At 36.2% G+C, this 69,377-nt stretch overlaps 8 protein-coding genes and 1 pseudogene across 17 annotated transcripts; 5 read left to right on the top strand and 4 right to left on the bottom strand.

Annotated features, from left to right (window-relative positions):
• Positions 1-499: 499 nt before the first annotated feature.
• Positions 500-3,714, top strand: IAMT1 (IAA carboxylmethyltransferase 1). Its single transcript, XM_086662793.1, has 4 exons — positions 500-896; positions 1,138-1,554; positions 2,271-2,546; positions 3,077-3,714. Exons 1-4 carry the CDS (start codon positions 783-785, stop codon positions 3,428-3,430), a joined length of 1,161 nt encoding a protein of 386 aa, XP_086518919.1. The 5' UTR covers positions 500-782; the 3' UTR covers positions 3,431-3,714.
• Positions 3,715-11,417: 7,703 nt separating this feature from the next.
• On the top strand, positions 11,418-14,713 carry LOC147560676 (uncharacterized). Its single transcript, XM_086662794.1, has 5 exons — positions 11,418-11,855; positions 12,395-12,494; positions 13,298-13,355; positions 13,453-13,559; positions 13,705-14,713. Exons 1-5 carry the CDS (start codon positions 11,616-11,618, stop codon positions 14,508-14,510), a joined length of 1,311 nt encoding a protein of 436 aa, XP_086518920.1. The 5' UTR covers positions 11,418-11,615; the 3' UTR covers positions 14,511-14,713.
• A 1,162-nt stretch (positions 14,714-15,875) lies between these two features.
• On the top strand, positions 15,876-18,380 carry LOC147560677 (uncharacterized; annotated as a pseudogene). Its single transcript, XR_015234161.1, has 2 exons — positions 15,876-16,418; positions 17,859-18,380. The product of XR_015234161.1 is annotated as an uncharacterized LOC147560677 (transcript).
• Positions 18,381-18,489: 109 nt separating this feature from the next.
• LOC147560678 (trigger factor type chaperone family protein) lies at positions 18,490-23,254 on the bottom strand. The gene is made up of 13 exons (XM_086662801.1): positions 22,835-23,254; positions 22,671-22,754; positions 22,102-22,230; positions 21,930-22,021; positions 21,460-21,643; positions 21,277-21,367; positions 20,884-21,038; positions 20,653-20,745; positions 20,433-20,525; positions 19,784-19,864; positions 19,443-19,592; positions 19,007-19,102; positions 18,490-18,896 (listed from the first exon to the last, which is right to left on the bottom strand). Exons 1-13 carry the CDS (start codon positions 23,201-23,203, stop codon positions 18,819-18,821), a joined length of 1,695 nt encoding a protein of 564 aa, XP_086518927.1. The 5' UTR covers positions 23,204-23,254; the 3' UTR covers positions 18,490-18,818.
• Positions 23,255-25,206: 1,952 nt separating this feature from the next.
• LOC147560679 (zinc metalloproteinase-like protein) lies at positions 25,207-29,272 on the bottom strand. 6 transcript variants are annotated; one of them, XM_086662800.1, is made up of 12 exons: positions 28,952-29,272; positions 28,527-28,790; positions 28,213-28,428; positions 27,700-27,780; positions 27,540-27,626; positions 27,351-27,446; positions 26,989-27,042; positions 26,585-26,885; positions 26,020-26,497; positions 25,888-25,936; positions 25,738-25,777; positions 25,207-25,582 (listed from the first exon to the last, which is right to left on the bottom strand). In XM_086662800.1, exons 1-12 carry the CDS (start codon positions 28,952-28,954, stop codon positions 25,431-25,433), a joined length of 1,821 nt encoding a protein of 606 aa, XP_086518926.1. In that variant the 5' UTR covers positions 28,955-29,272; the 3' UTR covers positions 25,207-25,430. The 6 variants fall into 6 exon arrangements, with proteins under 6 accessions (XP_086518926.1, XP_086518924.1, XP_086518925.1 ...); XM_086662798.1 differs by having other exon boundaries at positions 26,020-26,506; positions 28,952-29,266; XM_086662799.1 differs by having other exon boundaries at positions 27,697-27,780; positions 28,952-29,266.
• Positions 29,273-35,950: 6,678 nt separating this feature from the next.
• Positions 35,951-39,003, top strand: LOC147560680 (putative carboxylesterase SOBER1-like). Its single transcript, XM_086664467.1, has 6 exons — positions 35,951-36,391; positions 37,040-37,092; positions 37,360-37,483; positions 37,569-37,690; positions 38,524-38,631; positions 38,707-39,003. The coding sequence occupies exons 1-6, from the start codon at positions 36,079-36,081 to the stop codon at positions 38,794-38,796; spliced, it is 810 nt and encodes a 269-aa protein (XP_086520593.1). The 5' UTR covers positions 35,951-36,078; the 3' UTR covers positions 38,797-39,003.
• Positions 39,004-40,545: 1,542 nt separating this feature from the next.
• LOC147560681 (zinc finger CCCH domain-containing protein ZFN-like) lies at positions 40,546-44,610 on the bottom strand. 3 transcript variants are annotated; one of them, XM_086664466.1, is made up of 8 exons: positions 44,405-44,610; positions 44,117-44,215; positions 43,599-43,774; positions 43,359-43,412; positions 43,134-43,250; positions 42,737-43,048; positions 41,383-41,652; positions 40,546-41,307 (listed from the first exon to the last, which is right to left on the bottom strand). In XM_086664466.1, the coding sequence occupies exons 2-8, from the start codon at positions 44,178-44,180 to the stop codon at positions 40,951-40,953; spliced, it is 1,350 nt and encodes a 449-aa protein (XP_086520592.1). In that variant the 5' UTR covers positions 44,181-44,215; positions 44,405-44,610; the 3' UTR covers positions 40,546-40,950. The 3 variants fall into 3 exon arrangements, with proteins under 3 accessions (XP_086520592.1, XP_086520591.1, XP_086520590.1); XM_086664465.1 differs by having other exon boundaries at positions 43,599-43,780; positions 44,405-44,522; XM_086664464.1 differs by lacking the exon at positions 44,405-44,610 and having other exon boundaries at positions 43,599-43,780; positions 44,117-44,319.
• Positions 44,611-51,766: 7,156 nt separating this feature from the next.
• COP1 (Transducin/WD40 repeat-like superfamily protein) lies at positions 51,767-58,069 on the top strand. Of its 2 annotated transcripts, none has more exons than XM_086662803.1 (14): positions 51,767-52,189; positions 52,740-53,277; positions 53,563-53,640; positions 53,797-53,952; positions 54,894-55,244; positions 55,562-55,719; positions 55,818-55,883; positions 56,004-56,082; positions 56,325-56,480; positions 56,622-56,720; positions 56,996-57,100; positions 57,264-57,443; positions 57,534-57,644; positions 57,745-58,069. In XM_086662803.1, the coding sequence occupies exons 2-14, from the start codon at positions 52,936-52,938 to the stop codon at positions 57,913-57,915; spliced, it is 2,052 nt and encodes a 683-aa protein (XP_086518929.1). In that variant the 5' UTR covers positions 51,767-52,189; positions 52,740-52,935; the 3' UTR covers positions 57,916-58,069. The 2 variants fall into 2 exon arrangements, with proteins under 2 accessions (XP_086518929.1, XP_086518930.1); XM_086662804.1 differs by having other exon boundaries at positions 51,788-52,189; positions 52,750-53,277.
• An 849-nt stretch (positions 58,070-58,918) lies between these two features.
• Positions 58,919-60,672, bottom strand: LOC147560683 (1-aminocyclopropane-1-carboxylate oxidase-like). The gene is made up of 3 exons (XM_086662802.1): positions 60,235-60,672; positions 59,591-60,154; positions 58,919-59,474 (listed from the first exon to the last, which is right to left on the bottom strand). Exons 1-3 carry the CDS (start codon positions 60,337-60,339, stop codon positions 59,163-59,165), a joined length of 981 nt encoding a protein of 326 aa, XP_086518928.1. The 5' UTR covers positions 60,340-60,672; the 3' UTR covers positions 58,919-59,162.
• Between the last annotated feature and the right edge of the window lie 8,705 nt (positions 60,673-69,377).

Consider the following 69,377-nt stretch of genomic DNA (forward strand, 5'->3'; position numbering starts at 1 on the left):
GACGATGGATATCAAAATTGTTTCCTAGTAGTGATTTAATTAGTGGTATAATTAAGTAAAAAATACGTTCAAAAACTCTCTCACAGTAGTTATGGTCCATACAACACAAAGAAAAAATTGGGAGTGCTACATGTACAAAGTCCTTGACAAAATTCTTGACTTAACGACTTATTTTCACTAAAAGACAAAAGTTGATCAAAGTTTTTCAAAGTTTGACTTTGATCGGGACCGTTCACTTAGCATTTTATCAAGAGTCTTGTCGAAGATTTTTTGTACATTTAGCATTTCTCAAGAAAAATAGACAAACAAAAACTAACGAGATTGAAACTATATACTTCCATCACCCACTCTAACAAGAAGGTGACCCATCAGGCCATCATCACCACTTACATCCCTTTTTTTCTGCCTTTAATTCACTATTTTTTTTTTTTTTTGTTAAGAGGGCCTTTAATTCACTATTGGTTAGATGATAAATAGTTCTCATATATTACCCACTAATAATGTGGGTGCAGTTGGCTGGATAATATATTACTCCCCCAATCCATAATTAAACTCCTAATTAGATTAGATTAGATTAGATGATGAAAAGTATAAACAAATTTAGTTTGACCTCTTCATTCTCTCTATATATATGGGAGTATTTGGTTATAATCTTATCACGAGTGTTAAGCTATTTCTCCCCTAGCTATAAATTACCCAAACCCAATTTCCATCCATCAAGGACACTAACAAATTAAGAGAGATCTAAAGAGAGAGAGATTAGCTAGCTAGCTAGGGTAGAAATGGGAGTGAAAGGAGACATTAATGTTATGGTTTCAGAGAGAAAGCTTGAGAGGGTGCTTAGTATGAAAGGTGGTAAAGGAGAAGCTAGCTACGCCAATAACTGCCAAGCTCAGGTTCTCACCCAACCCGATTTTTATATCTCATTAATTTCCACCTTATCTCATCACCTTAGCTCAGGTTCTCATGAATCTGATTCATCGTCTGAATTTGATTTGACAATATTTTGTTAGAATACAATTAATATATAGTACTCATTTCAAGATTTACATTTTAAGTCGAAAAATAACAAACATCACCTGAGCTTGTTTAATTTGGTTCTAACTAAATTTATATGTTTTGGTTAATTCTCTGCAGGCTAGACATGCTCAATCAATGTTCCACCTTCTTGAAGAAACCCTAGATGGTATGCAACTAGATTTACCAGAGGCAGCCTTTGTTGTTGCAGACTTGGGTTGTTCAAGTGGAGGCAACACTCTTTACTTAATCGACGTTATTATCAAACACATGACTAAAAGATATGAAGCATTAGGGTTTGAAGTTCCTGAATTCTCTGCCTTCTTTTCTGACCTCCCTTCTAATGACTTCAACACCCTCTTCCAACTTCTCCCTCCTTTATCCATTGATGGTGGTAGTATGGAAGAGTGTCTCGCAGCCGATGCTCAGCGATCTTACTTTGCTGCCGGAGTTCCTGGTTCATTTTACCGCCGTCTTTTTCCAACTCAATCCGTCGATGTTTTTCACTCCGCCTTTTCCCTTCATTGGCTCTCTCAGGTATTTTTTTCTTGTTATTATTTTTTCATTATTGGTTTATGTATATATACACTCAGATATAACGTGTGATCTACATACTGGCACAAACAATATCAATATGAGTAGATTAGTGGAGAGAAGTTGACGATTAAAACGAAAAAGAGTAATGTCACAAAACAAGGCTGGACAATAATCTTATGTGACTTGCAGTAATTAGTTGTTTAGTAGATCAGAATCTCATTGAACGTACGTACCGATCACAATAATCCATATAAAACTTTTAATTTAAATAAAAAATAAAAGAGTAAACAATATGACATGGTTGTAAGTTGTAACATATACAAATAATACATTATGCAGTTTGAAATAGTATATTTTTCTGAAGAAGACCTGCGACTTCTTTTAATAGTAAGTCCTTATTAGATTTACCTATCAGTGTAGTAAACTGTGAACTGATATGACGAATAAATACCGAAACATTCATTCAGCTGTAACTTATAATCATCCACAATGTACTTGGTCTATAATGCATATGAAATAACTGTCCGTGCCCTACGGGCACGAGTTACACCCTCGTTAGTATATAATTGAAGAATTATAGTTTTACACTATTAGTTAATTATAAAAAAATTAGTTTGACTACTACTTTGTGCTTAATAAATTACTAGTAATAATGGAGTACTATTGGAATAGTAATTAATTAAGATGTTTGGGGTGGTGGGACCGGACAATTATAGGTACCAGAGTGTGTGACAGATAAGAGATCAAAGGCTTATAATAAAGGGAGGGTATTCATCCACGGTGCAGATGAAAGCACAGCAATTGCATACAAGAAACAATTTCAAAGTGATTTGGCGGGATTCTTGAAATCAAGATCCCGAGAACTGAAAAGAGGAGGGTCAATGTTTTTGGTCTGCTTGGGAAGGACCTCAGTGGACCCTACTGATCAAGGTGGGGCTGGTCTTCTCTTCGGGACCCACTTTCAGGATGCTTGGAACGACCTTGTCCAAGAGGTAACCAACCTCAAATATTATACCTTGCTTTCACACTATTATATCTTAGTAGTACTTTATTTTAGGGCTTAAAACATTTTTATAGGCTGTGATATATTATATGTCATACAATCTAATGACTCTTACCTCGTCAAATACATATAAGTGAACATATTTTGTGTGTTGGGATAAATTCATATTGAGTGTGTGCCGACAGACACAATTATGTGAAAGGGACAAAAATGAAAATAGATTTTATGGATGAAGGACAAAAGGATGATGCATCGCATCAGTGTCTAGTGATTATATTTTTCGTACACACTTACTATTACAACCGCTTGAGGGAAAGACCCTACTAGATATCAAGTGATGGACCCTCTGTATTGTCGGTAAATGCATATATGAATAATTTTAGGGACCCTCTATATTTTAGGTAAATTTTGGGGCCCAATGACTAGCTATCATGAAATTGATATTTTTATGTAAATTCGTGAGCCATATAAATTATAGGCTTTGATAAATATTGAACTCTCGCAAATGAATGTTTTCAGGGATTAATAGAGAATGATAAGCGCGACAGTTTCAACATCCCAGTGTATGCCCCAAGCCTTGAAGACTTCAGAGAGGTAGTCGAGGCCGATGGTTCCTTTGCAGTAAATAAGTTGGAAGTATTTAGTGGAGGTAGCCCACTTGTGGTTAACGAGCCAAACGATGCAGTCGAGGTGGGTCGAGCCTTAGCTAATAGTTGCAGAAGTGTTTGTGGGGTTCTAGTGGATGCACATATAGGTGATCAACTAAGTGATGAACTCTTCGCTCGGCTCGAAATCCGAGCCACAAGCCATGCTAAAGAATTACTTGAGCAACTACAATTCTTTCATATAGTTGCATCACTTTCCTTTGCTTAGAGTAAGTGAAAAATGAAAAGAATTAGGAATGTGATAAGAAAATGAAAGAAAGGTAGAAAAGACTCTTTTATATTTCATGAATGTATGTTTTGTTTTTTTGTTCTTTGGCACTTTCTCTATCTCCCTCTATAGTCTATAGATTGATGGTGAGTGGTCTTAGAACTGACTGTGTTGGGTTATAGCTTTATACTTGATGGGGTTGTGTCTACTTGTGTCTCCTTGTCTCCAAACTACATATATTAAAAAAGCAATGAGAAAATTTTCATATATATAGATTTATGAAACTCACGTTCTTTTTGCAGTTAATTTTAGTTGTAAATACAATTATTAACTAACTATTTTCTGCTTTTACTATGTATGACTCTTCCAAGGAGCAAGGGAATTTAAGACATAGGAAATTAAAAGTCAAGAACGGAAAATAATTTGAAATGAAAGTTCTTATTTATTTGTCTAAAACAAGACAGATGCAGACAACGATTTATTTCAAACAATGAGAAAATACAACAAATTTTTTTTTGTTAAGGAAAAATACAACAAATTAGCAATCAACATATACTACTTTTAGACATCTTTAACATAGACTTATTGAACTCGGGTTGTTAAAAGGTGTAAATAATATAGTTTGGTGGGTTTTAGGTCAGTAATTTAGTTAGGCTTTAGGCCTAAAAGTTTCAAAAAGTTTATGTTTGGTAGTTATCGTGATTATCACATCTTTGATGTATCTCATTGTAAAAAAAAACAACAAGGGATCTCGACAAATCAACTATTAAAATGGAAATATCATTGTAAAAAAAAACACAACAAGAGATCTCGGCAAATCAACTATTAAAATGGTATATCAAATATTGGCTAATGGATCTTTTAGTGATACATATATAAAGAGAACAATAAGGGGATGGATTAAAATGATAAGTGGGAAAGTTTGAGTTGTTCCTTCCCCCTCCTCTCTTATGGGGAAGTCCACATTATTAATACTACAGGCGCTCCATTTAACGCATGTATCTCTCAAATTTTTTGGTTGCTGCAAAGCAGGGGCGGCCCTGGCCCAAAGCGACCAAAGCAGTCGCTTTGGGCCCCAACTTTGGGAAGGGCCCCGTACAGGGGCGGAACCAGGATTTCATGATAGAGAGGGCAAGCCTAAAGTCTTTATAAAGTAAAATTCTATTTATAATGTGTATGACAAGATACAATACAAGACAATTTTTTAAGGATAACTTTTCATATCATGAATTTTACATTTATCTTAATAATCTACCTAAAACAATAGAAGTAATATTTTGATTTACAAATTAAAGTAGGATTGTATAAGTCGATAGCCAAAAGTGTACCGAAATAACATGATCTTGTGTAGCAGTCAATCTCTATTAAAATGACACATGAAACCAAAATAAATTTTTTTTTAAAAAGGAACTAGTATGCTTGCAATGGGATTTGAACCCATGTTTTCCCCTTGGAAAGATAACTAACTCTCCACTAGAGCTAGGGTGAACTATTGTAAGCAATGGCAGGGTTCATCTAATATGTGGAGACCAGGCCGGGCAGCTGCCCAGCCTGGTCTCCACATAGTTCCGCCCTTGGCCCCGTAGCAATGAGTTGTTATATACAGTAGCAGGTCTAAATAAAACTCACAGGAGCTACAACCTAGTGGAGTGGTTTAGTGCATGTCAAATGACCCACAAGGTTCGCGTTCAAGTCTCACCTCCCGCGTCTCTGTTTTCTAACACACAATCAAAGCTTTTCTTTCACACCACCTTTATGTTCTTGAAAGAGCATCCACTTAGTTTTTCCTTTTTGGTGAAAATGAACTAGTTGTCAATGAATTATTTTATCCCTGAAACGGGTTCAACTAGTATAAATCCATTGGATGTATGATTTTTTAATCTTTCCTATATATTAAGTAAATCATGCTTCGAACAATTCACTACAATGAATTGAGACTAATGATTGGGTTTTCCAACATTTACGAAATTGTTATTTTTTTACTACGATTTTCGATTGTGTGAAAATGAAACATCGTGTAAAAATTACATTAAATATATGTCAAGAAAGCACTATAATCTACTAAGTTTATTTTTTCGTCAAATCTTAAGTAAGTCAGCGCCAAAAATGAATGAAATAAGTCTAAATCGAAGAGAACTTTCTAACTCCAAAATCTAAATGAAGGCTCGTTTTTTTATTTGGCAGATATATTTTAATTAAATTACTGCTAGATGTTCATTTTGTAAATTTTACAATGTGAAAAAACTAGAGTTTTTTTCTAATAGGGCCCCAATTCGGCCCGCCGCTTTGGGCCTCCTAACAACTAGGGCCGGCCCTGCTGCAAAGGAGTAATAATTGTGGGCGCCTCTGGAAATACCTTTGTTATGTTAATTATTTTTTTGAGAAATCGAATGATATTCAGTAGTCGTTACAAGGTATTGATACATAATGAAGATGCGATAAGCACGATAACCACCTAAGTTAAGCCAGTGATGAAAAAGGCCTAAAGCCCAAAAACATGAAAGTGGACTAAACCCGATAAATTTATTTATTTATACTTTTAATAACCAAAGTTCAATAAACTATGGAATCCACTTCATTTGGGAATCGAACCTGAGACCTCTAGAATTTTGGAGTTTAAATCAACACTTTCAACCACTCGAGCAAGCACTTGCTTTGTTAATGGAGCAGGGTGGCATTGTTGATATGGAGCCAGCCCAACCCAACCATTGTTGATAATTAACCATGGAGAAAGACTCAATTAGGGGGTGTGACAATAAATGAGGGGGCTCGGTTGGCAATTAATTAACCAATAGAAGGTACTCCATATAGTTGACTAACGGGGGGTTGATTGACGGATAGATAGATAGAATAGGAGGGTCTCCATTGATAGAGAGATAAATCCAATAAAGATCCCCATTCCATCCAATCCCTAGTAGAGGTAGAAGATGATGAAATGGAGAGACACGTAGGTAGGTAGACTGGTGGTAGAGGTCATCTCATCATCCTCGTAAAAAACAAACAAAAGAAAAGTAGTACTATGTAGAAACAGCCAAGCCAGCAAGCAATGCTGACACGTACGTACGTACGATGAGGACGTACGTCAGCGTGAGATGAAAGCTGGATCTTCTTTGGATTTCTCCTCCCGAGATTTATATACTACTAATACGGAGTAGGAAAGAGAGGTTCTATTTGCGCCCATGATATTTCCATATGTGCCCCGCTTACAGGTAAACTTACTAACAAAATCAGTTACTCTATCAGTTTGGCTGTGAAAAGGCGCCTCTAGTAGTAATGAGTTGCGCGTATAGAACAACTACCCTAGAGATAAAATATTATCAAGATTCGAAGGCCCAGCATGCAAGTTGGTTGTCTTCCAAAAAAGTAGTCGCACCAAGTACAACTTGCTTGCTTATCCCTTTTTTTTTCTTCATCTTTATTTATTTTTCACCAAAAAAAGTACAAGTTGGTTATTATTATTATTGTTATATCTCTCTCTCTAGACTTTCCACTTCATCAGTCTTCATTAATTATCTAGATTTGATATATTAATGTGACTTGTGGCAGGCAGATAATTAGTTGGATAACCAACAAGTTTTGAATGAGCAAAGATTATGCATGGATACAATTTTTCTAAATATAGAGTTGCTGGTTAATATGTTTTTTATCACACAAAACCTGTTTATCCTCAAATAGTTGATTTAAGAATCTAACCAAAATCTTTTCATTTTCTTCCTAAGTTGATTTCATTGTACTACTATTATCTTGTCATGAAATCCTAAATCTCTTAGGATTTCATTCTAAATTTTGAGTCGATGTAATGATGATATAATTCTAGATTTTGGTTAAATAAATTACCAATGGGTATTAAAGAGGGTAAGGTAAAAAAAACCATATAATCTTTTATGCACGGCCTAATTGTTATGATGAAGAGGACAAGCACCAAGAGGAAGTAGTAAGAACCAACCAATAATACACAACACTTAGATATTTACAGGTTCGACTAGTGAAACCAACTCCACGACGAATAATGATGCGATGAATTTTCTCTATAAATGAAAAACAAGTTACACAGAGAGATTGTGACGATAACTTTAGTGTTTCAGTTTATATAGCTCACTGAAAAGCCTAATCTCAACGCCTATCTCTTTCTAATTTCAAAATAAACATGGATACCCATTAGATTGATAACCGTCTTAATCAGAAGCCCTCGCTCGCAAACCAGCCATGGCTCGCATACCAATCCTGGCTAGTAAGCTCGTTCTTTCATTTAATAGGTTGAGTCCGTACTCGAAAATTTTGTGTCGGTGTGTACCTCTATTCAAGACATTTTCAACAACCTTAAATCGCTCGGATAAAAAAAAAAAAATTTATGAATATTTGGTAAGAAAGACGCCAGGTCAACTCCCCCGTCAATTTCTAAATAAACTTCGTAGACATTCCCTATTCTTCTCATTTTGTGGTAAAATTTGTGTATTTTGAGAGTGAGTGAAAACACATGGTTGCATCACTATTTACAGAGTGTGTTTTGCTCTTTATAAAGCAAATTATTTTTGTTTTTTTATTTTTACCTTCAAATAAAATTTAGTATTTACAAATCACTTTAGGGACTAAGACAAAAGATATTACAAGGCACGGAACCTCTAATTCCATTAGTGTTGAATGGTACAAGGTTTCTTAGATGGAAAATGAATGGGGGATTCCTTCAAACATACTCTCCAGTGTACTCTCCTCACAAGACAAAGTTATTTTGGTCTTTTCAATCTGACAAAATTATGAAAAGACCAAAATAGTCTTGTCATTGTGAGGGGGAGTACACCTGGGAGTATGTCCAAAGAACCCCCAATCACCATTGTTCTTAGATTTTGTAAGCTCTGACATGTTTTAGAAATTTGAAAGGAATTGTTTTGAGATGAATAAAAGATAAAGTCTTTAACTATTAATTTATTATAAGCTATGACATTATTTCAACAAAAAAAAAAAAAAAAAGCTATGACATTCAGGGACGGAACTAGGAGTAGTAGTCAAGGGGGGCCGAACCAAAAAAAAAAAAGTGAAAAATCTAAGTCTACCAATGCTCGAACCCAGGTCTCTCACGTCCAAAACTCGGACCTCTACCATCTCACCCACATTACATATATGTTATGAGTAAGACTCGAACTTTATTTATGCGATAAATCAGAAAGCAATCAGCATTTCTAAAACAATTTACGGCAAGTCAAGGGGGGCCATGGCCCCCTTTGACCTGCATGTAGATCCGTCTGACATTGATTTCTTTTTTTTTTCTCTGTGGATTCTGGAAGGTGGGAGCCTAGGAGGCATATATTGGCACTAGAGATATTCTTATCCTTTTCATGAGCACAAATGGAAAGTGACATCACGGCATAAAAGCACCACCAAGATACAGGGTAATCCTGAAGACCATTTACAAAATGATCACCCAAAAAAGGTTCCTTTTACTAAAATTGTTTTATGAACAAAAGGTTAAAATCTCTAAAGCTAATATAGCATTTTTAATTGCCTTTTAATGGGGTTGCGATAACAAAAAAAACGTATATGTATATATATATTGTCGTATCTTGTTTTCTTCAAACGTTTTCTCCATTTGAATTTAGTTCTAAATATTTTTAGCAAATAGTTGAATCCCTATGTGGCCATCAAACATAATTTTGTGTAATTTAGACTATAAATAATGTAATAATTTGTCGGGCTCTAGACCACTTTATTGTCGGGCTTATATGTTGTCGTATATGATTTTCTTTACATATACTTGATGAGAACCATTACTAAATATTTTTAGCAAATAGTTGAATCAGTATGTGGCCATCAAACACAATTTGTCGGGTTTCAGGCCACTTTGTTGTTGGACTTTAAGTCTCTTTTATTCGTGGTTTAAAAATTAAGCGGCGTGCTTATTACATCTTTATGATGTATCAATGTCTCATAACGACTAACGTAGATCGCAGTCATATTCTCAAAAAAAAAAAACTTCGTTGCTAGTTTTTTTTGTTAAAGGCGTGGCTAGTTGTTATATACTAAACTTGATATCAATTTGTATTCATTTATCTTGTGTGACAAGATTGCATGTAATCTGTATGTACACACAGAGTCTTAAAATAAAACAGAAAAAAACATCGTGACAGTGTTTATGTCTTTTTATTACTCGAAATCGGTTGACACAAAATAGTAAATAGGTCTAAAAGAAGTTTGGATCATCGAAAATATAATAAGATTTTGTCCGAAATGGTTCATAAATCCATCTTTCATTAAGTCACTCGTCCATTTTGTTTTTTTGTTTCTTTTTTGGAAATTGACCACGATCTATGATAGTCATTACAATAGCATTGATACATCGAAACTATCCTGTGTACGATGACCGCCGAATTCAAACATTTTACAAGAACGGGCCTATAGCTCAACTAAACTATGACCTAAAGTTCAACTACATTATTTATACCTTAATAAGAGCATCTCCAATGAGATACTCAAACTCTGGCATTTAGAGTTTTTAGAGATTTTTTAAAAAACCTTCTCCAATGGGACACTCTACTAGACACTCTATGATGATGTGAAGCATTTATTGATAAAGACTCTCAAAAGAGACACTCTAAAATTAGAGTGTCTCCTTGAGACTCTTTAAGTGTCACTTTAAAGTTCTAACCAATAGAAACTTTTGTTTTTTAACTACTTTTTATTCATTGAATTGAAGTGACATGTGCATTAAGATCATCTCTAGTGCAAGACTCAAGAAAAACTCTGAAAATCATGTGCCAAGTGTGAAAAATGGATCTCTCGATGGCCTCTTTCCTATTTGGCTATTTGGAGTTACTCTATTGGAAGACCTTCTCCAAAATAATTATCACCACCTCATTTTAGAGATCCAAGTTAAGTGTTGCATTGAAGATGAATTTTGAAGAAAAATTCTAAAAAATCGTATGTAGCACCAGCACCCTAAGATTTGGAGTTTGAGTGTTGCATTGGAGATGTTCCAAGTAGAGGTATTTCATAGATCTCCATTGGAGACGAAATTTTTTTTAGAGTATCTCTATATTGACACTTAAGAAAGAGAATTTTCATTGACACTTGACAACTAGGACTTTTAGAGTGTTTCATTGGAGATGCTTTAACCCAAGTTTAATAAACCATGGAATCACCCTCTTCTGGAATCGAACCTGAGACTAGGAGGAGTTTAGTGTTTATATCAACATTATCCGCCACTTCAGGAAATTTAACCCTCTGGTTTCGGTTATAACCTAATAGTTTAGGTATAGTTTGGTTGGGTAATTGAAAAAAACCATGACGCCAAATCCCTAAAATTGGCTCGTGGATTGGAGCCACCGAACCAATTTACTGTTGGAAAAATTGGCGTTTAAGTTGAAATGGATGGTGAAGAAAACTAATCGATGAATAAAATCACGTTGATCACTAGACTTCAAAGCTCGATAAATCGATTCTTTTAGACAGTAATTCGCCCCCTTCTGGTATGAAACTACGAGTACACAACGGGTCAGGAATTATGCCTTCAGGATACGATGAAGCCCTTCAACAACTGCTTGGTTCAAAGTATGTACGCTTTGACCAAGACCAAAAACACTCTGTATTAATAAACTGATAATGCCAAAAATCGACTCCGAAGATTGCCAAATGACTTTATAGATAAACCCAAAATAAAACATCACAATAGATACAAAGTAAAAGACGAGAACAAGATAGAGAGAGAATTCCTTTGGATGTTCTGTATATATCAAGTGGAGAGGGTGTTGATTATTTATAACCAACCAATAGGTGTTATATGGATCGGTTCATCCATACCATGGGATGTGCCCATTAAATTAAGTGTATGGCTACTGGTGGTGAGGGGTTATACCCATTCACATTTCAATTACAATTTGAAAATCTCCAACATTTACAAGTCACAACTATAGGTGGAGGAGTAGCATAGTTTGCTATTACACAGAGATGACAAAGTGAAACTATAAAGTAGATTAATATCAAAATTGAAGTTCTTAATTTTTGTCAAAACAAAAACATGACACGATTTGAAACATATAGACTTGTTATTTATTGGCATCCGATCTGGGTCTTTCTCTGTTTCTATTTATAGTACAAATTTTGATTTGATTTCTTCCCTTCTCTTCTCATTATTTATGGGTCTGAATCAAATCGAAATCTACACAAAGATAGAGAGATTTTTGATTATTGGAAGATGAGAAAGAGAGAGAGAGAAAACCCATGTGGGATATGTGGGCACTACCACAAATATGAAGCAGGAGAAGTTTGTGGGATTTGTGGTCACCGGATTCCGGAACCAACAGAAAAATCAGGCGGGTTTCATATAAGTGTTTTTCCATCTGAGATCTTGCCTGAGTTTCTCTACTTGGGTAGCTATGATAACGCTTCAAGGTGTGAACTTCTCAAAACTCTTGGAATTTCTCGTGTTCTTAATGTAAGTACTATTAGTTTTCATTCACTCTAATTTTTTTTTTTTAAAGTATTTTTATTGGTTTCTGAATAGTGGGTATTGGTTAGTTAGTAGAAATTCGTAATTTACTATTAATGAAAGTGAAAATTTGATTATGATTGGAGTTATGGGTTTAATATTTTACTTAAAGTACTTTAGTTTGACTAAAAAAATTTACATCTTTGGATAAAAAGATCATACTGTATATAGTTTTATTTATGTAGAAGTTTATTAAGAAATGACCTTTTAGCCGAACTATAAATTTTGATGGATTTAATTAATGTTGAAGATTATGGTTTTGGGAGTTTAGTTTGATCGAGGTCTGTAGAAATGACCTTTTATTTGCACAGTCCTTTTATGGTTTGGATTTTGAAGGGCTCCTAGCTACTTATTTGAGCAGTCGTCCGTCCTTGAGGATTTTAGGATTTTAATATTGGTTATAGGTGCTCTTTTCAAAATATATAATCGTCTAGCTTCTTGATCGACATACGAATTCACGTATTTTTGGGTTTGTGATCTTGCAGACAGTACCTACTTGTCAAAATCTCTATAAGAATTCCTTCACTTATCACTGCCTTGCAGATGAGAAACCTTTACCTTTCGATGATGCAATCCAATTTCTAGGTACAAATTTATTTTGCTTGTATAGCTTTTGCAGTCTCTTTCGTTTGGTTTTCGGTGCATCTAATAATATCAAGTTTCTTTTGCTTTTAAAATATTTTTTTTTTATCTCATACTGTTTAATGTTTAGGATGATACTTGGTTTCTACATACCAAGATAGCTTTTTCGGCCTTTGTCCAGCAGAACTTGGATTGGTGATCTGGCCTAGTTATAGTCCTTCTTATGTTGCCTTGACTGATGGATCAAGATCACTCCTTATATGGTGATCTGGTTCATGACATAAATTTTGATATTAACGAGCTTGAGATATACCTTTGTCCCTCCCAAGAAAGTAACCTGTTTACCTCTTGTGGTTCTATGATCAATAGCTCGATAAACTTTCAACCAAGTATCGTATACTTGTCTTTCCAAATATACTAAACAATTGATTCAACGCTTTCTCAAAATAAGTTTTTTTTTTAGAGAATGGAGGCGCAGTGATTAGGTAGCTTCCTGTTTATATATCCAGAGTTGTCATAGTGCGTGTCTTAGCGAGCTTGAGCCATAAGAGTCTGAGACCGCCCATAACCCATCAAGCGTTGGATTTGTCATTTAGACTTAAGCATTCTGACAACACTTTCTATTTCTTTTGATTAGAAACAAGGTGATGGATCTCCTGTTCCTTGTGCTCAAGTTATAAATTTGTTAATTTTCAAAGTTAAAAAGAGTTTAGGCTCATTTTCATATATCATGTTTTTGGCATTATGTATGCATTTAGATTCTCTTCGAAGCTCCCTTGAAGTACAATTTTATATATTTGTTGCAGAACAATGTGATAGGGACAACGCTCGAGTTCTTGTCCACTGCATGTCAGGGAAAAGCAGGTTAGCTATTACTGTACCAATAACAGTTTCTGGGAGAAATGGGCCATATAAATTTCAAACTCGTGTACTAGATTTGTAACAATGTCGTTTTGAACAGGTCTCCAGCTATTGTGATAGCTTATTTGATGAAATGCAAAGGATGGAGACTTGCCCAAAGTTGCCAATGGGTGAAGGATCGAAGGCCGATCGTTGATCTATCTTCAGGTCTGTGACTTTACCATTAGATATATCGCCACTTAGCACTGGAATGATTTCAACTATAATTGCTGAATCCTGCTTTCTTCACTAGTAAGTAGTAGCAGCTTAGAGAGGTTGATATTAATTTTCTCAATAGCTAGTCTCTGTGCAGGTGCGTACGAGCAATTGCAGGAATATGAGCGACATATCTTCGGATCATCTGAAAGCAGCTTGATTCCAACGGGCTCCCCTTTGTCTCCAACCCAACCATTCGGAGTACTGAAAACCCCTTTATCTCCAACCCAGCCATTCGGGGTTCAGGGAACCACTTTATCTCCAACCCAGCCATTCGGGGTTCAGGGAACCACTTTATCTCCAACCCAGCCATATGGGGTTCTAGGAACCACTTCATCTCCAACCCAACCATCTGGGGTTCTAGGAACCACTTTATCTCCAACTCCACGATTTGGGGTTCTAGGAACCACTCCACGATTTGGGGTTCTTGGAACCACTCCACGATTTGGGGTTCTAGGAACCACTCCACGATTTGGGGTTCTTGGAACCACTCCACGATTTGGGGTTCTAGGAACCACTTTACCTCCAACCCAACCATTTGGGGTTCTAGGAACCACTCTATCTCCAACTCCACGTGTCGGGGTTCTTGGAACCACTTTACCAACAACCCACCCATTCGGCGTTCTAGGAACCACTTCATCTCCAACTCCAAGATTTGGGGTTCTAGGAACCACTTTACCTCCAACCCAACCATTCGGGTTTGGGTTGCCAAACCCAACAACCTATACAGCTCTTACCCCAGCTTTCAACACTTGTCCTTCTATTTTAAGCAGTGAACCTTTAAACGTTTCGCCAGAAGAATTCACTTTTGGAGCTGCTGCCAACAATGAAAAAAAGATTTCTGGCAATGCTTTGATTTTCAGCGAGCATGGCGGAAATGACACACCAATGGATAGCTCCTGAATTTGCAGGTGTTTGGATTTTGAGACGGTGAATGAATGGTGTGGTTAGGCTCTGAAATTTGTACTAATATATAGGCTAGAAGTTGAAGTTCTCTTTCTTGGATCTTTAAAGTCTGGTGTTATACATTATGTATGGTGTTGGGAGATGATGATGATGCTTTAACCTTTTGATTTGCTAATAATACTCCGTATTAAACCTGTTAACAACGAAGTAGTTGTCCTTTCAAGTTAAGCTCTTTATTGGGCCTTTGGTATGGACATAACTCTTTATCGGGCCTCTAGCATGGAGATAACTCTGGTAGAGTAACTTGTGAGCATGGGAAGCAACTCCAATGATTTTTTCCTCATTCTAACCAGCTCCATATCCATCTATCGAAAATGGGTCCACAAAGTGAACCATTTTCACAACAACACAGCCCTGCATGTTTGGTTTGGGTTAATAACCATAAACAACAGAGTCCCCAATTTAGTCTGACTTAGAAGCACCTTTTGTTTATTTGTGACATGTTTGGATGGGCAGCGGCTCCGATTTCCGTGACTTAGAATAGAATGACAGTGTAATAAGTAATTTTCACATAAATATAGATGGAAGGGGATAAGAGAAGAAAAATGTGAATGAATTGTTTGTACTCCAACACCCCATTTTTGAAAGTGAATGAATTGAGACTGTGAATAGGCTACTACTGCATGTACTAATATCATTCAGCATCCATGTTCGTACACACTTACTTTTTTTTAAATACAATAAATGAACACCCATAACCTATTCTTTCAACATTAGTATTTTTACCTTCTTACCCACCCACCCACCCCATTCTTCTTCTTATTATCATTCTTTCTCCAATCCAAATTTTACATGCAACACCCACAACCAATCACAATTGACACTCTCTCTTTTTCTCTCTCACTCATTCTTTAAAAAAAAAAGAAAAAAAAAGGAGAAAGAAAACCACCAATGTTTTATGTTTTTGTTTTCTTCTTCTTTTAAAATTGTCTAGTACTTGATCACACTACTAGCTACTTTCTTTCTTCATCTTCCCACTCCTCATCCCTTATTACTTAAGGAGTTAAGGTCAAGGAGGAGGAGGAGGAGGAGGAGGAGGTTTATTATCACTTTCTCTCTCTTTCTTCTCCTATGATGATAATAATAATTCATGAGTTGTAAATAGTACGTACTAACCAATAACATCATTATTCATGACCATCCCTCCCTAGTCCCTCCCTCTCTCCCTCCTCTAAGGGAATACTCCTTTTCCCAAGAATACTCCTTTCTTTCTTTCTTTCTTTATAAACAACCACCACCCATGAGTCCATAACCCAACATTTCTCTCTCCCTCACTTTTTCCACTACTTACACATTTCAATCCTTCTCCCATACATACATTTCAATATCTCTCTTTAACAGAGTTAGTATTTAGAATGAATTATTATAGTGCTAGTAGTAGTAGTAGTAGGTTGAAGAGAGTTCATAGGATGATGGGTTTGGGTTTTGGTTTTGGTTTTGAAGAATCTAATATTATTATTCCTTTAGGTAACACTGAGAATGGATCGTGCAATAGTAGTACTAGTAGTTCCCCTGACCTTTCTGATCTCGTCAATTCATACATTGAACAAAAGGATGATGAAGAAGAGAAAGAGGGCGTTGACGACGATGATTTTTCATTATCTGATGACGATGAGGATGATTGTAAAAAATGGTCAATTTCAGAAATGAAGGAAACTTTACAGAGCTTGTTTCAAGGCTGCGACCAAGACTCCATCAAAGAAATGATTCGTGCAGAAACAGAGTTGATTATCAAAACAAACTCATCCTCCTCCTCCTCCTCATCCTCATTATTATTATTATCCACTCAAAAATTTAAGAGTCTGTTGGTGAGTCGATTACGTGATGTGCGAGGTTTTGATGCAGGTAACAACTATATAGCTAGCAGTAGCACTAGTAGTAGTAGTAGTAGTATTTCAAAATTTCCATTTTCACTCGAAAATGGAGGTAACTAACTCAGTTAGATACACATCATTCATGAGTGGTTAAGAAGCTAATCTACCTAGCCAGTACTTACAACATCATCTTATAGGTCAAAATTGAATATTGCACTAAAACAGTTTATAAGATTTAGTGTTGCATTGAAAATGCGTAAAAATTCTCTTTCACGAAGGTCACGATTTTGGTCCTACAACACTAAGTAGACTAAATTTTTAGTCAAAGTTTCGTGATTTAAAAAAAAAAAGACTTTAGGATAACAACATTGTCTAGCTAATAAGTACTAGTATGAATTATCTAAATGACATCTTTTGATAAAAGATTCTAAATTTGATGATGTAATTTGTTTATATATTTAGTTACATAATGATTAAAGAGACTCAGGCACAGCTAATTAATCAAGCTTAATAATCAATTAGAGAACGTCTCTCAACAAACAACAAATTTTAAGCCTTAATCTTTTGATAGGAAATGCTACCTACAGGGTTGAAGAACCTGCTTTATTTCATTAATAATCACTTGATTGATATGACTCATTTCCTCTGTTTTCAATATTAATTAATGAGTTAAACCGTCGTTTAGGAAAGAGGTGTATCTCAATCACAATCCCATCTTCTTGATGAATATATTAAGAGATCCAAGCATTAATACTCCTTTCAAGAGTCCTTAAAAGAGGTACAAGTTTTAAAATTGATACGGGGCAAGGGTATTTTTCAGTAAAATATACTATCTTCTTCGATGAGCAAAATTAAACTTCTCGCCCTTATCTCCAAAAGTTGAGATTACGCTGTTCAAATTTATTTTTGATGAATAAGATTATACTTCCCGAACTTACCTTCAAAGTTTGAGATTATAAAACTGTTTGTTGCTACAAGACATAGACCGTACTATCGCGAAATAATATCAAAGGGGGGTTTTAGTGGATAGAGGAATCCAATGAGTTAATGAAGACTTCTATTTCGATCATAAGTTCTTCAAAACCAACTTTTTTATGGTTTTTCTCTTTTTAGCTAAAAGATGAATACGAGAAAGAGAGAGATGGGGTCCCACCAAAAATTTGATAATTTACCCCTCTCTCTCTCTCTCTCTTTCTCTTGCCATGCAAAAACAAAACTTTGCTCAATCCCAACCATCATCTTTACTTTTTTTTTTCTTTTTAGATTATAGCATATGGGTGTTTGTACTTCAACAAAAAAAAAGAATATAGGTATTTGTTTCTAAACACTATAATAGTAACTATTAATTAAATATGACAATAAATGTTAGCTATACTTTTATATAAGAAAAATTAATTAAGTTGAACAAGAAAAGGTTGTGAAATTTTAGAGTAGGCAGTTATTAATGGATATTACTACTATTCAATTGTAGGTCTTTGTCAGACTTGTTGGGACAATATGGATAATAATAAGAGTGGCTTCTCAAACATAGATTTCAAATATATTGACATCTTAGTCGACGGTACCCGTTATATAATTGAAGTATCACTAGCCGAAGAGTTTTCCATAGCTCGTGCAACAGACCAATATTTGTCGCTATTAGCCGAGTTTCCTCATGTATTCGTCGGGAAGCCAGAGGACCTAAAACAAGTTGTGAAGATGATGTGTATGGCTGCCAAGGACTATGAAACGTAACGATATGCATCTACCACCATGGAGGAGGATTTGGTACATGGAAGCTAAATGGTTTGGTTCTCATACCAGAATTACCACCGATGTTTTAATGGCCGAAAAGGCACTGGATTCCGGCGGGGAGAAGGCTGAAAAGACAGGGGAATCTGCTGCATCACTGCCGCCGGAGATATACCATTATTATTGCAGAGGTGAAGTTGAAGCAAAACTAGGATCAAGAATTGGGAAGTTGACTCTTGCTTTGAATGGAAATGGTAGTTAATGTTAGTTTTTACTGAAAACAAAAGAACCCTAAAAAAAATGTTAGGTCAAGGTTTAACATGCTGGGCCAGGTTCCACTTATTAGTGTCTTGTTCAAATCAAATCACAACTTTATGCAGATTTTCCCCCTTTTTTCTTTCTCTTCTACAAATTGATCATCACAAGTTTAGACCTTGTTGTTGTTAAAATGGGCCACTTCTCTTATTTCAGATCATGACCTCCTAAGGACCTCATATTACAAAATCTAATTAAGAATCATTATTGCAGCAGCACCAAACTGAAAAATGGGCTAAAATAGTAGTTATAAAGCTTCTCTATGTTTTCCCAAACTAGAAAAATGGTATCTCAAGGACGATATAGAATCCAAGATAACTATCATTGCTTACTTGAAATATTGCTTCCCGTCACTTCAGACATTATTTGATACGATGTTTCCTTTTTACCGGGTTATGTACTCGATTGTCGCATGTTCTCGCAACCATTCAAGCACTTTTGCTCCCTCGAGAATTTCTTGTACCTATATAGTTTAATTTTGTTAAAATGACTTATCATTTTCGAGGATTGGGTGTCAAGAAACATATGATATATATATTGATCGAAGATAGAAATGAAAACATATATACTAACCTGTTCCTTTACTCGCTCCTCGTCGTATTCTTGATTATTGCGTTTGAATTCAGCTATTGAGTTCTCAACCTCTTTTACAAGGTCTTCTGTTGAGAACTGCAAATGATCAAACATTTTAGCAAGCAATTGTCACTTTATATATAAAATTTCATCTGCTACAAATAAAGTTTTGCGGATAGATTTAAAAGTAAGATCATAATCATCAATGGGGTTTAGACGAAATCATTCATAGATGAACTGACAAAGTCTCTTATAGGGTTTGCCGAGTCTATGCATTAATTAACTAATGAGGATTTTTGAGTGATGAACGACTCTGTTACTGGCTAACTACAAGCGGGATAAGCACCTCAGATCTGGTAGGGAACCTGTTCTTCAACTTATCATGTTATAATATGTACCCGTAAAAGAATATTAGTATATTAGTAGATGTATTTACCTGCAAATTTTCACGTTTAAATATATCTCCAACGGCCATATTTTGTTTTACCAAGTGAGTTATATTTTCTCTCTCATGTTCTAGGTACTCCTTAACTGCTTTGGGACTTGATAGAGAAGCTAGCTGTTTTTCGTCTAGCTTCATATTTGCCTGCCATAAAATATATCACTAAAATTAGATGTAGAAAAGTTCAAAGCATAAGAAACAATCAAATAGGTTGTGGTTCCTTTAATCAAGAATCAACTTCATATGGATGTCAATCGGTTTATGTAATATTGCCAACTTGTTTCTTGCCAACTTGGGTCGTTGAGAGAAAGTCAACTTTGAGTTGAGACAGTTACCTGTATCTGTAGTAGTTTGGAGCCGTATAGCTGCCTTCCTTGCTCTTCAAACAATGACTGCGGGATATCAACTTCAATCATCTGCATGTGAAAAAAGAAGAAGAAGCTTATGATCTGGACTCTGGAGATTGATTGACTGAATTTCCTTCCAAAACATCAAATTGCTTATTCTATGTAAATAAGAATGAATAAAAACCGAGAGACTTGCACGATCTGAAGTACTTGTAAGGAACAGGAATTTAGCTGAAGCAAACAAAAAGAACTTCGCTTGAACGACCCTTAAAAACGGTCTAGAGGGCCGTAAAAACCCCATCTAAAGGCTATCATGCTAATTATAGCTGAAAACTATTATTTCCTTATTTTTTCTCTTCAAAGAAACAGTTTGTAGTAGCGATTGTGTTTCGTGGTTGTTGATATCATTCAGCACTTCGTATGTTTCTTATGGCGCTCATGCTCTTGGACTTCTTACTGTATATCGGCATGCTTACATGGAATTGCAGAATCTAATGACACAGTACCACTTCAAGAGAACCGAGAACATATTTATGGAGAGACTAAAAAACATGTCAAGGGCATTATTAATACACATTTTCCTAAACAAATGACCCAAAGTTTCATGCCAAGAGTTTTGAAGAAAAAAGAAGATGACCTTGCATAGTTGATCAAGGATGGCATTATCTGTTGCTTGTTCCTTAGCTGTTTGTTCAATTTCTACACACCTATGCAGTATAGATTCCCTCACCTGTAGAGTTTTATCCAAAGAAAATTTTCATCACAGGGAAGAAATAGACTGGGTTACATCTTAACTAACGTTTATCGTGTGCTTATGTAATTCATGAGTCGGTTTGGAGTTTGGAGGGAAGGACTACCTCAGACAAGGTGCTGCACCCAGGAATAAGTTTTTCTGCAAGAGAATCGTTCAGCTCTGGTAAATCTCTGAAGAAAAGTTCCTTGCACTCGACCTATAAAAACTCTCAACAAGTTATCAACATAAATCACATTGCAGTCAGACTTGGCAGAACCTAATGAAAAATTAATATCATGAGTCACCAGAGTCACTAATGATACTCTGACTTGAGCCAATGACTAAAGAAACTTACAGTAAATTGAGCCTCAACGCCTCGTAAATTTTCTTGTCTCCATGATTCTGGAAATACAAGATTGAAATTCTTTGTTTCACCGCTTTTTATGCCGACTAGTGAATCAAGGAATCCAGGAGGAAGGTTATCAGCTTCTTCTGTATCCAATTGAAAACCTGCAAAATGGAACTAAGTGTCAATTTATGTAGTTTCCCATTTTATTATATCTAGGATCACTGGCTCCATCGAGAATGAAGGACAGACTTCATGGTAAGTCAAATATATCAAAAATCACTACCAAGGAAAGAATTCATTGAAGAAAATTTGAATGTATAATCAAGGATTAAATATTATGATAAACGAGGAACATCAGCAATTCAGCAGATTCTTTATGTTGATATGCAAGTAACAGACCTTTACTATCTGCAGATGGAATTCTTTCAACATCAGATTCATCTTTTTTCGCTTTTGTTGTGGATATATCTAAAACCGCAACATCTCCAACCTGAGAAATTCGACGATTAGTAGGAATTTCGTAATATATAAGATTATTTCAACTCTAATAAGGAAAAAATGAGAATGTATGGAAGAACTTACCTGTAAACCTCTGTCAGTCACAATTCTCAGGGAACCTTGAGCTTTGTGGCGGCGTTTTATCTCAGCTTCACAAGCCGTTTGAGCATCAATTTCACTGTCTATCTCAACAATAACCTTCAAATTCGAGTACCCATTCTCAGGTACCCATTTAACTTCAGGTGCCACATCGACCACAGCATCGTAGCTAAACACAAACAAATAGTGAAGTTTTGATAAATGTAAATTATGCAAGTCTATGTAGCCAAATAGCCATGCTTTTTGTCGTGTTATACTATTAGAGTTGTATATTTTGATTTTTATGCTTAAGAGGTGAATTTTTCTGTCTGACTTATAAATTGACCACCGCCCCCTTCCACAGCCAATGTGAGACTAACTCCAACAGGTACAACTTTAAATAGTGTACAAAACTAAAAAAAAAAAAAAAAGTAAGAAAAATGTAACAAGAAGTGAGAGGACTCGATTTCACAAACCTCAAGTAATCAAATGGGAGAGAAAAGGCTTCATCCATATCAGAAAATTTAGTAGCGATGCGAACAGAGTCTTTCAAGGCCCTCCCAGTCACCTGCACGAATTAAATTGGAAAACCCAATCTGAAACTGACAACCGAGAGACTATAAAAAACTGTTTACGAAATTAACATACCGAAGACATGGCATGTGGAAGGGTTCTCCTCAAAATAGATTCGATTGTAGCCTTCCGTACAAAAGATTTACCAACATGACTTATGAGTATATTATCTGGAACCTTCCTCCCTGGACGAAAACCAGGAACCTGGGCATATAACCAACTTATTACGTACTGTTTCAACAGGTCCAAAAGAACACATATAAACACCCGAAAGGCGCATTACTTAGAAGTAAAAACATTTTGTGTCATACAAGTAAGCTATAGGTTAGAGTTCATAATGGCATTTTAATATACCAAAAGTCAAGTAGTGCTTTTCAATGATTTCTCAAGTTTTTTTTTTTAGCTTGTGTTGAATAGGAGAAAATTGCTGCCGGCAGGTAAAGTTTCTTGTGTGGACAGTAATTTGTTTATATTAATAAGGGAAAACCTAATTGCTACAGCCCACAAACATAACATGATATCAGAGCTGAGTTATTTCATCTGAAAACAGAGTTTGGAAAGTCTCTATCTCTCTCTCTATCTCTCTCTCTCTTTAGAGCAAATTTGGTATTTGAAATGTGAAGTAACAAAAAAGAGATGAGTACCTTAGATTTTTTGGTAATTTCGTCTAAGACCCTCCTATAACAATCCTCACTTACAGTTGGAGGAACTTTGACACTCAACCTTATCTGCAGAGATTCATCAATTTTATACTCTAGAAAATTCAAACCCACTTACACAATTAAAAAGATGAAAACTTTGGTTTTACTCTGGAATCAGGTTCTTCGATTTCTATAACTTCAATATCAGCAGGCAATTTATCGTCGTCTTTGTCTTCGGTGGCAGAAGCAACAGATGAAGTAGAAAGGGCGAGTTGGGTAGGTATACCCTGCCGAGTTGATGAGGGTTGTAGTAGGAGATGATGAAAATGGCGGGAAGATGAAGTGGTGGTGGTGAGTTTTGGATGAGAAATTGATTTGTGGGTCTGTTGAAAAACAATAAGAAGAGGGTTTTTTGAGATATGAATTAAAGAAGAAGAAGAAGAGAGAGATTGTTTGAAATTGAGAGATGACATTGAACTCAACACAACCTCCATTTTTTCTTCTTCTTCCCCCAACTCAACTGTGGATAATAACATACTAACAAATAGATAGACCACTGTAGTGATGTTTATCAGTCAGGTTGGGCCAAGTGCCGGCCCGGTCCCTACAGGCCCAGCTTTGTATAACAAAACATTTTTCGGGTAAAACATTTTTTTTCTTTTTTTTTTAGAGTTAATTCCTATATGCCCCCCTACTTTGTGACCAGCTTCCTTTATGGCCCCCAAATTTCTGTAAATTCAAATATGACCCCCTATTTTCATGGAAATGTCATAACTACCCTTCCCATTAATATATTTTCAAAATAAAATAAAAAACAAAAACCTAAATTCCACCTCACTTCCATCTCCACCACTCATCTCTCTCCACGTCACCTCTCTCTCCAACTCACCTCTCTCTCCAAGTCAGCACTCTCATGAAGGTCGCCGGCCGGAAAATTTTCCGGCCGGCAACCTTCAAACTTAAAAATTTTTTTTTTTTTTTTCACTCACCTCTCTCTCTAATTTTCCGGCCGGCGACCTTGAACTTAAAAAAAAAAATTTTTTTTTTTTTTTTTCACTCATCTCTCTCTCTCTAAAAATTCCGGCGAAGGGGGTTTCCCTTCGCCGGAATCTGGTCTGTTGAAGAGAGGTGACGTGGAGAGAGATGAGTGGTGGAGAGGGAAGTGAGGTGGAATTTAGGTTTTTGTTTTTTATTTTGAAAATATATTAATGGGAAGGGTAGTTATGACATTTCCATGAAAATAGGGGGCCATATTTGAATTTACAGAAATTTGGGGGCCATAAAGGAAGCTGGTCACAAAGTAGGGTGCCATATAGGAATTAACTCTTTTTTTTTAATATAAGAAGGGATAATGATCTGATTTGTTTCTTTGCCATCAGATTCATTTGAATTCACAAATTACTCATGCAATTTAGACATTACAGAGATAAACAAAAGATATACTACTACTTAAAATTAGTAAAGGTGACCAATACGTGGACAACCAATTATCTTATATGGACAACTATTTTATGTGGACACTTAGAAAAATTAGAAATTTTATATGAACAACAAATTTTAAGGGGACACCACTCTATTATTAATCACTTTGGTCCTCTAAAAAATTAGAGTTTTTATTTTAAGTCTTTTTTTTTCCTTCTACAAACCCTAGCAGCATCTTCTTCTTCATCACCAACAACTAAACTTTTAGAGAGAGAAATTGTGGAGAGGTTGTTGATCATGGCAAGACACCAAAAGATGATATTGAAGATTCTTCGGAAGGAGAAAAATAGTTTTCATTCTAACATAAAATTTATATTTGATTGATTTTTTTATCGAATTTCTTAGGTTTCTATTTGAATTTGTCCCAACAATGATTTGTTGAACAAAACCAAGCAAATTAATGGCAGATTTAGTGGTGTTTTATAAACCCTAAAAGTTGGACCTAATGATTTTGAATTTGTCCCGGTTGATACTGTTTTAGGTAAATTTGTTTTCCTTCTTACGAAATACTTGTGTTTATCACTTCATACTGTGAGGGCCAGATCATCAAGGTCATAAAGTTGGACCCAATGATTCAGAAATTACAAAATCAATTGCTAGAATTGATAAAACGATTAGTAGATTAGAAAAAGAGGGGGTTTTGATGATGTTACTATAATCATGGTGGGTGATCACGGAATGATTGGTATTTGTGATAGAAAGAAAACTCATACTCCATTCCTTTAAATTAACCCTCCTTCGGATGCTTCTTCTTCATCCGTTTAGCAATCACTTGAGCAACTTTTGATCCATGTTGACCACATAAACTACAAAAAATTCTCTCTCTCTCTCTCTCTAAAAAGGCTAACAAGAAGAAGAAGATTAGGTTGTTATTTTAATGTATTTGTTTTGGGTCCTCGTATAATTACTTTTTAATATTTAAGGTTTTATTAAGTTGTCCCTGTATTAAATTAAAGTCAAGCGTACTTGACTTATACCGGCCCCACAAATAGTTGTCCACATAAAATATTTGATTGTCCGTATATCGGTTACCTTAGTAAAACCAATAATTATCTGATTTGTTTCCAGTTCACCACATATATTTGCTTATTAAAACAAACTTACAAGAACAATTATTATACATTACTATTACATTTCCAATGTTTAGTCACAGTCTTCTTATACTTATGTTCGAATTTAAAATATATTCTGATATGAATATCCGAAACTCCCAGTAAACTATTTTGGAAAAGCAGAATATACTTGTATGGACAAATTAGTCAGCCCAAAGCAAAGGACTTTTTAGTGAGCAATGCACATCTCCAAAGAAGATTTGGCGAGCCAGAGCAAACCAGGATCATTCCTCTTTAACACTATATAAGTTTCCACCCTCCCTATCTCGTCCGCCACAACATCTTCATTGAAACCTACTAGATACAGAACTTCCATTGCAGCTGTTACATAACATGAAAATGACACGAATAACAAAACCTCCAATCAATCCCCCAAATACTAAAGAATCTTTTCCCATTTGAAAATTATGAGCGGGTAATCGCATAAAGAGATAACAGAAACAAGTTCTCAAGTATAAGATGAGAAGGAAACAAACCTTTATAGTTTGCCACATTCCTCTGGAAATGAGGATTTGCCTGCAGTTTGAAACAAACCTTTATAGTTAGAAACCCATAAGGCAGTACAACAAAGTAGAACGAACATCAAGTCCAGAAAAGAGAACTACAAGTAAAAAAAAAATGTATACCTTTCGAAGCCTTTTGAACTTCATCTCATTAGGGTGTTCAATCACATTCCTACAAAAAAAAAAATCAGTAACATGATGGAGTCATTTATCAAGTTATGATATTGTGAGAGGATTGAAGATAGTGAGACTAACCTAATGATCTTGAAAAGAGTCTGAAGGACGGTAGCTGCATAATCACCAACTTCGGATCTCAGCGTCTCAATGGTGTTCTGAAGGCGAGTGCATATTTCAGCAACTGGGTCTTGGATTCGGCGCATTTCTGAGTCATCTATATCAAGGTCATCAGCTTTCATAATGGAAGTTGCAATTGAAACACCAACATTGCCCCTAGAGTCACTGTCTCCCTTGTTAATTTCATTGCCTTCGTCAGGACCAGGCTGCGACTTTCGCACTTCGGTCCCTTTCATCACATGCTCAATTGTGTTATTCTCGTCTGGATCTGGTTCAGACACGACTCCACTATTTAGAGCCATATCAGTAGTCATTGATTCATCGGGGTCTGGTTCAGCCACAACCTCATCCGGTGAAGTCCCATAAGTTGTCATCACATCATCCAATTCAGATATGATTCTATTCCCATTAATTCCTGAATTGGGTTCGCTTTCAATTCCTGCTTCACCTTGAGAACTGTTATTGGTACAGTCAAACTTGTTTTGTCTCTCCAAGTGATTAGCAAGATTAAGATCAGGTAAAATACCTTTATCAACTTCAATTTTCACTTCCATAGCAGAATCACCGGTATCCTGTTCTTCGTGTACTTCGGATCCTTCCAAACTGTTCTCAGGTACATTAACTAGACGGCGATAAGCAGCAGCAACTGAAGATGCACGAGCAGAGGCTAGCTGCTCTGATGTTTTACCTCCAAGCTTTTGAGCACTATTACTTCCTGTTCCGTCATAGTACTCTTCAAACTCTTCATAATGGTCAAGACGTCCATGTCCACCCAAAGTGTGGCTTCTTGATCTCGTCCAGTCTAAACTAGCCGCTTCTTCATTAAGCTTTACATGCCGACAAGAAAAATGAAGACAAATAGAACCAATTAACTCCATACTCCATATATATGATTCATCTTCAACCCGAGTAAATATACATAACTCTTACCTGTTTATCTAAAGCATAGAAGTTAGCATCATGTTCACTGTGTACCATGTGAGCCTGAAATTCATAGAAAGGTGAACAAGATGTCTTTAGTAACTACATGATAACCAACAAAAGATACACATGCTCATATATATCTTGTCCAATTTATTTGCTCAACCCAAATAAGAATCGCCTTAGATTCTAATACTGGAGTACCACACCAAGTGAAGTGTAGCTCGCGCCTTTACCAAATATGATCAAGTGATTCGAAAATATAGTGCAGGCCTGATTTGCCTTTGTGTTTCCAAGCTAGATATGTGGAAGGCTCTGGCACATAGTTAAATAAGAGAAACATTTCAAGTTTAATGTTGAGAAACCCTTACAAGTTCATGCAAGAGAGTTTTCTTTATGCTTTCGTATTTCCTGAACCCCTTCAAGTCATCAGTTCTTAGACGCAGAGATATTTCCTCTCCATGATTCTGCAAAACAAGGAAAACTCACACAATTAATCTTCAGGTTGTAACATGTGAATAATGTTTTCAGCACCAAAGACACAACAACAAGATTGGTACCTTATTGAAACCAAGAATGCATTTTGGACTAATGCCAACATACCCAACAGGTGCCATCTCTGTCATAATCCCGACCCGCCAACGATGCTTTTTATAGATCGAAAGTACAAAATCAGAAACATAAAACAGAAGGACAAATAATAAGCATGACATCTACTACCTTATTCATGATAGCAATAATTCCTGGATCTGCAGCAAGACGATGCATTCTTTTCAAAGCCTCGGAAGCTGGGGGGTTCAACTGTAGGATAGTAAATAAATAGGTTAACCCCTTGCCCATTCCAAAGTCGGGGGAATAGCATTATGTAGCTTCATGTGTTTTGTTGGGCGGTTTTCCCAAAAAGCTAGCTAGCTCATGAGGTAAGGTTTTTCCCACACTTGACCCCTTTTCCACAACCAATGTGGAACTATCCCAACAAACAATCTCCCCCCAAACATTGACTCAATAGTGATTGAGCCGAGAGTTGTTATACATGGGGGGTCTGATACTAGTGGTGGGTGATTTAGGGCCTCTCTCACCCAAAAAGCTAGCTCACGAGGTAAGGTTTTTCCGACACTTACAAGTCAATCACTAGCTACAAATTTGCAGTTTCACTAGGATTATTATGCACGGTTGAAAAACTAGTACTAAAAGTTAGTATGTGTAACAATGAATAATAATAATAATACATACCTGTAGACCTGGAATGTGAAGTGTGCGGAAATGAGAGAAAATATAATTGCCTTGTGGTGGAAGTTTAGTCTGATTGGTGGTGTCTGACATTCTTTGCCTTAACCTCTTTTCCTCTTCATCAAAACCAGCTATTCTCCTCGAGTCTTCTTTTGCATTGCTTTGTAAAACCTCTTCAATTTCATGTTCCAAAACTCCCATCATTCTTATAGACTTGGCCTGCTCCCCCACAAAGAAAATAATGAGAGAATATGAGAGAATTTTACAATAAAAATACCTTAAAGAAGGTGAACAAGAAATCGAATAGAAAACAATACCTTAAGAATGGAAGTCTCCTCCTGTAAAGTTAAATTCGAGTGTTGATGGGAGAAAGGCATTAAGATTTTATTTGGAAGAAGAAATCTCATAGTATGAGACTTGATGTTAGTCAATTTTTGTAGTTTGTCCCCAAAATCTTTGAGGGTTGTTGCCCTTGATTCTATTTCTACACTCAATTTCTTTCCCCTCCATATCACTTCTAATACCTTAGTATTCACAATATCATCATCATCATGACGATGTTCTTCCTCCTCCATATTTTTCTGCAAAAAAAAAAATAAAAAATAAAAAATATCACGTCTTCTCATCTCTTCTATTTCATAACTAATAAGTAAATTGAAGAACCCAAAAACCATAATTCTTCATGAAGATTTGAACCCACAACACCCCAAAATTGCAATATCATTTTAGATTGACTTTTTACCATCTTTGAGTTGAATCGATTGGAAACTGAATACTAGTACTACTAGTAGTTTTTCTCCGCCAAGCAAATCAAAACAACCATTTATATTCTATTGATGGATTACAGCGGTGAAGAAAGAAACTTCGCGATTGGCGCACTTTTAAGCATTTATACTAAAATGAGCCTGAGGTGTTGACACCTCCACGTACTTGCTTACGTCAACAACACCAATATATACTTACTTGCCACGTAATTAATACTAAAAGATTCAAAAAAGAAACAAGCCTTTCTTTACATCTTCTCTTTCAAAGAGTGAAGTTAAACTCATTCCGAATTGGTTTTGAGTTGGATTGTTGGATGACCACAAATATACATCAATGGTGTAGACCCAAATACTTACAACTTTAACTTCACGTTAGTCACACTTAACTCACTGTCTCTAAACTCTCCTTCAACAACAAAAAAATAACTTGTAAGTTTATTTCGAATAGACGCTCATTTCTGATGTTCTTCTTTTCTTTTCCCCTTCAACAAAAACACCTCGAGATGTTTCTCCTTTCTAGTGTGTGGTAAAACTGATGCGATATTGTCAAAATTGAATATGGTAATTAGGTAATCTGTAATCACAAACAGTCCAAGGTTGTTCGTAAATGAAAATAACAAAATTCAATAATACATTGTGCACAACTCTTCTCATATTCTTATTACCCTTTCGAACCAAAAACACACACAAGTTCATTTTGGATTAAATCAAACTAATTACCAACTTCAAATCTTTAAAAAACTTCAGCTGCCAATCCAAATTACATTATTTCACTTCCCGGCGAAAGAATGCAACAAGAGTTGACAGAAGAAAGAGAAAACACATGTCAGACTGACTCCAATTAATATTTATTCTTCTGCGATAACTTTCTCTTCTGACTCAGAGAAGTAGTCATGCCTGAAATGACATACAAGTAAAGGTAAACGAAAACAGAGCGCTTGTTTTTAAGACAAATTTTTGAATTTAAATGGGAAGTAGTACAATGAATGATTGGTTACTTGATTTTTCGAGAAAGCTGATAGAGGCATGTTCCAGCCATTGCAACATTCACGCTAAAAAGGTTCCAATTTTTCTGAAATTTCAAGTACGAAGAACCCAACCCTTTGAATAATTAAGAAATTGAATATGACAATGGATTTCAAAGTTGAACCATATACGAACGATTATCGGTCTGTATCATCATGTCAACAGTCTTTCAGTATTGTAAAACTTGGTCTGATAAAAAGTTAATACTTAACCAAAACCAGTCTTATAACACAATGACTACAGCTCACGCGCAGTTAAGGATCAAACGATCTTATTGTAATCCAACCCCTCTTTACCGGTGTTATTACTATACTGTAGCGTGACCAAATAACTCCAGTACATGCGACAGCTAAGAAACACGAGAAAAATGAAAACAGAATAATGTCCGGTAATCTAAACACATTTTTCAGCAAACAACTAGGAAAATATGGAGAGATGGAAAATTAACCACTATCTATCTGTTGAGGATATGATATTTTTTTCTGGTGGTTTTGCGAAGTAGGCAATATTCGCTATGCTTATTCCCCACTTAAAAGTTGGAGCCCAAAAGTGAAATGTGTCACGAAGAATTAAGGCTCAAATAGATTGTATTGTCGTAGAAATGTGTCACGAAGAATTAAGGCTCAAATAGATTGTATTGTCGTAGTAATCAACATTTATTACAAATATATAGCAATACAGAAGATACATGTGTTATGAAGGAGTAGACTATAGTTGTGAGTTATTACACATGAAAATTGTTGGAGGAAAACATAGTTATAAAAATGTAGCTGCTGAAGGAGAAGCACATGATGTAAGCAGGTTTTCTCTTCTCTCTCCTGAAATTAGCTGAGTTTTTCTTCTTATGGCTAAACACCCTTTGTACAATTAATCAGTGAATGCAATTGTCTGTAAACTATGATATCCAAATGTGTTTACCATGTTAGAGAAGAGAGGTGTAAACCAAGTGTTATAGAGGTGTAAACCAAGTGTTATCCTTAGTTGGTGTAATAGGAGTGTCATTTTAATGTTTGTTTTTGTTTTTCTGTTTTGGGTAGTTATGAAAGTCTGTTACTTGATTCACAAGTAACGACTTCCTCTAACTAACCTCTCTCATCTCATGTATAAGTATGAGATTTCATCTCATTTGCTAAATAACAGAAACTACACTTTCTCTCTTTTATTTCTTCTAAATTCACTAAAGCTTACATGGTATCAGAGCTCTAGGGTTTCAATTTGGTCTTCCGCCATTAGAACGCAATTTTAGAGAGAGAAAGAAGCTGTCTGCTCGTGGATTCATCTTTGCAATTAGGTAATTCACAATCTTCATCTTCTTCAACTCAATCTCTCACTTTGAACATCACGAATTATATATCAGAGAAGCTTGATGAAAGCAATTTTTTGCTTTGGCGAGATCAATTCGAATCAATCCTGATTAGCAATGAATTAATCGGTTATGTTGATGGATCAATTTCACAACCTGAAATCACTGATCCAGCTTATCATGATTGGAGAAAACATGATCACTTTGTAAAATCATGTCTCAAAGCAACATTTTCTCGATCAATTTCGTCGGATGTATTAGGTCTTCAAACTTCACATCAGATTTGGAATTATTTGAACAAAATTTATGCTGAAGAGTTCGAAGCTAAACAAGATCTACTTCGAAAGCAACTTCATTATATTCAAAGAGGTAATGCTTCAATTTCTGATTATCTTCGTAAAATCAAATCACTTGCTGATTCATTAGCTTATGTTAATGATAAAGTTACTGATCGAGAGATGATTAGAATTACACTATCTGGTTTAGGGAAGAGATTTAGTCAATTTGTGATTGTTATTGATAATAGAACATATCGAATAACATTTCCTGAGTTAAGATCAAAATTGCTTCATCATGAGCAGTGGTTAATGTCTCAAGAAGTTGATGAACAAAAGGCATATTATGTTAATCATAATCAAAATTACAGTAAGAATTCAAGGTCTTGCAACAGAAATCAATCTAAGTCAAATCAAAATTACAAATCAAGTGGTTCAAAATCTGTGCAGACTTCAAGTCTTAATAATCAGATGGAACCTAAACAATCACATACAAATCAAAACCAACAGAAGACTCCTCTGACAAACCAGAAGGCAATGAACTTTGATTTCACTACCATACCCTGTGGAATTTGTCATGAATGGGGACATAAGGCTTCTAAATGTCGATTCAGGTATACACCATCAAATGAATCTGACTTACAAAATTTTGCTGGTCTTCATATTGCTGAATCTTCTGATTTAATACCCAATAATGAAGAAAACAATGATCCAGCTCAAGAGGAATGCAATTTTGCTGTTCATAAAGAATGCAATCTTGTTATACAAGAAGAATGTCATATAGCTACTATTGACATTCCACAAGCTTCTCACACTTGGTTAGCTGATTCAGGTGCATCTAGCCATATGACAAATAATCCTCAGGTATTAACTCATCTAAATCCTTATATAGGTACAGAATCTGTTATGGTTAGTAGTGGTAGTTCCATTCCTATAACCAGTACTGGTCATACTCAATTGATAACCCCAACTCAGACTTTTGATTTGAACAATATTCTAGTGGTTCCACACTTGAAAAAAAATCTGTTGTCAATTGCCAAGTTTACCAAGGACAATGATTGTTCAGTCGAATTTTACCCATGGGGTTATAGCATAAAAGATTTGGTTTCAAGTGATATTCTTACTGAAGGTCCTATGATAAACAACCTATATCCTATTGAGTTCTTACCTGACACAGACCAAAGGCTGACATTTACTTTTAGGTCATACTGCTAAAGGAGTCTTAGAAAAATTGAATATGAGAAGGCTTATTCAACTAGACTCTAAGGAGTTTGTCAAGCTTTGTCATTCATGTCAAATAGCTAAAAGTAAATGTCAGCCTTTTACTGTGTCAGCCAGTAGTACCACCACTCCTCTTCACATGATTCATTGTGATGTTTGGGGTCCTGCACCAGTTGAAACAGCTAATGGTACAAGATATTACATTCTTTTTATGGATGATTTTAGTAAATTCTTTTGGCTATATCCTATGAGACTAAGGTCAGAGGCATTGAACTGTTTCAAAAAGTTCAAAGCTGCCTATGAGAAGCTTCTCTCCACCTCTATCAAAGTGTTTCAAACTGATGGAGCTCCTGAATTGTCTAAAGGAGAGTTCAAGGAGTTCTTAGATGCTAATGGTATATTACTTAGATGTTCTTGTCCTTAAACTCCTCAGCAGAATGGAGCTGCTGAGAGAAAGAACAGACAAATTACAGAAATGGGGAATACCTTGTGCTTTCAAGCTTCTCTTCCAAAACAATTTTGGTATGATGCTTTTGAAGCAGCAGCTTATGTGATAAATAGACTTCCTTCTAAGGTGCTTGATCATAAATCTCCTTATGAGGTCTTATTTGGGAAGCTTCCAGATGATTCTTTCCTAAAGGTCTTTGGATGCACTTGTTACCCTCATCTAGCTTCTATTAGACAGGATAAGCTATCTCCCAAGTCCACTAAATGTGTTTTTCTGGGTTATAGCTTACTTCATAAGGGGTATAAGTGTTTTGATCCTCAAACAACAAGGACTTATATCTCAAGACATGTTGTTTTTTATGAAGAGACATTTCCATTTGCTGAGGAAGCTCCTTCCTCCACTACTTTGCCTGTTTCATCTCAGGTTGTACTTCCTATTATATCTGAGACACATCCTATATTGGTGCCTGAGCTTTCAAATTCATCATCTATCCAATCTCCATTCTCAAATTCAATACCCACAGAAGGGCAATCGAGCTCCTCTGCCCCATCCTCATCTTCTCAAGAGCTTGTTTCCACTCATCATATGGCAACCAGATCAAAGACAGGCAACCTGAGACCTAAATATTTGCCTGATTTTGTGACTAACTATTCAGTTTGCCATCCTCTTCCTCAATGCTATTTGTCTATACTTGATCTTCCTTCTGATCCTACTTGTTACACTCAAGCTATCAAGTATCCAGAATGGAAGACTGCTATGCAAGAAGAGCTTGAGGCTTTACATCATAATGCCACTTGGTCTCTGGTCCCTCCATCTGATTCTATGAATATTTTGGGATGCAAATGGGTGTTTAAAACAAAGCTCAAAGCTGATGGTACAGTTGAGAGGTATAAGGCACGCTTGGTAGCTAAAGGATTTCATCAGCTTGATGGTCTTGACTACTCAGAGACATTCAGTCCAGTAGTTAAGTCTTCCACCATTAGAGTTGTTCTCACCTTAGCAGTTACTAACAAATGGCAGATCCAACAATTGGATGTTAGTAATGCTTTCCTTCATGGGGTTTTGGATGAGGATGTTTATATGGTCCAGCCTCCTGGATTTGTGGATGTCTCTAAGAAGACTTGGGTCTGCCATCTACACAAATCCTTATATGGCCTTAAACAGGCTCCAAGAGCCTGGTTCACAAGGTTTGCTACATTTTTATTGGATTGGGGTTTTCAAAAGAGTGCCACAGATCACTCTATGTTTGTGTTTCAAGCTTATGGTGCTACTCTAGTATTACTCCTTTATGTTGATGATATTATCTTGACTGGCTCTTCCACTGATTTGATTCAATCTTTAGTTCAGTCTCTTCAACAGGAGTTTGCTATGAAGGATTTGGGATTCCTTCACTATTTTCTGGGAATTGAAGTGTCTCCTCTTACTTCAGATGGTCTTCTTCTCACTCAGAATAAGTATACATTGGAGTTGTTACAGAAGGCTGAGCTGCTTGATACTAAGCCTATTTCTACTCCAATTCCATTTGGTAAGAGGTTGTCTAAAGAAGATGGTATATTGCTAAGTGATCCAACTCTTTACAGAAGTCTTGTGGGTGGACTTCAATACTTAACAATGACAAGGCCAGATATCTCTTTTGGTGTTAACTATGCTGCACAATTTATGCAAGCTCCAAGAGATTCACATTTTCAACTTGTCAAGAGAATTTTTCGATATCTCAAAGGGACTCTTGGTGCAGGTATTACTATTACACCAGGGAATGTCTCTCAATTAACTGCTTATAGTGACTCTGATTGAGCTGGCTGCCCTGATTCGAGGAAATCCACCACTGGGTACTGTGTCTTCTTAGGTTCAACCTTAGTGGCTTGGTGTTCAAAGAAGCAATCGACAGTAGCTAGGTCTAGTACTGAAGCAGAGTACAAGGCTCTAGCAATAGCTTCTTCTGAGCTTCTTTGGCTCTCTTATGTTCTCACTGAATTGGGGATTTTTACTCAATCTCCATTTATTCTCAAATGTGATAATGTTGGTGCTCGACAACTTGCAACTAATCCAGTCTTCCATGCTCGAACTAAACATGTGGAGATTGATTATCACTTTGTAAGAGATCTTGTTGCCTCAGGAAGACTCATTCTTGAGTTTGTGCCTTCTCTTCACCAACTTGCTGATGTGTTCACCAAAGGGTTATCCTATCCTCTTTTCCACTCTCTTCTTGTCAATCTGATGCAGTTTCTCCCTGCTTCAGCTTGAGGGGGAATGTTAGAGAAGAGAGGTGTAAACCAAGTGTTATCCCTAGTTGGTGTAAAACAAAACAAAACAATCAAAGAGAATATGTCGTCTATGGGTTCACTAGGAGGACATCAAAGTTTGATATTTTTTGCAATTTCTGAGTCCAAGTAAGAAATAATTGAGATGAGTGTTCCTTTTCTACGTAACAACTCGTCGTATAAACAGCTGGATCAGGTTGATTTTTTGGACAAATCTGACTCAATGCAGTTAGATTTCAGAAAAAACACCATGGGATATTTCATAACATTCTAAGCATATTCAGACGGGCAACTCTGACTTGTCTTGTAGTTCGAAAGACAAATTTAAAATGTACTCGTCTAGTCGTCTGCCCGGAGTCCCGGACCAGGAAGGTAAGTGTCTTTGGACTTGTTCATCAAAAAAAAAAGTGTCTTTGGACTTCTAGTACGGTCTGTTTCCCACACCTAACTAACCCCTAGGTGTCATACTTGCATTGACAAGGAGATTTTGGTCAATTTCTAACCTTTTGGTGAAATTAGAACCGAACCAGCGGCCATTATAGAAAACCAGACAAGACCAGACCGGAGTGAAATGAAGAAGAAAGATATTACTACTAGTACTAAACTAGTTGTTTTATGGTTATTGAAACCAATCGCACTCGTCTCTTTTACCTTGACAATCACATCAATCATCATCATTTATCTGCACAACCCAGCTTCATCATCTGATCAGAGCGGACGAGAAGAAGAAATGGCGGGGGCACGAAGTTTAGTTATATGGCTTCATGGGTTGGGTGATTCAGGTCCAGCTAACGAACCCATTAGAACATTCTTTACTTCTCCCCAATTCAGAAACACAAATTGGTCTTTCCCTTCTGCTTCCCCTAATCCAGTCTCTTGCAACCGTAAGATTTCAATTTTTCTGCTCGAGTCATTTCATATTATTATACCTAGTTAGTTTGACTTGTTTTGGTCTAAATATTAACTCTGGGGTTTGTTTGATCTGGAGAAATCAATTCAATTGGTATTCTCACTTTTCATCACACACTAAATACACCCTAAACCCATGACAAAAATCTAAACTATTCCAGATTCATACATCACTGCTGATGTGACGCTCAAACTTAGTAAGTGCCGACGCCTTTTGGGTTGGGTTGTGTTGGCTTTGGCTTGGGGGTTGGCTCTTGAGCCTTCCCCAAGAACAAAACCCAAAAGTGGGGACAATATTTTTCACAAGCAAGTAGCAAAAGTGGGGGCATAAAACATCAATCTTTTCGGAATTTTGCATTTCCATGGATGAGAAGGTGCTCTAACAAAGCACCAAGTTTAATCAAATCAGAGCTACATTTAAGGCGTACCATACAAACTATACAAAATCGACGAAAACATAGGAAATTTAACGTATGAAAAAGAGACTTGTACAGATTCAAAGCACATAAGAAATGCATATCATATTCCATAGTGTAGAGAAAGGTTTCATTATTCACAAGGAAGAGAAGCATGTATGAGATTGACGAAAACATGTCTACTTGTAACCTATGATTATTTTGTAGGTGGTGCTGTGATGCCTTCTTGGTTCGACATTCACGAGATACCAATCACTGTTGTAAGTTTTAGTCTCTTTCCAATTTCGATATGAATTTCTCTAAATCATTTGAAAACTATATGGGCATTCTTTCTCAAGAAAAACAAAAAAAACCAGAGCTAATTTATGGGTATTCAACGACAGTTCTGACTGCTTCAGGAGTTCTAGCGTCAAATTCTTTTGCCAGTCCACAATTCTTGTTAAACAGAAGTGTGTTCTTTAGTTTTATTTTAGACATTCTGTATGACAACTATAAAAGATACACTATGTTTTACTGAACTGCATCAGGCGTCTCCAAAGGATGAAAGTGGTGTGCTCAAGGCAGTTCAAAAGGTTCACGCAATGATAGACAAGGAAGTGGCTGCTGGCACAAAATCTGAGAACATATTTGTCTGTGGATTTAGCCAAGGAGGTAAAATTGCTTCTACAGAATTGTTTGCCTCTTTAATATTGTGGGTGTGGGTAGGTTGACTCAGGATTTACTTCTGTTTTGGCAGGTGCATTGACCTTAGCCAGTGTACTTCTGTACCCAGAAACTCTAGGCGGTGGTGCGATATTCAGTGGATGGGTACCTTTCGGTTCTTCTATTATAGAGCGCATCACACCAAATGCAAAGAAGGTATGTACTTTATTTTGAATGAACCATGTTATAGTCGAACTATCACACAAATGTCCACAATGCATTGAGTCAAAAAGGTCTTTGACTCTCATTGGATGATTTTATTGCCTCTACCTTAATATTGTTATTAGGTGAAAGAGAAGCTCGAATTCAATACTTCAATCAATAGCTAATTAGTTTACATGAGATCTCTTTATATAGAGTTTTAAGAGAACAATTAACAGAATTATAGAATCATTATCTAGAGAGAGAAAGTTAGTTTTAGGATAACTAACAATTAACTAACACTCTGACTAATCCATTCTGTTAATAGAAAGTACACGAGTGAATAATACGTGTGTGGGAGCGCTTATAGAAACTGATTAATTCCACCATCCTTTAATAACTGTTCTTCTTCTTCTAAGGTCTCTTGGTCTATTTGTCTTCGACCTTAGTCCCTGGTTCATCATCATCATCATCTCTCTTACATTAGGAAATCAATACAATTCCGCGTACGTGTAGCAAATATTGTTGATTTGGGTAGTTAGCAAACTATCCGTTTGTCTTAGTTTTTGCCCAAGAGAACCCATTACCCGAAGATTATGTTATCGGCTTATCATAGTGATTTTGATTTTCCATACGGGACCATTCAACTTAATTGCGCATACAAGAACCTAGGGCCTGATATCCAAAATGTAGCTTCAAGTAGAAAGATTAGTTCGAATAGGAAGTACCGAAGTAGTAAGTTCAAGATTTGACTTTTCTTCAAGTGAATGCCTTAAAAACCAGTTTCTTCGTTTTATACTTTGACTTGCTTCATGTCATAGTGATCTTATAGATAAAAATGTGTGCAGACACCTATTTTATGGTCCCATGGTATTGTCGATGGAACGGTATTGTTTGAAGCTGGACAAGCTGGTCCTCCATTCCTTGAACAAATTGGCATAAGCTGCGAGTTTAAGGTAAGTTCTTTCACACTTGATCACAGTTTCCACTTTTAATCATCAGACATATTAATACTAGTTTGTTGCTTGCAGGCTTACCCTGGTCTTGCCCATTCAATTAGTAACGACGAGCTTCTATCCTTGGAATCATGGATCAAGACAAGACTTGGTAGTTCTTCGTGAATTTTCAAACTCTTGGGGTGAGAATTTGTGCTATTATCAACATAAGACACTTGGAATTATCGATAGTAATAAACATGTGAAGCTTAGAAGCTTTGGCAGATATTAACTTTTCATGCATATTTATACATGCAACTAATCTAGATGAGACACTTATAGGCTCGTCGGCCCCTCTAAAACTATATTTAATACTAACTGTATTTTTGAGAATCGGCTCTAAGATTTTCAATACCTAAACTAGACTTATCAAAAATTGCTTCTTCCCAAGAAATGCAAAGATCCTGGAAGAACTTTTTGTTTTCCTCTGTTAAATCCCAGGATCTAGGGACACCAGTAAGTTGTTAAGAATTCTTCTCTCATCATATGGGTAAATGAGACATGCTACTTTTCTTATTTGAAAAGGGTGAGCCCCGAGGACCAAATCTAATTATTATGCCTATTTCAACACCAAAAAAAAAAAAAAAATTATTGTGCCTAGCCCCCCGAGTCAGCCTGATCTATGGGCAATGTCTGTTGACGGACAAAGTTAGGAGTGGGAATCAGGCGAGACCAGGTACGGAAAGGCACCTTTTGTGGATGTTGGAAAACTTCAAGAGAGAAGGTTAAGTTGAAAAATGGGGTCCTTATTCTCCCCATGTGAAATTGAGACTGGGTTAGCAATCAATAAAACCTTGAGCAGAGAGTTTGGGCTCCAAAATTTCAAGAACACTTTAGTGCTGAGGCGAAATTGAAAATATTGGGCCAGGGTGCCCAATCAGTTAGACAGAACCCGGATATTAAAGGCCCTAAATCAGGCTCTTAAGGTTAGAGAATACTGAGAAGTTGAAATGACATGATAAAACCACACGAAAACCATGAACTTTTCATCATCACTTTTTCCTCCATAAGTAACTCTCTTTACCTTTCTTGTAAAACAACAAAACAAATTGTCTACCAAATTGAAACGCTTTATAACAACCAGCTTGCTTTCACTGCTTCTTCCATGTGAACATGAATTCCTTCTATATATCAATCTATCCATGATCCAACACTAGTAGTACTCCTATCTATCTAGAGATATAACTTAGTACTTATCATGACCAAGAGAGAAGATAAGAAGAAGATTCTCAAGTTAGAGAGACTCGGCAAGAAGTTGAAGAAGATGTTCACAAAATCCACTACAAAGATCAAAGAAGAAGAAGATGGATCTTCTTCATCAACCATGACTTCCTCCTCTCACGCCGTTCGCTGCGATGACCTCTACCTAAAACCTGTCTACAGATGCAACAATAACCATACAGACTACTACGCCAACGACCCTGTCTTGGATGCTTACATTTTAGCTCAAAATCATTTTAGTTTAAGGCCTCACTTTCTCATCTAAAGTCTAAATGTGTTTATTTCTACTTCATGATATTGTAGCTTGACTCTTCTTATCAACACAAAGTTCATTATTAATCATCCATCACACCACTTCTTGCATAACTACTTATTGAAGTTGGAAGAAGGCCATAAACAACTTCATTTCCACACCCATGACAGAAATCAACACAAGTATAATCCACTGCGTATTTAACCACTAGCTTATCTCGATTGTGGTCTTTCAGACTGCGGACCGAGAAATAAGGGAAGACCATTTGGGATGCTTTCCATGTTGTATATAGGAGCCTTAGGCTGCCCGTAGTTGTTCATTTTCGTTACCGTAATCGTACATAAATGCAGATTATACACGACTTAAATATGTTTACAAAATTCAAAACAAACTGAAAACAATTTGCCTGTAAATGGTAGTATTATTTGCATATAAAGGAAGTTCATACAAACCAGTGTTTCTGAACAAAAAGTCTTGGTAATGTAGCAGAACCCAAAAAAAAAAGGAAGAAACTTAAAAGAGGTGGAAGTATAGAAACCTTCAACTTTTCTTCCTCTCCTGAGCGTCGCGATCTTAGTAACCTGTGAGGACACAAAAAATTGAGAAAAGTAGTAAAACCTAACATTTCACCTGCTTGCTACATCTTATTCACCACAAAAAACCCTTTCATGCTTCTCTCTCTGTCTATCTCCTGTCTTCGCCCACTACATTCATCTTCTTCTCCAATAAGTTTCCTCTCAAGAAACTTGTGCCAAAAAAAGTTGTGCAAGGAAGAAAGAACAAAATGGACAAAAGCGTAGGGCAACTTAATCGGATTTATCTTGTGGAGGTTCCACAGAAGTTGGGTTTTCACTTATTGAAGAAGAGAGAGTTTCTTGCTGTGGATCTTCTGGAGCTTTACTATCTAGTTTCTCTTGTTTGGCATCAACAACTTCGGGTTTGATCCCGTCAGATAACTTGGATGATTTCGGAGGAGAAGTTTCTGATGACCGGATTACTACTGAGTTTCTCGAGTATTGATTTAACTTTGTGTCCGGTATAGATAGCACTGATGGCATGCTGACGCCGTAGTTATAGTATCCAGCAAACGGATGATCAAATTTGCAACTCATACCATACTTGCATATTCCATACAGGCTATAGGGTTTGCAAACGGCTTGACCCTACAAGTAAAAGAACACAAATCAAAATCAAAATTGACAATTACCAAATCTGACTGAAAGGGTATAAACACTTACAGGTCTTAAGGGTAACCCGAATGGGCTCACAGAATTTGTAGCCAATGGCATAATCTTTTCTCTTGGGTGATGGTACTTGCACGTCGTTCCAAACTTGCATCTTCCAGTTTTCATGTAATACTGACATTCTGGTTGTTCGGGCCTCTCAGGATATTGAGGGAAAGGTAAAGACTGAAGCAGTCCACTTGAACCCGACTCCCCTTGATGCTTAGACGGATACGGAAGGTTGGATCCAAGAACATTGGTAGACGATACAGGGGCCATAGTCCCCTGGGAAGTAAATAAAAGTGGTTTATGACATACCAAATACGTAAGACAATAAAATTAGAGAGAACCAACAACCAAACCTAAGCACTTGTTCACACTCGGTCAACAATGTTCGATGAGTTAATGGTTTTAGTATACGGTCTCACACTCAATGGGCCCATATCTAGGTTAAAGCATGAATATGGTTCTACCCTACAAACTAGCAGTGTAACTACTGGGTTCTACGTAGAACCTCGACTTCATTGTCTGACTTTTTACCTAAAACTAATTTCAGTCATCTTGGAAAGAAAGAATTTGAACCATGCAAAATTAAATGAACGAGGGGGTTTACTAAAAAAAATAGATGAGGTAGGATCAAGTTTGAGCAATGTCTTGTTCTTACACGAATACAAGGTAAGACTTCACAGCCACTAGAATGAATCTAGTGCCTTGTTAAGCCAAATGGATGGAACAACGCTGCCATGCTTGTAGATTTCCAACAATAATGGACACAACATTTTTTTAAGGACCAAGATCTTCATGTTTAATCTCAAAATCTAACATTAAATTCTAAACCAAACTGAGAGGTGAGAGCAACAAAAACATGCATGTTCCATTGCAGCAACTACAGCGACGACATTAAAGCCTTCCCGGTATAAACTTATCCTACTGAAGCTGTTTCATGTATTTTTAAATTCAGGGGAGAGAGGGATTAATGGGTTATAGTTTCTAAACCAACAAGTTTTTTAAGAACCAAACGACACACAATAGAACTAGTGAAACACAAGTTTGACGCTTATGCGGTGTTTCCATTGCATAACTTGAAATTGTATTAAAAAACTTGGTGTAGTAACAATTGGTTAAATTAACACGAAAGTGACCTCACTGATGCATTTGAACAGCTCACTCTCCAAGTGAAGAGAAGTTCATCATTGAAATAAGGGTTTAATCGAACAATCCGCATTCCGGGTTAAGAATGCTATGAACATGACAATCACTTACTAGATAATGGATGCAATATCAAAATTCTAGTTTTCATAGTTCATACTGGTTGGAAGATTACATACTGACCATGCTCATCAATGCAAGAAAAAGATTACATACTGACCATGTAAGTGTTCCAGCCTGGCTGTGAAGGTAAGAGGCCTTGAGATGGAGAAAGAACTACAGGCATGTAGGTCGAAGGACCTTGCATAGGACCAGATACAGATGGTGGTCTTGGTAAAGCCCAAGGTGGAGGCCCAGCTGCATAAGGAATACCTATTGGAGGTGCTACTGATGGGCCCGCTAACCCATATGTGGCAGTTCCAGTTACGGGTAATATAGCTCCAGCACCAGATGGCTGGGGATGATGAAACTTGCAGGCAATCCCAAACTTACAGGATCCAGTTTGCATGTAAAATGGACAAGATTTCTCTTCCTGGTAAGGATTGAAAATGCGCAAATTCCACGTTAGTCAAGCAATTCGAAATTTCGAATAGATGCAAGAAAATAATATGAGGCACCTGACGCATTGGATATCCCAAAATGTTGAGTGGAATCTGTCCTGCATCGTGTTTATCTTTCGGGTGATTATATTTACATGTGACGCCAAATTTGCAAGTACCCGTTTTCATGAAATACTGTCAAGTAGAACCAAAGCATCAGTTACATAATCGTAAAGAATGTCATGATCAAAACATGAGAAGTTGGTGGATATTGAATGACTTTAGAACGACTAATATGAATACCTGACAGTCAGGTTGTCCAACTCTCTCAGGAAATTCACCCCTCATCTGAGCAACCTGTACAAGAAGAAGCACATTGAAACAAGAAAGCATGACGGAAACAAGACATATGGTCGGATTACCAAATATTTCTCAGTATGAATGGAAACTTCAATGATCTAAAATGGGCAATGAACTCCATTAAACTAAGAATACAACATGTATCATAATCCACAAAAAAGAGAAAAATAATATATAAAGTACCTGCCCCACCGAATAAGCAGGATGGTTAAACCGACAATTAGTTCCGTAACCACACAAACCAGTCCTTAGATAATAAATACAGTCGGGTTCACCAGGACGATCGGGATAAGAAATCGGATGAGACGCTACCCCATCTTGATCTTCTTGGGGCTGAATTTTAAGTTGCCACATGGCTTCTGCAAGTATACATCGAAATCATTGAATTAACAACAGATGAATCAAAATTCCTTAAAAAAAAAAAAGTAAAACCTAAAACGATGCAAATCCATGTAATTAGGTCAAGGTTCTGATATGGAACATGAATACATCACATCTACATGCTATTTCAGGCAGACTTCCAGATACATTGCCATTCTAAGCCGAAACTCTAATGCAATACACAAGATCAAATTCAAACCCTAACCAAGTTAAACAAAATCAAATTAAAAAAAATACACAATTTTGATAACATAAAATAAACATGAGAAGGAAAACCTAGGGATCTTTGAAAGGAAAGAAATAGAAAACTAATTAATTACCATCTAGTTTATCAGGGGGGGTTGCCATAGAAGAGGCATTCTGAACCTTCCAATTATCCGGCATGGATGTTAATTGAAATCTGAAACCCTAACTTCCACCTACCCAAACACAAGTACTAATAAGAGGTGAATGGTTTCAAAACTGTTACTTGAAATCTCTAGAAAATTTAACCCCGAAATCAAAAAACAACATCCCCAAAAAGGGGAAACAGATTATAACTTAATGCTTGCTGATGTTTCACCAAATAATCACATTTAACAAAAGTTGCACGATCATAAACAACTCACAAAATCTCTATCTCTCTAATGACTAAATTTCTAAATGTAGAACATAAGAAAGGACCGATCTTTCTCTCTCTCTCTCTATGTTCTTGTTCTTGTTGAAGTGGAGAAAATTGGGGATCCCTTTTTCTTCATGAATTTATTTTAGAGAGAGAGAGAGAAAATAAAAAAGATGACTGACTGCCCTCCTTTTTGTCTACGATTCCTATTCCTATTCTAACTAGGTACCATAGATTTTGAGATCAAAATCTACAATTATTATTTATGATGTAATTAATCGCGTCATAATTAGAAAGAAGAAAGAAACGTCTCTGTGTGCGCGCGAAACCGCATGGACTAACGTAGGCAGTTAAAGGCCGTTGATTTTTTTATAATACTAGTATTACTTTTTGGATTGTGATCCTCTACTTCAAGTCCTACTTTATTAACATGTATTAACTAGTTGAGTAATTTTTTTTTTTTTTGTTGGAAAATTGACTACGATCAATGATAGTCATTACATTTGGCATTAATACATCAATAAAAAATGAGATAAATTCGATAACCGCCCCTTCAAACTCTTACAAGACCGGACTTATACCCCAACTAAATTATGATCTAAAATCCAACATTATTTATCCTTAATAATCTTGTAATTTAAGAGGGTCCAGTTGGATCACACTGATTGTATCTTCTCAAACACGTACGTCCGTGAAATGAATTAAAAGCTAGTGAGACTTGTACAATGTCTGGCGGGGCTAAAAAAAAATAAGGAACGAAAACGTCTGCCACTGCAACAAAAACGCACTAGATGGGTGGTGTTATGGTGGAGTGTGGCCCACCAAACACCACCACTCAAAGTCTCCAATGACATTTGATCCACCACTTTCTCCCTGTCTACGTGTTCAAGACCAGCCCATGGATTGAGTCGTGTGGGTCCTGTCTGTCCCTACTGAAGAGGAGGGTATTCCACAAAAAAAGTAGTACTAGTGTATGTATATATATATAATATTCACGAGAGACAGTAAAACCGGTTCTTACTTATTATATCAGAAAAGAAAAAAGGCAACATCACTCATTTTTCACAACCCATTACCATTATTTGATGCTTCAGAAGAATTTCTCACTCTGATACACAAAAAGAAAAAGATTCAAATTGGAATTTCAAAAAGTTACAATATTTTGATTAAAGGGAAAAAGAGAAAAAGAATGTCAACTTCCATTAAAACTATTTTAAAAAAATCCACCAAAAGACGAGAAATAGATAAGATATTTGAAAAGCAAAGAAGGAGATTACAAAAGTTGGAGTTTCTTTCTCAACTACTACCCCCACACCTCCATCCATATAGAAGAAGAAAAGATTCAAAGTTGAAAAATAAAATAAAGAAGAGATCGAGAGCTTCAAAATTCAGTTGATTGAAAAAGTGGGTCAATGGATTGGGTCCACGCGGTTCATATTCATTTATGAGGAAGATCGAAAATGGAAATAGCATGTCCACTACTACTCAGTGTAGTGGTCGAACATTCACATCTTAAAAGTCCTCACGTTCGATTTTAATATTTTTTTTTAAAATTGGTCAGCGTGTCTCGAACCTTTGACCTCTAAGTGGAAGATTATACCTCTTACCACTCCAACTAAGGGTTGTTGAAGATTCTAATTAATAGTGAAATCCATGAGTTATAGATTGTGAAATAAATGCATCTATTCCAAAAAAAAAAAAAAATGGGAATAGCCTTCAAACATATATCTCCTTTAATTTTCTGAAACACACTAGTATGAAACAAAGAAGTAGTTTGTAGTTATGGAAGAACCCAAAAGTCAAAATGGGGGTTTTTGGATGAATGATTATTATTATGCAGGCGAGAAACGTTAAATTAGTACAGAAAAGTACACTGATGAATTAGATAATTAAACTCATATTTCTCTTTCTCTCACACTGTGTATTCAATTCATGTAGACTGATTGCTTCACCCACCCACACTCAATTCATTTTCATGTCTGTTCTCTTTTGTTGTTGTTTTTTGGGTTAATTCCATTTTGGCCCCCTAAAGATGACCAACTCGCCAAAATGGCCCCCTAAAGATGACCAGCTTCCAATTTGGCCCCCTTTTGAGTTATTCCGTCAGTCAACTTTAACTGTTGACTTAATTTTTCCTTTTCTACCCCTCTCTTCAAACTCTTTCCCATCCTATCCTTTGTCATTTCCTTTACAACATATCATTATTTTAAAAAAAAATCTTTAATGTAATTCTTCTCTCTTTTTACTTGAACACCCTAACTTCCTCCCTCTTTTCTTCTCTTCATCTCCCCTCTCTCTAGAAATGTCTTGAGATATGATTTCATTTGCAGATTATTAGCTAGTGTATTGCTATAATCGATGAAGAGAAAGGAAGACATTTCTAGAGAGAAAGTAGAGAGAGGGGAAATGTGAAGGAGGGGCAATGTTATATTTTAGAGAGAGAAAGTAAAACAGAGAGAGAAGAAGAAGATATCAAAAGCTCTCTATGATAATGGTGGCTGCCATTTCACCAACGGTTTCAAATACTTGTTCTTCAAACCCCAAAGATGAAACAACAACTTCAAATCGACATCAAACTCCAACTCGTTCTTCTGTGAACTAGTCAAATCAAGATGCACAATGAGAGATTATGAGTATATGTATGAACTTATAATCAATCAAAGTTGAAATCAAATGTATGAGCAAAAAAAGGACAGGATTTGAAATAAGATGACTTACCCTTTGACTAGTTCAAGTAGCTGAGGGTATAGCTCAAACTCCCTCAATCTAATGATCTCTGAAGAAGTTGTCTCCATTGCCTGAGAAGCCACCATCATCCTTGATTCCAATTTCTCAATCTCTTTCTAACTCTTCTTAATTTTAATATAATCACCTCCCTTCATTTCTAGCTTCCTGAGTTGATTCACCATCTTATCATGCTCAATCTTAATACTCTGAACTTCCTATGGCACAAATAACAATCTCAAGATGAACCAGACTATCAAAATAACAAAACCCCATATTCAAAAAATAAGCAATAAAAATCAAGTAAGAACATAACCAGAGCTGTAGTTCTTGTTCTGTTACTTCTGTAGATATGGGTTGTTTATTGTTTAGTGAAATAATAGATCAAATCTAGACTATGATTACCTTGACTTTCTGGAATAGTTTTTTCTCCCAAGCATAAAGTCTTTCAACAGTTGAAGAATGGCTAAGTCCATTAGTACCTCCATTACCAATATTACCTCCAATAATCTCTTCATTCATCCTCCCAAAACTACTTGATTTTGAATTTGATCCCCATGTCCATAATAATGGACTGAAATTCCTCCCATAGCTATAAACCTTACCTGAAAAACAAAAACTAACCCACATTTGTTCTTCAAACAAGATAGAGAAACAAATCTAAATGTGAAAGAAAATCAAAACCCACAAAACAAATTGTTTGATAAATAACCTGTTGATCTTGGATTAGTGAAAACAGAACTTGATACTCCTAAGATTGATGAAAGATGACCACCAGTATCAGCATCCTTGAGGAAATACTCATCAAGTTCTTTAATAATCTCCTCAAGATCTTTAGTATTTCTTGAGACAACTAATGTCATTTCACTTGTAGTATCTTTTGAAATACTAGTAATAACAGATGGAGGAGCAGCAACACTAGCTGCAGCTATGGTTGTTGTATTAACTTCAGAAGCAGTAGTAGTAGTAGTGGCTTCCCATTCTTCTTCAGTGACATACCTTGAGGAGTAGGTGGTAGATGTTATTGATGCACATATGACATATGTCTAGGCTTTTGTATAGTAGAAACTTGCAATGGCGGTTCGTGAATGCAAGAATTGATTATTCCTTTTGTTTAAAAGAGAGGTGAAGACATTTTCTAGAGAAAGAAAGTAGAAAGAGGGGAGATGAAGAGAAGAAAAGAGGGAGGAAGTTAGGGTGTTTAAGTAAAAAGAGAGGAGAATTACATTAAAGATTTTTTTAAAAATGATGATAGCTGGTAAAGGAAATGACAAAGGATGGGATGGGAAAGAGAGGGGTAGAAAAGGAAAAGTTAAGTCAACAGTTAAAGTTGACTGACGGAATAACTCAAAAGGGGGCCAAATTGAAAGCTGGTCATCTTTTGGGGGCCATTTTGGCGAGTTGGTCATCTTTAGGGGGCCAAAATGGAATTAACCCTTGTTTTTTCTATCATCAACAACCCCTCTCATTTAGTTTGTCCATTTTGAAAATCGATTTCAAAATCCGAAATACACAAAACTTGAAAATGTTCAAAATACAAAAATCATTTGATATGATCAAAATACAAAAACGGTTTTTCTCTCATTTAGTTTGATACGATCGGAATACACAAACAGTTTTCATGTTTCCATTTAGTCAGGTTTCATTTTTTTTGTTGAGAAACAAATTTGTGTTGTTTATGTGTTCTTGTTAACTTTCTTCTAGTTTCGATTTATGAAGATTATTGAAGTTTCATTTGATTTGGCCTACACTGGTATTTCGGAAAGAAAAAAAAATCTGAAATAGATATTTCTTCAAACCTGAAAATGAAAGCAAATTGAACAAATAATCTTATTTTTCACTTAGATCTTAACCATAAACATAATCAAACTCTAAAAGCACAAAGCAAATCGAATAAAGAAATTCGCCTTGAATTTTGCAAGTGGAGTTTCGACAATTTTTTTTGTGTTGTTGGCAAATTTGGGATTACTTGTCTAAAGTTGGAAATTACTTGCAAAGTTAGTCTGACAAAAAAAAACACGAAAAATATTTTTGGAAGTTCTTCTTTATTTTGAAGTTAATTCTTTCACATGAATGAAATTCAATTAGAAGATAAGGTATATAGGGTTAGAAAAGGACTAAAGTGTAATGAAGTTAACGACCAAGGATGATCACACTACTTATGCTGGTAAAGGGGGCTAAGGGGAGGTGTCCAACGCATGTGTGGCCTGATTGCTCTCTTTGACATAAGAGGACTTGTACATTGCCTTCTGAGACCTTGCCACCTAGCATGAGCAGATCGTCTAACAAGATCCACTGAACTGAATGTAGGTTGTCTGCTTGGAATCCAACGATTGGGGAAGGAGTTGCTCTCGATTATATTCTTCTAAAGTTCTTGTAAGAACAAATTGGAGTTGGACAAAAGTACTGATTTTCACTATCTAAAAGTTAAAATTAAAATTACATCTTGTTAAAAAACTAATGTAAGAACAAATTGGAGTTGGACAAAAGTATTGATTTTCACTATCTAAAAGTTAAAATTGAAATTACATCTTGTTAAAAAACTAATGAATTTTTTTTTTTTCAAAATATAAATTTCATCAAAATCGATCGAACTATAAGTTGTTAGCACTTAATAAAAGATTCAGCTAATCCATTTCAAGTATGTATATGAGTTACTGGGTGCTCAACACTAATCCCAATTGACATGTAGTCAGCGAGACGGATTGTCTTTACTTGGTAGTCAGCGAGACGAATTGTCTTTACTTGGTAGTCAGCGAGACGAACTGTCTTTACTTGGTAGTCAGCTAATTGTCGAGACGAATTGTCTTTATTTGGTAGTCAACGAATCCTCGTATTACTCGTCCTCATACTACCAAAACCTAATAGACAAGGGTTATTTCGATGAAGAAGATTAGTCTTCTCACTTAGAGGTTTACTCTCTTGGAAGTGATTTACGGAGATACAAAGGAGTAATCCTATACCATTATTTGCTTTGGTCTCGAGTTGGACAATGAAAAATTCAGTATCCTCCCATCTTCACCTACCCCTGAGTCCTAACTCTCTTATAAGCCCACTCTATGCCTTCATTTTTTGTTGAAAACTTCATTTTTTGTTGAAAACCATAAATTGAACAAAGAAACAACAAACAAAATCTAGTTCAGGGAAAGACAGTCTAAATACGATTACAATTATATTTACGAGCACATTTAGCTAGCTTGTCTGCTTGGTGGTTGCTGGCCTGTGGAGTGTGCGTATAAATGACGTATTTGAAGATGCTACTATATTGTCGGATAGATTTGATAGATCTGACGTGGCTAAGAGATTACCATTGGACGATTGTGTTGGTTCTTCTGAGTTGATTGATGATGTTTTTGTTGTCGTTTTTGATATGAAAGTATTCTATTTTCTGCTCTAGAGCCCATGAAATGCCCTAGAGCAGAAAACTTTACATTCGCATAACCCCACATTTCTACTTCCCGTCGTCTTTGTTAGAGCAGCTATGAAAGTTCATCGGAAGTGGCAGAGAAGACATCCAATTCCGGCCACGTCGGTGAGGTACTTGAAAGAAGCATCTGTGTTGAGTTTGATGAAGGGTGGTGAAGGTGGAGACCATGTTGATCTAGTATCTTTAGCGTGTCTATTTCTAATAAGAGACCTGTTTTCCGGGAAGGCAAAGATTCGTTGAATTACATGCGTAGGGGATTGTACCTGTTTGGTGAAACATAATTCACATCTGGTTTTTCAGATGTACCATAGTATAATGGCATATAAGGTTGTTCGTCCCATATCATTTTTTGTTTGGCCTCATTCCATGATAGTATCCACTATTTGACAGAGATGATAGAATAAAAAACAATTGAAAAGTAAAATCATATCAGTCTAGCATGAGAGCAGTGAAGAAGAGCGTGGTCTATTGTTTCCAAACTATTACAATATGAACAGTTGAAATTATTACCAATAAATTTACCAATACGGTGTTTAACCGGTGGACTATTTGTGCAATATTTTCATAAAAATAGTTTAATTGGAGGAGTAGTAGAGATATGTCATATGAATGTCCAGTTGATGTCTGTGACCTAACTAGTATTATGAGTCTCGCTAATATGTCAGCTACATAGAACTAATAGTGTATTTACCACTTTTGGTTAGAGGCCATTTAATTGTATCTTGTCAGTTTTCCCATAGGATTATAGTATGAATAATGTTGCAAATGTTGGAGTCAAAGGTAGCAGAAAAAACCACATTGTCCCATTGGTTGTTGTTGATAAGTTGGGATATTCAAGTAAGAGTGGAATTGGAAGTGTTATGGAGTGAAATAGGGTGATTTGAATCCAGTAATCATTCCAAATGTTAATGTGGGTTCCTTTTACGAATTCCCCAAGACATGAGGCTCTTGATGGAGGAGTGGTGTTTGACAATGGACTCACGAGTGAACTGGTTTAGCCGTATCGGCCGGGACATTGGTGGTCGGGAAATACTTTCCTTTAAGAAATTTAACCCATAATGCCTCATGTTCCGTGTGAAGGTGCCAGACTCATTTACTCAGGAATTTGCCGAGAGGTTCACAACCTTTTTATTCATTGACTTCATGCTCCCATTATGACTGAACACACCAAATACTTTGAAGCTTCAATTCTAAAACCTAACAACAGAATAAATAGTCACCCGTGGTTAACTAAAAATTTCCAAAAATCTTTGTTGGGTTGAAAAAGGAAATGATTTCTCAAGCACGCTACTTTACTTACAAAGTATGTGTTTAAGTTACGTCTGCACTTACCCGTTGAGTTTCCAAATGTTGCCTAAGCAAGTCATTAATCAACTTAAAAAAACAGTGCTTAGTTTTTGGCGGGGACGTGCATGAAAATTGAAAAGAAAGGAAGGACAGGAAACTGGCTTGTGGACCAGCGACTCATTTGTTTCTAGTGTAAATCTCAAAAACTTTTGTACCTTTGGATCGACCCCTCCCTCTAAAATAAACTTGAAGAGTGCTTAGGAACCCTCAGTATGGTGATCTACCGTGGTGCGTTCACCTTCCTCAGTCAGTAGTCCTGTGGTGTTAAAATCGTAGTAGGTGACTAGTCTAGGGGTGGCAATTTGGTCCGAACCGGCGGGTATTTTCCCAAACCCGCCCCTAATGGAACGGGTTTTACCGACCCGTTTATTAAACGGTTCGGGTTTGGTATGAAGTTAAAAAAAATAATCGGGTTCGGAGCGGGTTTGGTATTAGATAGTAAACTCCGCCCCGAACCGATTAGTACGAATATGTTAAATATATGTTTTATTTAAGATTATGTTTCAAAAAAATTTAGTCTTATATTATCAATTTAACTATGTTATTTATATATTATTTAAGTTGGTGTAGTGTTTATGATTGATATACTCAAAATCTTATAAAATTTTGTTAACGATTGTTATGTTACTTCAAACTAAACTAACTTTTGTTAAACAAAATGTATTAAACGGGGCGGGGCGGGGCGGGGCGGTAATGGTTTAGCAATTTTTAATTGGGGCGGGTATGGTAATTGAATATCCACCCCGAATAATTATTGGGCGGGTAATGGTAAAACCCGTTTGCTAACGGGACGGAGTTGGGAAGGGGATGAACCCTCCCAAACCCGCCCCGTTGACATCCCTAGACTAGTCTAGTCTGTCTACTTTATCGAACCCCCCTGCCCTTGTGTGTGTTTTTATGAGTGTCTATCTAGGGTCTAGACAGAAAACAGATGAAGTGGAATCGACGTGGGTTGTTTCCGCCCGCATAAAACACCTTTACTTTCTTCTTCTTCTTCTCTCTCATTTCATAATTCAACAAGTTCAGACTTGAGAGAGAGAATGGAAGAGGGTTCAGTCGGGGCTCTGGTACCGTCTGTGAAGGCAAAATCATCATCAGCAGGAGGAGGAGGAGGAGGAGGATCAGAGGCGGCGGCGGCGGCTAATGGTACGAAGAAGACAAGTAGTAGTGGTAGTGGAGGAGGAGGGGGTGAAGGAAAGATGGATAAAGATTATCTATGTCCGATTTGCATGCAAATAATAAAAGATGCATTTCTGACTGCTTGTGGTCATAGTTTCTGTTATATGTGTATTATTACACATCTTAACAACAAGAACGATTGTCCTTGTTGTGCTCAGTACTTGACCAATAATCAGATCTTCCCCAATTTCCTCCTCAATCAGGTAACCCTACCTAGGTTTAAATACTCACCATTGCTTTAAATATTTCTTATGTTACTAGAAATTTGTGAATATAAGCTTGCGGATTCAATGACCTACAACTAGAAATTCACCACAAGCTCTTCAATTAAGATTAACTAGTCAGTCCATGAATGCATCATAGGACTTGGGTTGACTTACCTACAATATTGAACTACCTGGTTTCAATTTGTAAATGTGTTTTCTTTGACATTCAATTTGTAAATGCCTTCTGAAATCGAGTAACTACCTACCTGGTTTTTGTTGTAGCTTTTGAAGAAGACTACGTCTCGTCAAATAGGAAAATCTGCATCTCCTGTAGAGCATCTTCGACAGTCACTTCAACAGGTAATTGTTAGTATTTCTAATTAAAGATTGAAACTGTTAAGTGTGTTCTAGTACTATCTATGATTGAACTGAGGAGAACCCATTAAAGATTGAACTGAGAGAATTAGTATGTTTAAGCTTTTTTGCACTCTTAATGAGGTGGTTATGCATAGACAGGGATACGAAGTTTCAGTTAAGGAGATAGATAGCCTGTTATCTCTTCTTGCGGAAAGGAAGCGAAAGATGGAGCAAGAAGAAGCAGAAACAAATATGAAAATTCTGCTTGACTTTTTGCACTGCCTCAGGAAACAAAAGCTTGAACAACTGAATGAGGTTACCACCCTAACTTAAGACTCTCTTTTTTTCACCTGTTAATTGATTGATGCACAACTTATGAATCTCTGTTATTTACTTCAACTCATTGCATGAAATTTTGGCATATTTTCCTCCGTAATAACATAATATTTTCGACAACAATATGTTTTAACCAAAATTCTGGAAGGACTCAGGAAATCACTGTGGAGATGGTTTGTGTTTCGACTGAAACTTACGGGAAAAGAACTAAATAAAAGAGGAAGTTGTGGTCAAGTAGTCAAACTTAAAAGAGAGAGAGAGAGAGAAATGGAGACCAATCATTTTTAGAAAATAACAAAACAATGCAAAAATGTAATCGGATCAATTTCATATTTATCTTAGTATTTCATATTCACTCGACGTATAAGAGAAGGATAATTCTACGAACTTATTTCATATTCACTCGACGTATAAGAGAAGGATAATTCTACGAACTTATTTCATGCGAGTTGTGCGTAGTAAAGTCCTGACAGCAGGACCTCTAGAACGTGTTCTTTTTTGCATTTTACAAGTAATACTCATAGTTACCTTACTAATAAAAATAACATACATACACGTAAGCTCGTACTTCTATGTGGGGCTAAAATCAAATGATTGAAGTGTGATTGTTTGTGGAGAGTGATCTTTTCTAGATAGATTATCCTCAAAGTAATGATATTATATCCCATCATTTGCATAATACTTCTTCCTCTCTATAAGCTTGTAATGATTATGATCATGGTACTAAACAAAATATTATTCTTCCGAGCGAGGTCGAAACTTATATAGGGCGAATTAACAGTTTGCTTTACTAAAATTGGGTCTTGCGTTCATGTGATTGTGACTTTGGTGGAGTGTGTTTGAGGTCTATCTGAAGAACTATTTTCTGTAATAGGTTAAACAACTAATTAGGGTCGTGTATTTTCTTCGTATCTATGCAGGTACAAACCGATATTCGGTACATTAAGGAGGATATCTATGCAGTGGAGAGACGGAAAACGGATTTGTTTCGAACAAGGGATAGATATTCTGTAAAACTACGAATGCTGTTAGATGATCCCCCAGAAGCAAAAGTCCGCCCTTCATCAATTGATAAGCACAGCAGTGGCCTCATATCCAGTGGTCGTACCGCTCAAGGGGGCATCAGCTCAGGCAATTTTCAGAACAAGAAAGTTGACACAAAAGGGCATGAAAGCTCCCAAGGATACCAGAGGAAGGATGCTACATCAGATACACCAAGTATCACTCAATCTGGTCTGGCCGTGGCCAGAAAAAGACGAATTCATGCTCAGGTTAACATTCTCTTATGGTATCATTAGTGAACTCATTTGGTATGTTGACCATCACATTTATAAGTTAGTACATTCATGGTGCCTTTTTACGAATATGGTTACCTTACGTTATTTTGTATCCGTACATTATACCCATTCGAATACTCTTCGAGCCTCCGACAAGTGGTTTTATTGTTGCTGTACTGTTCCTACTGTACACTACTGTTGTACACTGTGAGATGATTCGTCTCACTGGAAGATGCTTCCTCAGTATCTGTTATACCGCAGATCATGCTTCCTCACTGGTAGTTTTATTAAGTGTTTGTTGCTGGCAACAGTTCAACGATCTACAAGAATGTTACTTGCAAAAGCGGAGACAATGGGTCAGCCAAGCGCAGAAACATCAAGAGAGGGACATAAATGCCACCAAAAGAGAAGGGTACCATGCAGCTCTGGAGGACTTTCAATCCGTTCTGACTACCTTTACACGATACAGGTGCTATAAAGCCAGAATTTGTCTTTATGCTTCAGGTGTATCTTGTTCTTTTAGTTATTGTTGTTTTTTGAACTACTCTTATTATTTTTGTTGCTTAGTCGTTTGAGGGTAATAGCTGAACTTAGGCAAGGGGATCTGTTTCAGTCTGCCAATATCGTGTCAAGGTGAGGTTAATCATATAATTTAAACACAATTATACAACATCTTCTTTGGTTTTCAATCCTCATTGTAGCTTGAAATTTTTTGGAAGAATTGCATATGTAACACTTTTTAAGTGGATGCAGTATAGAATTTGACCGTGATAACGAGTTGTTTGCAACCGCTGGAGTTTCTCGGCGCATTAAGGTTTTTGAATTTTCTTCGGTATGTATTGACTCTGGGAGCTTATGTCCTTCAGGTTCAATTGTTAATTACTTAATTTGGTAATTTCTGTGTGCAACTAAAACAATGTGGGGCTGTAACTCGACCTTAAAGTCAATTTAGTACTTGGTATTATTGGCTGGTACAGATGGGTGCTACGACTCCAGATGCAGTCATTAAACTTGCTTGTGAATTTTTTTATCGGAACTATTCGACTGATACAAGGCTCTGGGGTTTCTTTGCAGGTGGTAAATGGACACGCAGATGTGCACTGCCCAATAGTGGAAATGTCCACACGATCCAAACTTAGTTGCTTGAGTTGGAACAAGTTCACTAAAAACCACATAGCTAGTAGTGATTATGAAGGAATCGTAACTGTTTGGGATGTTACAACGCGTCAGGTAACTTCTTTTGATGAATATATGTTGTATTGCAGTTAACTTGGTTTTAAGTTGTATGCCCACAAGGCCACAAACTTAATAATCTTGGGTTGATTCTTTATCATAAGTTTGTTAACACTGACAGGTATTTTTTATTCACAGAGTGTGATGGAATACGAAGAGCACGAAAAACGAGCCTGGAGTGTAGATTTTTCAGCAACTGAACCATCGATACTTGTATCTGGTAGCGACGATTGCAAGGTAGTACATGGGTCAAGTGGTCCATAACATCTGCCGTAACTTCTTTTGCAGTTGAAAAGAAAAATGATATAACAAAATTTTATTGACTCTAGAAATCAAAGCAAGCACCAGTCATGTAATCTTTCCTTTACATGACATCATATAAAGCAATCTTAGTGCCTGATTGGATACCCATCTAGAAACTCTAATGCTCGATGAGCTGCAAGAGACCAAGACAGATCTGGGCCTATTTAAGTTCTTAACCTTGTCTCATGTCAAGTTTTGGTTGCTGGCAGGTCAAAATTTGGTGCACAAAGCAGGAAGCTAGCGTACTCAACATTGACATGAAAGCGAACATTTGTTGTGTCAAATATAATCCTGGTTCCAGCATCCATGTGGCGGTACTCACCCATTCATATCTTCTCTAAAATGTCTGGGAATAATGTTCTTTAGATATCCATTTCCCGTTACCTTAACTGTTTTGTTTCTAGCGCCTCTCTCTCTCTCTCTCATATACCTGGATAAATAAGTCCACTGATGAGATAATGTTTTCGGCAATTACAGGTCGGTTCTGCTGATCACCACATTCATTATTATGACTTGAGAAACATAAGCACCCCACTCCATGTTTTTAGTGGGCACAGAAAAGCTGTTTCTTACGTGAAATTCTTATCGAATAATGAGCTTGCTTCGGCATCAACTGATAGTACATTGCGGCTGTGGGACGTGAAGGACAATGTTCCAGTAAGTTATCATCAGGCTACTCGGGCTATTTCCTTATTTATGATAGAAGAAAATTAATCCACTTAAATTACTATATAATTTGTTCTGCAGGTCCGTACTTTTAGAGGCCACACGAATGAGAAGAACTTTGTCGGACTAACAGTGAACAGTGAATATATCGCATGTGGGAGTGAAACAAACGAAGTTTTTGTCTACCACAAGGTTAGCAATACTTGTAGTTGATTTTCAGAATCGCGTGTATTATTGTTATATAACTATATATATATGATTAAAAGTTGTGTGGTTTTTGATTTATCTGTAGGCGATATCGAAACCTGCAGCCGGGCATAAATTTGGTTCATCTGATTTAGACGATACTGATGATGATGCGGGATCTTACTTCATTAGTGCAGTGTGTTGGAAGAGTGATAGCCCAACAATGTTAACTGCCAATAGTCAAGGAACTATTAAAGTACTTGTGCTTGCAGCTTAATATGTATAAACTTCAGTAAGGCAAAATGAGTCTTACCAATCTCGACAACTATGTCTATGTTGTAATTCAATCAATTACATAAATACCTCGTGCTTGTATTCATAGAACTCAAGGCGGAAGGTTCTTTTAAGAAATGTTATAGTGTTTATGTAAATCTAACTAAACTTATACGAATTCGTCTAGCTTATAGTGTGGGTTCTTGAGATCTATTAAATTAAACATAAATTGTGTATATTCTTCATTATAAAGAGACTCTGAAGAGATGCTTAGTTAGATTTAAAAATTACCAACTTAAGACTCTGGTTCTTCGCTCCTGGTCATATCTTCTCTTATTGAAAACAACAAACTTCAATCTGACTGCATATAAAACTCCAACTTGCTCAAGAGACTTGTGTAGTCTTTGTCTTTATGTTTTTGTTATTGTCTCAACTTTAAATGGTCTTACTCAAATATTGACCCAAATCGGCAACTCAGAACAACCAAATAATACTGATTAGAAAAAAATATATATATTTTTGAAATCTTATTGTAGCTAATTCAGACCTCGAGTAATCCAACATACAAAAAAATGTTGTGTCTGGTGGGGAGTACTTGAGCACTAATAGAACCCAGCTTTTAGATAAGCGACTGGTTAGCGCATCTCCAATGCAACACTCAAATACATACAATATACTACATAGGTATTATCGTATAAATGGATGATATTATTATTAAGTGGGTTACTTTGGGTAAATATTAACAAGTCGGACTCTAACAAACTTGGGTGCCGGTGACGGGTTTGGAATTCTCCAAAGTTTTTGTCCCAGCCTAGTTAGGTCATGTTTTGACCACATAGTCAAGGGTCCATTCTTAAAGTTAAATTAATTCTCTCAAGTCTTAACTACTTCTTTTGACCACATAGTCAAGGGTCCATTCTTGACTTGTATGCTGATTGCTGAGTCTTTTATGTACACTTTTGTTTATCAATCATTTTCCAGTCTCCCTTTTTTTTAAGCTTAAAACATACTAGAAGCTAGTAATATAATTAGTTTAAATAAATTTAAGCTTACATGATAATAATATTACAAAGTAGTAGTTGGATTCCATTGGAAACCATATGATTTTCAATTCCAAATCTTAGTTTAAATTATAACATCAAACTCCGCTGGTACTTACAATTAATACTACACATACTCATTCAGAGATGACATTCGATCCAATACAAGCCACGACAGTATTACTTACTTAATCTTGTTTTCGGGTAATGATTAAAAAACTGTAGCAATGGGTGGTGGTGTAATAAGATTGGTTTGGTCATCAATAGCTTTCATGGCTTCAAATCTTGGTTCTTTTGCTTGGAATTTCAATCCAGCATAAAGCTTCATGTAGTCCTCAAACACAAATTTTGGGTAAACTTGTTGGTTCTTCTCTTGTGTTTCTTCTTTCTCCAACAACGCCGGTGCTGGGTAGATAACGGCTTCACTTCCCGGGTTGTAAAATGATGCAATTGACATCCTCGTACCATCCGTTTGGGCAATCACTCTATGTATTACACTTTTGTATCTCCCATTTGTAATCACCTATTTAAACAACAAATTAAGAGAGTCAATACATTATTTATTTTTCCCCTCGTTATTAATTATATGGCTGTGTGGCCGGGGCCGGGCGGCCTAAACATTAATACTATATATTGTACCTCGAGTTGGTCACCAAGGTTGATAACAATGGAGTGACGCATGGGAGGGACATCGATCCATTGGCCGTCCTTGAGGAGTTGAAGGCCACTGACTTTGTCATCTTGGAAGAGGAGGATGAGACCACCAGCATCAGTGTGAGCTCTTAGGCCTTTGATTAGGTCTGGTTTAGGGCATGGAGGGTAGTTGCTAACTTTGGTACCAAATGTTGGTGAACCTTTAGAACCATAAAATGATTTTTTAAGGTATCCTTTCTCAAGGCCAAGATTCTCACAGAACAAGTCCAATATATCCTCAGCTAGTTTCTCTAATCCTTGTACAAATTCTTTCATAACCTTCCTGTAATCATCATCAAGATCAGGGATCTGAGACATGTTAGAAGCAGGGAGATGAGTCAAGAAGAAAGTGCTCTCCCAATCCATCATGTCATTAACTTGATCAGATTCAAGAGCTAATTTGCTTGCAACTAATTCTTTGAATCTTTCTTCCATACATTTTTTGTAATGCTCTTTTGTTAGTCTCTCCACTGAGTCCATCAATTCAGGAGATATTCCATGATTCACCAACTACAAAAAAAATCAATTAATCATCAAAAATCCAATATAATATTTTTAAAACACACAAAATTTTGAATATATATATGTACCTCAAAAAAACCCCAGTTCTCACAAGCATCATTAATGACATCCATGGTGATTGATCTCTTTTCACCATTGAGATTCTCCATGTTAATGACTGGGAAAGATGCCATTGGTGGTACTGTAAGATCTCTCTGTCTTGGTGTTTGTTGTGTTTTGAGAGAGAGAGTAGTGAAACTATGTGTGTGTAATTGATGGGGGAAAATGGAGGTGTTTGAGAAGGGTATATATAGGGGTAAATAAATTGATAAAATATTCAAAGGGATCGACAGTGAGATCTAATAAGTTAAAGGAGAGAGAGAGAGAGAGAGGATGGAGTAACATATGTTTGTGGAGGGCGCATGGGATTACATCCTTTGTTCCCCACTGCTACCACCGCCCCTACCTAATGTGTTAGGATAATCTTGTATTAGTTGGGGGGAGAAAGATGGGTAATCATCACCAACAAGTAAAGTTAAACTTTTTCATATGTTACTTTAGGGTAAAAATTGTAACTTTAGGGCAGGCTGAAGTCCCAACATGACTTCCAACCGTCATGTTTGGGATATCCCTAGCCGTTGGAGCAAATCAAACGGTTAAAAATGGGTTCAAGTCATATTCTTTTTTTCATCCCACTCTCAAACTATCTATTTCTTTCGATTTCTTTCTCTATAATCTCTTCCAATTTCTTTATTTACTTTCCATTCAATCTTTAATTTTGATCTTCTTATAATGGATCATTTAGATGTTAACGAAATGTTTAGCGAAAGTTTTATGGAAATGTTGTCTCCTAGTTACTCGTCGGCTCAATTAGGGAATGATAATGACGAAGAAACATCTCCATACGTTCTCTCGGCGGTAGATGAAACTTTTGATGATTCTTGTGAGCAAGAAGTCACGACTTCAACCAAGTTACACGGGAACCATATAAACAAGATGAAGATATTTTACATGCTAATTCTTATTTGAAAATCATATTTGATGTGGCTGTCGGAAACTGTCAGAAATATATAGTATTTTGGCAAAAAATAGCGGACGAATATAATGCCCATGCAAAGTATCAAAGCACACTAAAGAGTTGAAAATCTCGTTTCAGTGAGATAAACTCTAAATGTCAAAACTTTATCTCTACTTTGAGGCTAGTAAATAAAGTTCCAAGAAGCGGGGAGAACGATTATGACCGGGTAGTTTTTCTTATTTTTAATCCTTTTATTTCTATCTTTTGACTTCATCATATAAACTTAAAATAAATTTTGATTATTTCAGATATAAAGAGCACTTGAAATGTATAAAAAATTGGTTATTTTCCAAATGGCCCCCAACTTTGTGACCAGCTTCCTGCCTGACCCCCTACTTTAGCAATAATTCTCGTATGCCCCCATTTTTTCCGTTATCTTTAACTTTCCGTTACTCTCTCTCTCCTCCATCTCATTTTCTCTCTCTGCCAAGTCACCTATCACACCACATCATCATCTTCTCCGGCATAAGTCGCCGGTCGGCCAAATTTTCAGCTGACGACCTTCAATTTTTTTATCCGGTCATCCATGAGACCCAAGAAACCACCTTCTAGCTATCTTTAATTATTCTATTGTTGTTTAGTCGTATTTAAGTAGATTTAAATTTTTAATCAATTATTAGTTGTAATAATGTTGTTTAAATTGAAAATTTTCAAATTTTCAAATTCAAATTTTCGGCCTCAAAAGAGATTGAGGTTGGAACTGAATTTTTGAGGATGAGTTAAAGTTAAAAATTTTGAGTGAAAAAATGGTTTCTTCAGCCCAAGACAGGCTGCTCTAATCATATGCCCAACATGAACCACCAGCTGAATTGAGAAGATCGACTAGAGAGAGAGCACCATCTACCAAGTATCCTCCACACGAGTATGTGATGGTTACAGATAGTGGAGAACCACAGTGTTATAAAGAAGCTATAGATGATGAACAAGTTAATTAGGCTATTTTTCCTAACAAGGCCATGGGATTTTGTGGTTAACAATGAGACAATTTATATATTTCAGTTTCTCTTCAAGGAGGGAATGGCTAAGGCCTATTATTTCATTTCATTTTTGGGGATAGTGGTTGCAGGGATGACCTTCTTGGTTGCCATTATTGAAACTAAACCCACGAGGGTGGTCTGGTCAGGCCGTCAGGATGCCTTTCCATACGCACCCCTGCAATTATTCTTTATCACCCAACAAAACCTACTTCCTCTTTTAGGCCACCTTCAATGACCTTTTCAAGCCCTTTCATCTTTTAGATAAGGTTTCAATTTTATTGACCCGATTATAAATATCAACTTCAGTATACTGATATTAAGATGCAATTGGAACGTCGACTCACTTTCTAAGTTAGTTTTTTGTCCATCTCGCCTCAATTTTAAACTAGATTTACAGAGATCTCATTTCAAAAATAACATCAAAGTCATTTTAACCGAACAATATTTTCAATTCAATTTGACTTGAAACAATCAGTATTGAAATGATTTGAATGGTATATTTCTTTCAAGTCAAACATGACAGTTAAGAAGTCAAACTCCCATCAAATCTCATACTATTTGACATATAACCCACTTGACCACAAAGAGGACTTGTAATTATATTTATGAATAATTGAAGTTACTTCAATTCCACACAAATAAGACTCCAAGCTACAAGACTTGAGTGTTTACCAAAATAGTGCTCAAAGTAAGAATGTTCTTTTGTAAATTGTATGGAAAAGTTTACTTTACTTTATTAAACAATTGTATATGACTTTTATTTTTAACAAGTTATGTGAAGTGATTGGTGCATGTGGCTTGACTATGACCATTGCTTTAAAAGAAGATATAATAGTATACCATAATTTTTGTTTCATTTCTTTCTTCTACCTCCTCTTGTCCAAAATAATATTTTGGATTTTCACTCTATTCTTTAGTTGCTGATTTTTTATCTCGAGTTGTATTGAATGATCAGGCTACAATACTCTCTAAGAGAAAACTATTAGCTAAGTTTACAGGCAACAATAAATCTTGTGTTATACTAGTTTGATTTTGTGGTGTTGATTAACTTTTTTTTTTTTTAAGTTTTTACGAAATGACCTTTGACTTTTAACTATCGTCCCCACGATCACATGAAATGCTATCTTTGACTTGTGACTCATCTTCCAAACAATCACATGAAATGCTATCTCAAGTTACATATATTAAAATCAAAATTAGGTCAATAAGTTACTCGGTTAGTTAAAGTCAATTGTAGCATAAAATATTATGCCGACAAGCAATGTTTATTATCAATAATTAACTCTGTCAACTTATATTGCTTAGACTTGTACCAAATTAACTAGCTTTGATGGAGTCTTTTCTTAGTTTTCAATCTTTTACTTGCCCAATAAGTATGCCTTCATTATTTCTAACTTCATGTACTTGTATCCATGCAATTATGCTCTCATTAATTGATACCTCATCAATGCTAATTTTCAATTTTAATTAAATAAATAGTAAATATTAGTGCATCAATTAAGACCTAGGATTACACAATTAGAAGAAAAATGAATTTTAAAATCCAACTTAGAAAGTTTACTAAGGGAACTTTCTCAAAAGGGAGCCATGGTTACCTAATAATAACAATAATGTTAGTAATATTTAGATTACATGTTCTAAAACGATAACAAAAAGCAAATATTATATTGGGGGAAGATAAATTTATCCATAATGTAATGTTTACGGATTAATTTTATTTTTAGCACTCAATTTGTGAGTAACTCACCGTTTTGACCCTCATTAGTGGTGGAGAGGGAGAGATTATGTGGATTTTATTTATTTTTAACTCTTTTTGGGAATTAATTCTTTTTGGTGGCCAATACGCGGACAACCGTTTTTCTTATATGGACAACTATTTTCGGGCCCGATGCGAGTCAACTATGCTTGACTTAGTTGACTTTGATTTAATAAGGGGACAACTCCATAAAGTCTTAAATACTAACAATTAGTAACTTGTGAACTACTAACAAAAATAATAGTTAAAGATTGAAAACCTAAACTGTCTTCTTCTTCTTCTTCATCTTCTTCCTTCTTCTTAGTCTTATTCTTCTTTCTTCACTTTTACTAAAATTAAACTGTAGTTTCTACCATTTTTTTTTTATCAAACCCTAGATAGATGAAGAAGACAAAGTCTCTTCTTAATCTTATTCTTCTTTTTTCACTTCTACTAAAAGTAAACTGTAGTTTCTACCATTTCTTTTATCAAACCCTAGATGGATGAAGAAGACAAAATCCCTCAATCTGCACCTGAAGAAGTTTTTCTGGGCGTTTCTATAATAGGCATTAATGACATTGATGAGGTAAAACAAAACATAACTTGCGACGAAAATCTGGCAAAATCGGACAATTTTCCAGATTTTCGTAGCAACTTAGCTTCTGTTATGCCGTATTTTCGGAAAAAACCGACGAAAATATTGCATAACAGAAGCTAAGTTGCGACGAAAATCTGGCAAGTTTTCTGATTATGCCAGATTTTCGTCGCAAGTGATGTTCTGTTATGCCATATTTTTGCACAACCCGGATTACCAGATTCATCTTCCTCTTCACCATCGTTTTCAGCGTCGGAACCAACAGATCCATCTTCGTCTTCCACATCTTCTCTAATTTTCTCTGCCATCAGTACCATCTTCTTTTTCATGGTTGGTTTTAGAGTTTCAGGGTTCTAACCTTTGTCTTTGGGGAGATTCTACAACAACCCCTTGCCTTTGTTTGATGCCATAACCACCAATGCTTCTTCAAGGAATTTCTCTCTCTAGAAATTTGGGTGATGATGAAAAACAAGTAATAGTAGAGATGAAGACTAAACTAACCTAGGGTTTATGGAGAAAGAGAGAGGTCATCAAATAATACATCTGATTCTAAGAGGACTTGAGTGAAAATAATAGAGAGTTGTCCCCTTAGAAACTGATGTCCATATAAAAATTTAATTTTTTTGCGTTGTCCACATAAGATAGTTGTCCATATAAGAAAAACGGTTGTCCGCGTATTGGCCACTTTCTTTTTTGACTCGAGGGTATTTTTAGAAAAAGACAATAAAATAATTTGGCCCTTTGGGGCGCCAAAACGTAAGGTTTGACACTTAGGGGCAAAACAGTGAGTTGGTATGAAATGAGGGGCTAAAACCGAATTAATCCTAATGTTTACTGTGAGTTATGAGTTGTCATGTTGAAGAGCATCTTTTTCTCTCTCCAAAATCTAACTTATTGTGAATAATGAATGTTTAGTTGTTTACACAAAACAAAACATGACAAGTTAGAGAGGGAGAAAAAGTGGTAGAAATACTAATCAACTTTAAAGCAAAGTTATATAAAGTGTAACCCATGTGGACCTTTAAACACACACCATTTCCTCTAATCAAAATTGCCAAAATTGAAGAGTTAGTTAGCCCAACACTTGATGATAATCAATTTTTACTATAAACATAATGACTTACTAAAGTCATCCATTTTTTAGTCTTTTGGGTTGGGTGCATATGCCATAAATATTTTAACCTAAGATTTGGCATATAAATATAAATATTTTATTTATGTGGATCGGATTCTACCAAAATGTAACCACTTCCTTCTTTGTTCCACCAAACGAAGGGATTTGGGTGCCCTTTAACGGGCTTTATTGACGATGGTGCCCTTAACTTTCCTTTCCCAAATTGAGAGTCCAGAGGTAGATGGGAAGAGAGAAATTTTAAATGCACTCACTAATTTTTTGCTATATAAACTCACATTTAAAGGTATTACTTTGTTATGCGAGTGTGGTTAGGTAGAAATGGTAAGTGTATATAACGTTTCCTATGGGAAGATTATGATACCATGTTTGGAGGAGGGTAAGTTTTATAAGCACCATCGATAATGACATTAGATGGCTTGCCAGAGAGACCGTCCACAAGTCTGACTGAAGAAGTGAGAGCTAAAAGCTTAGTAATTATTGAGCCTTTCAAGGAAGGGAATGAAATATTTGAGAATGTTTGTGGGTGATGGGAGTAGCAGACTATAAGCACAAATACTTCAAAATCAAACTTGATCTATATAGTTGCTTTTTTGACGATAGAATATAACAATTCTCAAACAGGATCCAAGAACGAATATGTGTGCTCTGAGAATTCATGCCACGCTCTGTACTACCAGGTTACTATCCGTCCATCCCAAACAACGGTTTTGAATGTTTGAACACGTATGTTCCGTTACGAAGAAGAAAGAGCTTATTAGCCTTTTTCAGATTCTTCGTTTTATGCCATCCATCTCCTTAATTATAAGCCATTTGGTATACTACTTATTTCTGGTTCAAGAAGTGAAGGGAGCCCGTCATATGGGGACTCCCTATGACCCGCCTAACCCATTTGGGCTGAAAGACAAAGAAAATTCTAGAGAGAGAAAGTGGTTTAGTCTTTGTCTTTTAGCCCAAATGGGTTAGACGGGTCACAGGGAGTCCCCATATGACGGGCTCCCTAAACTTATTGTTTCTGGTTTACATGTGATTGTATTGAAATTAAGCTCCTTCCCACTGCTCACACAAGGGGACAAATCCCTCCATGCTGTATAGACTATAGAGTCGGAGGCAGAACCAGGATTTCAAATCAGGGGAGGCGAGCTCTTCACTTAAACTTAACAGATTTTTTTTCTACGCACGAACATGTATACTATAATAGATCAGTATTCATATAGATACACATTATTTTTATCTACAAGCATTGATGATGTTTTTTGCTAAGTTGTTTGGTGCCTAGAGGAGGTTTACTAATATCCCATAAATCACTATAATGATATATCATAGTGACCATTTTTTTTTTCAGAGAATAGGCTTTCTATAGGAGCTTGCAACCCAAGTGCCTTCCAACCCCTGACTTGAGTGTCAATTGCCTCGAACCCCTGACTTGAATGTCAAGTGCCTCGAATCCCTGACTTGAGTGTCAATTGCCTCGAACCCCTGACTTGGAGGTCATCCGAACAAAAGCTTGACCGATCCATCAGAGGGGTTGTTGGCAAACAATATTTCCTTAACAACAAAAGATGAAAGTTTTAATTTTAATATTTAGCCACAATTTATGTGTTGATCTGAGCGCCAACGTCCATTAAGATCATGTACAAATCTCTCATACACAACAAAGTACATATATACTTACAACCACATAACAAACAAGGTAGACAATATTCAACACTATACTCTTGTTCCTCTTCACCACCCATAGTTAGAATACAGGAAGAGATCACTACAAACCTCATGAAATACCTGAAATATGGTAGGCCTATTCTCGGCCGAGTTCATCGACACATAGCAATTCAATAACTTACGTAAATCCTTTGCATCTTCGATTTTATTCACCTTTATAACCTCAACCATAGAGTCTCTAAAATCCTCTGTTGGGTTATAAGAGTACTTATCCATGGCTACCATTATAATGCACTTACTACCCTCTGCTAGTTTTGCCTTTTCCTTCTTCTTCCTTGCTAATTCTAGAGTATTATTAATTCTTGAGTCCACCATCACCCTCTCTTTGATTATGTGGTCAAGCCTCTCTTGAACCATTGAATGGGCTGCTAGTAGGTTTGCTATCTGGTCGAATGGATCTTCACCTAATTCGGTAGCTTCGTCCTCTAAATCTAAAGAGGATGATACACTATACCTACAACCACAACAGAATGGAGAACAATTGATCTTCTTGAATGAAGTGATGTTAGTAGTAGTCCTTGGTTTATGGTAGTTGATCTCTTTAGAGCTTGGCATTCTTACAAACCTAATCATTTACTTACAATTGGAAAGTAAGAGGTTTGCGCCGTCTTATACCAATTAAACATGTTTTATATTGTTAAGTAATCATTATAAATGTGTTAAAATGGATGGATGGGGAACATTTGGAACCAAAGATAAAAGCTTTTTCATAGTTAAAATATGATATGAGATTAGGCTTAATGATGAAATAGAGATAGGTTTAGGGGAGATAATAGTTGGCAGTGGGTTAAGTGGTCCAATAATATCATCTTTTAAAGATCTTTAGGAATGTAAAGATGAATGGGAAGAATATGATTTGGGAATGTGGGTTGTTGAGGAGACAGAGGAATTCTAGGTTTTCATTTCTATATTTAGAGATATATAGAGAGGGGTTTAAAGTGTTGCATTGTGAATTGGATTTAGACTATACTTTTAAGGGCATTCAGTATTTTTAAGGTGGGTACGATTTTGCTCTTATCAACCCTAAAAAGAGCTTGTCAATTTTATATTTCTCCTACTTGTAGATCTAATTATGTAGAAAATCGGAAATGGATATAAACAGCTATGTAAGTGTCTTCCTTTTATCTCATCGAAAAAAAAGTGTCTTCCTTTTTAATTGTTTTTCAAGATTGGTTTTATATTTCTTTTTTATTTTTATAATCGGACACCAGACTGAATATAGCATGAGATTTCAACATGATCGGAGTTCTAGTATTGAAGTATTATAGTTGGTCCGTTAAGAATCTTGGCTACAAGCAATGGACAAGTTTTAAGTAATTTAAAGTGTCCATGAAGGTTATGGATAGTCATAAGACACCTCCCCTTCACCGAGAGCTAATGATATTACAAAAAATGATGCTATGGTCAACCAATATCCCGTCTGGGGTACTTTTTGGTGAAAGTAGGCATCCGTCCAATATTTATTCAATATGAAAAGAGGAATGTTATCTTTGTCCATCGCTAACTGACATACAATATAATTAGAAGGTTGGAACATCTCCTTTGATGAAGAAGTGCCCCACTTTATTAGCTTCACGAGGACAATACATGAACACAATTTGTTGATCATTATCTCCACTCTCTGTAATGTCGTGCATAATTGTTTGAATTTTCTATAGGGTATTCTCCTCAGAACCATAACAAACATTTACTACCGTCATTGCACCACCCTCAATAACACAGGGAGGTTGGGTTATTGTCCTAGACATTGGAACAGCAAGAAGCGCCGCTTTAGCCTCAGATTCTAAGCCATTCGCAGCTGTGTCGTAGCTCGTATATGCAGATATGAATTCACCATTACTATTACGGCAAATCACCCTAAGAGTTGATTTCCCGTCTTTATAAGCCGCACCAAAATTAATTTTGATCCCTCCACGCTTTGGGGTCAGCCATACCAGTGAGTGTAGAATGTTCTCAACTATCTCTTGTTCTGTCATGGTAACGTTAATCTCCT

The sequence above is a fragment of the Eschscholzia californica genome, unplaced genomic scaffold, assembly GCF_041429995.1.
Source record: "Eschscholzia californica isolate CP2 unplaced genomic scaffold, dmEscCali1.0.p SCAF_2, whole genome shotgun sequence".
In the NCBI taxonomy this organism is placed as follows: domain Eukaryota; kingdom Viridiplantae; phylum Streptophyta; class Magnoliopsida; order Ranunculales; family Papaveraceae; genus Eschscholzia; species Eschscholzia californica.

Coding starts and splice junctions, on each gene's coding strand:
- IAMT1 (XM_086662793.1), top strand. CDS start 783: ATGGGAGTGAAAGGAGACATTAATGTTATGGTTTCAGAGAGAAAGCTT. Junction 1,555..2,270: donor CCCTTCATTGGCTCTCTCAG/GTATTTTTTTCT, acceptor GGACAATTATAG/GTACCAGAGTGTGTGACAGA. Junction 2,547..3,076: donor GGAACGACCTTGTCCAAGAG/GTAACCAACCTC, acceptor GAATGTTTTCAG/GGATTAATAGAGAATGATAA.
- LOC147560676 (XM_086662794.1), top strand. CDS start 11,616: ATGAGAAAGAGAGAGAGAGAAAACCCATGTGGGATATGTGGGCACTAC. Junction 13,356..13,452: donor TGCATGTCAGGGAAAAGCAG/GTTAGCTATTAC, acceptor CGTTTTGAACAG/GTCTCCAGCTATTGTGATAG. Junction 13,560..13,704: donor GATCGTTGATCTATCTTCAG/GTCTGTGACTTT, acceptor GTCTCTGTGCAG/GTGCGTACGAGCAATTGCAG.
- LOC147560678 (XM_086662801.1), bottom strand. CDS start 23,203: ATGTTATTATCCACAGTTGAGTTGGGGGAAGAAGAAGAAAAAATGGAG. Junction 22,022..22,101: donor TTCCACATGCCATGTCTTCG/GTATGTTAATTT, acceptor TAATTCGTGCAG/GTGACTGGGAGGGCCTTGAA. Junction 19,593..19,783: donor CCAAACTACTACAGATACAG/GTAACTGTCTCA, acceptor ATTTTATGGCAG/GCAAATATGAAGCTAGACGA.
- LOC147560679 (XM_086662795.1), bottom strand. Junction 27,627..27,696: donor TTGCTATCATGAATAAGGTA/GTAGATGTCATG, acceptor ATCTATAAAAAG/CATCGTTGGCGGGTCGGGAT. Junction 27,043..27,350: donor AAACTCTCTTGCATGAACTT/GTAAGGGTTTCT, acceptor TATGAATTTCAG/GCTCACATGGTACACAGTGA.
- LOC147560680 (XM_086664467.1), top strand. CDS start 36,079: ATGAAGAAGAAAGATATTACTACTAGTACTAAACTAGTTGTTTTATGG. Junction 37,093..37,359: donor ACGAGATACCAATCACTGTT/GTAAGTTTTAGT, acceptor GAACTGCATCAG/GCGTCTCCAAAGGATGAAAG. Junction 37,484..37,568: donor CTGTGGATTTAGCCAAGGAG/GTAAAATTGCTT, acceptor CTGTTTTGGCAG/GTGCATTGACCTTAGCCAGT.
- LOC147560681 (XM_086664465.1), bottom strand. CDS start 44,180: ATGCCGGATAATTGGAAGGTTCAGAATGCCTCTTCTATGGCAACCCCC. Junction 41,653..42,736: donor CAGGCTGGAACACTTACATG/GTCAGTATGTAA, acceptor TTTACTTCCCAG/GGGACTATGGCCCCTGTATC. Junction 41,308..41,382: donor TCGGGTTACCCTTAAGACCT/GTAAGTGTTTAT, acceptor TTTTACTTGTAG/GGTCAAGCCGTTTGCAAACC.
- COP1 (XM_086662803.1), top strand. CDS start 52,936: ATGGAAGAGGGTTCAGTCGGGGCTCTGGTACCGTCTGTGAAGGCAAAA. Junction 55,720..55,817: donor ACTACCTTTACACGATACAG/GTGCTATAAAGC, acceptor TTTGTTGCTTAG/TCGTTTGAGGGTAATAGCTG. Junction 57,444..57,533: donor ACGTGAAGGACAATGTTCCA/GTAAGTTATCAT, acceptor TTTGTTCTGCAG/GTCCGTACTTTTAGAGGCCA.
- LOC147560683 (XM_086662802.1), bottom strand. CDS start 60,339: ATGGCATCTTTCCCAGTCATTAACATGGAGAATCTCAATGGTGAAAAG. Junction 60,155..60,234: donor AGAACTGGGGTTTTTTTGAG/GTACATATATAT, acceptor TTTTTTTTGTAG/TTGGTGAATCATGGAATATC. Junction 59,475..59,590: donor ACCTTGGTGACCAACTCGAG/GTACAATATATA, acceptor TTGTTTAAATAG/GTGATTACAAATGGGAGATA.